Source organism: Leucopleurus acutus, assembly GCF_964270905.1.
Source record: "Leucopleurus acutus genome assembly, chromosome: X".
Classification (NCBI taxonomy): domain Eukaryota; kingdom Metazoa; phylum Chordata; class Mammalia; order Artiodactyla; family Delphinidae; genus Leucopleurus; species Leucopleurus acutus.
In genome coordinates, this window is record NC_139148.1 from 37586841 (window position 1) to 37658929 (window position 72089).

General features: G+C 39.8%; 1 protein-coding gene across 1 annotated transcript; it reads left to right on the plus strand.

The window, feature by feature from the left end:
- Positions 1-38599: 38599 nt before the first annotated feature.
- LOC309978228 (ubiquitin-conjugating enzyme E2 D3) lies at positions 38600-40644 on the plus strand. Its single transcript, XM_082864601.1, has one exon. The coding sequence runs from the start codon at positions 38839-38841 to the stop codon at positions 39280-39282; it is 444 nt and encodes a 147-aa protein (XP_082720727.1). The 5' UTR covers positions 38600-38838; the 3' UTR covers positions 39283-40644.
- The last annotated feature ends 31445 nt before the right edge of the window (positions 40645-72089 follow it).

Below are 72089 nucleotides of genomic sequence, written 5' to 3' on the forward strand. Positions count from 1 at the left end.
GTTTATGCTTTACATTTAGGTCTATGATCCATTTTGAGTTAATTTTTATGTAAGATGTGAGGTATGTGTCTGTGTTCTTTTTTTGCATGCATATAGACCATTTGCTTTTTAAATTTTCTTTTCTCTCTGTGTTTCACTTAGGGTTGTTTCTATTGCTGTGTCTTCATGTTCCCTAATCTCTTCTGTAATAACTAATACTCTTTTAATCCCATGTAATCCCAGTGTATATTTTATGTCACACATTATAGTTTTCCTTTCTATATGTTCATTTTGAGTTTTTTAATATCATTCATGTCTCTACTTAACTTTTTGAGCATGTAGAATATACTTAAAATAACTATTTTAATGTTCTTATCTGCTAATGTCAGCATCTGTGTTAATTTTGTGTTATCTTCCATTGATTGATTTTTCTCATGTAGGTCAATTCTCATACGGTTCTCCTGCTTCTCTGCATGCTTGGAAATCTTTGATTGGATGCATACATTGTGAATTTTACCTTGGGTCCTGGATATTTTTGTATTCTTATAAATATTTTTAAGCTTTTCTACTGGTATGTAATTATGTTCCTTGGAAACACTTGATCCCTCATGCTTTGTTTTTATAATTTATTAGGTCTGGAGCAGGGCTCGGTATAGGGCTATAGAGGAAGAAAAAATAATTTTCCCTGGAGCCCCTGTAACAAAAGACAGATTAATAAAAGAAAAGCATACAAATTGACTTAGTATAAATGTTACATGATATGGGAGCTCTCATAAGGAAATGAAGATCCAAAGAAGTAGTTAAACCTGAGCATTTTTTAATGCTGGGTTTGATGAAGAGTGGAAAGTTATGGGAAAATGTGATAGGACAAAAAGAGGATGAGGTGAGTGTAGTAAACTGGGGGAAACAGTGAGACCTGTTCATTCAAATTCCTCTGGACGTCCCTCCATCTTTGGGGATAAGGATGCTCCTTTCCTCCAGGTGAAAGGAAGGTACCTTTCACATGAGGGTCTTATGACTTTCTTCAGGGGACTATTCCCAGCCTTGCATGATACTGTATAGTACCTTAATCCTTCCAAATGGTTCTTTCCCTGGCTTTGTGTAGTTTCCTGTCACACGTGGTCTGATTACTCTGCTGAATACTCAAGGAGGGCCCTCTACAGATTTCTGGGTCTCTAGAGTTCTCTCTCTGAGAATTTCTCTCCTCTCCAGTGTTCTGCCCTGTGAACTCTAGACATCCTGGTCTCCCTGAACATTCAGTTCTGTCTTCTAGACTCAAGGAGTTTGCTGTGTTCTGTCTAGGTTGCCCATCCATGTGCCTCAGCCTGTAAACTCTCTTCAGTCAGTAACCTGGGTAATCACAAGATTCACCTCATTTGTTTCCCATCTCATAGGGATCATTGTCCTTCATCACTTGATATCCAATGTCTTGAAAACTGTCATTTTGAATATTTATTTCTCTTTTATTTCATTGTTTCAGGTGTAAGGGTAAATTCAGTCCCTGTTACTGCATCTTGGCCAGAAGCAAAAAGTCTTAATTTGCATTCTTTATTACTAGTGAGTTTGAATATCTTATATGCCTGTTGGCCATAATATTTCTTATTATGTGAATTGACAGTTCATATGTTTTGCCCATTTTTCTACTATAGCAATTTGTCATTTCTCATTACTTTAGAAGAGTTTCTTCTATATTAAAGATATCAAACCTTTGTCATATATGTTATAAATATTTTATCCATTTGTTATTTGCTTTTCATTTTGATTTATTTCTTTTTTTCTGTAATGCAGCCACTTTTAGTTTTTACTTAATCAGATCTCTTATTCTCTTGATATTTTTCCTTACCAATTCTGCCGTTAAGAATGTACCAAGGGGCTTCCCTGGTGGCGCAGTGGTTGAGAGTCCGCCTGCCGATGCAGGGGACACGGGTTCGTGCCCCGGTCCGGGAAGATCCCACATGCCGCGGAGCGGCTGGGCCCGTGAGCCATGGCCGCTGAGCCTGCGCGTCTGGAGCCCGTGCTCCACAACGGGAGAGGCCGCAACAGTGAGAGGCCCAAACCGCAAAAAAAAAAAAAAAAAAAAAGAATGTACCAATATTACACACACACTTATACTGTCTTCTAATTACTTTGTGATTTCTCCTAAAATCATAAGGAGGTAAGGAATCAGAATCCAGCTTTCTGGAAAGGCTATATAGCCCAGAGCACTTTTGATGGCATTTGAAAACAAATGCCTTTTATTTTTTTCATTTCAACTTGCTCTTATTCCCTAAAAGCAAGGGTTGGGACTTAGGTCAAACAGGCTGAAACCATCTAGATATGTGCACAGCTGTTGTTTCCAACAGGAGTACACAGTCTTCCTTACAGCTGGAGTATAGCAAGGGAACACGTTAAAGGGTCTTCCCCAAAGAACTGACTTGGGGAAACTCAGACTGAAGGCTCAGTTGAGGATCTCAATCTGGGATCACACTAGAATCTGTGAAATTGTAGCAGTAGCTGAGTGAATCACTTCTAGCAGGAATCAGTGCATGGTTAAAGAGCAAATTGAAGTATCGTGTTTCATTACAGATTCTTTAACTATTATTTTTCAGAACCACTTTTCATGCTTCATTCTGCTGCCTACATTCTCCTTTCTTTCTTGCCCTAGTTTCTACATCTTTCTCTAACCACAAATTTCCTCTTTTCTTTAGAGAAGTTTTTAATGAAGGGTAGAAGAATATGCCCACCCCAATGTCTCTTTGACACATGGATTATTTTGAGCCAGAGACCATTGAGAACCAGCACACCAGGAAAAGGAGACACAAGTTTTCCTTTTGAAAAGGAAATTTCCATTTATAAACAAAATTTCCATTTGTAGGGGTGTCTCCCTCTCCTTACCAGAAAGAGAAGGATTCTTAACTACTCTTACCAATGAAGAAGGCAACGACTTAAATCTGCTTAACAAACCTTACTAAACAACCCTTATTTTACCATACTTCTCTTGGTCACCTTCTCATAACTTGACCACTCCACCCAGAAGCTCAAAAGCCCTTTTCCTTTGTTTAGCTTAAGAGGTATATAAACCTCTATCATCCTGCTGCCTCCTTCTTATTTTTTGTGTGTCTGTGAAACTCCTGTCCTGCATATGTATTAAATAAAACTGTCTTTTTCTCTTGTTAATCTGTCTTTTATCAGTTTGACTTGCTGGCCCCAATCAATGAACCTAAGATGGACAGAGGGAAAAAGAATTGTGTTCCTCCCCAACATCACTCATATTAATTTCTCCCTAACTCTGCCCCTCCCAGGCCCCTACCAATTTTAGGCATTTTAGTGATAATACCTCCTAAGATACAGAGAAGAAGATGGATTCAGAAAAATCCATCCATTGAGGAGATTTTCAAATTTACATAATTCTTATGATCATGACTCTGGGGATCATGAATACCTTGATTTCCTTGTGTATCACTGTCTTTTGCTATAATAATGCTGTGTAACAAAGCATTCCACAATTCAGTGGCCTAAAACAATAAAGATTTATTAACTCATGAAACCTTAAGTGGGCGGGACAGTTTTTCTGATCTCAGCTGGGTTCACTCTTACATCTGTAGTCAACTGTATGTTGGCTTGTAGCTCTCATCTTCTGGCCAGGCTCTGGAGGTCGGCTGATCATCAGTTTATCTAACATAACCCTAGGATATGATCCGCATATCTCATTCTCCAAAGGCTACGTTCTTATGGCAAAGGCCTAAGAGTGAGAGAACTCGCAGACACATGGAGCACTTTTCCATGCCCTGGCCTGTTTCATATTTCTAAAATCTAAATGACCAGAGCAAGTCACGGGGCTGATCCCAGAGCCAAGGAGTAGGGCAGACATCCTACATAGAGTGGGAGGGTGTTTCAAAGATAAGGACAAAGAGCATAGATACAGCTGTTACAGCAGGCGGGTAGCTAGGTATGAGCAGAGAAATGGGGGCAGGGGCCAGGTGGCAGGAAACCACACACCTTGTAAACAGCGGAGGTCCATAGGCAGACAAAGGAAAGCAGGAACCTCCAGACTGACAGGAAACCACACATTTTAGGTGATAAGTGTCCGCGTAGCAGACAAAGAAAGGTGGGGAAAGGCGGGAATCTCCTGTGTCCCAGTGTAACCTGTTGCTCATTATGCTCTCATTACAATAAAATTAGTCTTGCAGATAAGAAGTACCCATCATGCACCGACACCATGACACTTCTGATCTAAGCTTAATAAGGACAAAAATCCCTCCTCCTCTTGGGAAAATGGAGCTGGGTTGAAAATCAGGGAATACGACCCCCAAAATCCTCCTTCCCCAGTGAATATTCCACCCCTTCATTTGTATGCCCCTCATAACCGGCTTGCCAAAAAAAAACTCAGGGCAGCAGCCCCTCACCTGTCTGCCCGCTCTCCCTCTGAGAGCGTATCCTTGCTTAAATAAACTCTCACTTTACTTTCTTAAACTCTCTGCTTGTCTCCAAATTCTTTCGCGATGAAGAAAGAACCTTAAATTCGCCGGGAACACAGGGAAGGGTATAGAATTGGGGCCATATGAAACCTTGTAATAATGCCAGCTTTCCAATTTTATGCTGAATGAGTGCTCAACAAGATGCTCTTCCTGTAGACCTCTGTGCTTCTTTGGGCCATTCTGACTCCTTCCTCCAAGAGGGCCCCAGTCAGAACACATAGCCTCAAAGATAGAATCAGGGTAGAACAAAATGTGCAGGTTCCAGAGTGCGCTTAAACTCAAGTGAGTAATTTCATTTCTGAGGACTTTCAGCCAAGGAATTGCTTACATTCCTAAACTTAGGTGCTGCTTAGAATCACTTGAAGAGGTTTTTGAAAATACAGGTTCCCTGGTTGCACCACCCAAAAGCACTGGTTCAACTAAGGTGTCTGTGGAGCCTGGAAATGTACGTTTTGAAAAGCCTTCCCAAGTGATTCTGTGATGCAAGCAAGGTATGAATCAGTGATTGAAGATATTTCTTCACTGACCTCATGTTTATTGATTTGGTTTGCTCTGATAATAATATGTTCATTCATTCATTCTGCAAATATTTATTGGGGCACCTATTAAGGTGAAGTTTCAGTAGGGGCCTGGAAAAGTCTGCTAGCAGAAAAACAAAGTAAAGCTTCATAACGTTTATTTTTAAATATTTACGCAACTCTTCAACTCCTTTCTTATAAAATATAAGGACTTTAAACAAGAAGATAGTAAGGTTTCTAGGTTTTTAATTTGTTCTGTGGATCTTAGGTCCTCACTTTAAATACATAACACTTGTTAATTGGCTAAAATTAACTTCAGTAGTCCCTACTGGATTTAAGATATCACTGAAGCAGAAATCTTATTACTATACCCAGTAACAATCTAAGATCGCAAGAAATTAAAGTAATACATTTGTAAGAAGAGCAAACTGTGGCTGGGACATTCTGAATTAGGGAAAAGGTGCATGTTGATTAATCACATGTCTCTTGACAAGGTGTTATGAAAGGAAAATCAAAATGGAGTTGGTATGGGATGGCTAAGAGAGCTCTCTAAAATGGAGCCATTTAGAACACATCCTTGGAATGCTCTTTCCAGGTTACCCGAATCTGTGTCTTCTGAATTTCAATTCTTTTTTTTTTTTGTGGTACGCCAGCCTCTCACTGTTGTGGCCTCTCCCGTTGTGAAGCACAGGCTCCGGACGTGCAGGCTCAGCAGCCATGGCTCACGGGCCCAGCCGCTCCGCGGCATGTGGGATCTTCCCGGACCGGGGCATGAACCCGTGTCCCCTGCATCGGTACGTGGACTCTCAACCACTGCACCACCAGGGAAGCCCTGAATTGCAATTCTTAAAACCCCAAATAAACTGTTTTCTTATTTGCAGCCTCCTGCATTATTTTTTAGTTGACAGTATGAGTCTTTGTATACCCCTTATCTCTCTGATTTTAACTTAGCCACTTGATGTGCTGGTCACCTGCATGTGGAGTTAGTAATAATAACTAAAATAATAAAATATTTATTTGGTATTCCTATGTGCCAGATACCTGGCATATAGTCTCATTGAAAAATTTTTACAACTTCTCTATGAGCCAGATGTATTACACAAATTTTACAAATAAGGAATTTAATGCTCAGTAATTTTCCTAAGGTCCCATGACTAGTAAAAGGCAAAAATAGGACCTAAATACTGTGCTCACTGACCAAGAAGCTCATACTCTTAACTATTTACTATGCTGCTGCTTCTTCCACCTCCCCACCATCACCAGCCCAAAGTTTTGAAATCATTCTTCCCAAAAGGAATTGCAGATCTGGATGGGCCTTTGATAGTAAATATTTAAGCAGAAAAATAAATTTATTATAAGGATATGAATAGTTAATTAATAGTTATCATAATTAATATTATATAATATTGTATAATTTAATATAATTTATTAATATAGCCCTTAATATAATAAACAGTTAATATTCAGCACTTATTTTATATCAAACATTTAAAATGTATTAATTCATATAACACCATGATTCTATAAAATAGGGCCTAATATCTCCCTTTTAGAGATGAAGAAACCAAGGCTTAAAGTGATAGTGGAACTTGCAAATGGTCCCAATAGCTAGTAACGAAGATTCAAATCCAGGCAATCTAATGTCACAGCTCATGAGCTGAACTACTGCAGGATACTACCTCAGGATACTGAGGTGGCTCTGAGATCCCAAGGACAAGAACATGGCTGGAGTGCAGGCGAAAACTGGAGCAAGAAGCTAGTGTATCATCAATTATCTTCACCTCTGCTCTGCCTCTCTTCGTTCTTCTCTATCTCTGCAAACCAGCTCCCTCAGCTGCACAATCCACAAGAGGAACATGGCCACCAACAGTCCCAATAGTGTGTTTTTAATAGGTAAAGCCACTAGAGAGGGTGGTCTGGGTCTCTCAGACCCATGTCTAGCATCCCAGCTAGGTTCAGGTAACCCCTGCAACAACATGGCATGTGGCCACGCCCACTGCCACCATGTGTATGAGGGGACAGAATCTCTTAGAAAAGGGAGAGTTGAGTAGAAAACTCAAAAGATGTACACTACTAAGGTCTCTCAGAAGTTAAATAGCACTTGGGGTTATTGATTATTAAAAAACATTTTGTTGACTTTAGTTATTTCTAGGACATTTTCATACATTTTGAAATGATTCTATTACTTAGTTAGTATGTTTACTTATGCTTGGGATTCCTTCTTGCTGTTAAGTTCCCAGGAATGTCCAAAAAAAAAATTGCCCAATTTGATCCAGACCCATTATCTGTTAAGTCCATTTGTTAACTGCCTGAAATACTTCTTTTTTGTTTGTTTGCATTTTTTTTCATTGAAGTATAGTTGACTTACAATATCATGTTAGTTTCAGGTGTACAACACAGTGATTCAGACACACACACACACACATATATATATAATTCTTCAGATTCTCTTCCCTTATAGGTTACTGCAAAATATTGAGTATTGAGTATAGTCCCCTGTGCTATACAGTAGGTCCTTGTTGGTGATCTGTTTTTTATATAGTAGTGTCTATATGTCAAATACTTCTGAGAAAAAAACAGGAGATAAACAAATTTCAAGAAATTAAAAGCATTAGAGTTTAATTTCATTTTGTAAGATATGGAAATTTGTATAAGGGTTTGTTTCTACACTAGTAGATGTATGTGCATTATAGAAAAATAGAAATATAGATGAGCAAAAAATAAAAATCTCCAAGATCTCACAATTCAGGAGTAAGCATTGTCAATACTTTACCGCATGTTCTTTCAGATTTTTTACTATAGCTTGGTGGTTCTTATCATTAGTGATTTAGAAGTTTTATTTAACTTTTTTTGTAATTACATGTTAAAATATACTTTTCCTTTGAAACAACTAAAAAATAATGGACTCAATTTTTTTTCATTTAAACAGAAAAAATAAAGAAATACTAGTACATTTTAGTTTTATCCCTTCCTTTGCCATTTTTGTTGGAATAATCTGTGATATTAGAACTAGGTTAATTTATTTTATAATTGTATATCTTGCCTTTCCAAAATTGGTTGACATTTGTTACATTTCACAACCATGTTAACGATTATTTCAACATTGAACATAAATATTACTGATCTCAGTAGTAACTACAATTGCTTTTAAATCACATTTCCCTCAATTGGAATTATATATTGTGATTTGCTTTTTGGTTTGTTGGACTTTATCTTTTTTCTGAAAACACTGCTCAGAGCTATTTGTGGATGGTACACTTTCTAAGTTCCTGCATGTTCGTAAATGACTTTCTGTTCCATGAACTGTAGCTTAGGTAGGCTCTCAAAAATTTTTTGATGCTGCTTCAGTGTCTTCTGAAAATTAGTATTACAGAAGAAAGATCTGATACCAGCCTGACTTTTTTTTTTTTTTTTTTTTTGGTACGCAGGCCCCTCACTGTTGTGGCCTCTCCCGTTGCAGAGCACAGGCTCCGGACGCGCAGGCTCAGCGGCCATGGCTCACGAGCCCAGCCGCTCCGCGGCATGTGGGATCTTCCCGGACCGGGGCATGAACCCGCGTCCCCTGCATCGGCAGGCGGACTCTCAACCACTGCGCCACCAGGGAAGCCCCAGCCTGACTTTTTAAATATCAACTTATTTTTCTGCCCTTTCCTCTATCCTAGGGAATTTTTTTTTTCATTTCAGAACAAGAATCTCTTTCATTATCTTCTCCAACTAGATGGGCCACTCTGGTCTAAAGCCTCAAGTTTTTCCTCTATTCTTGCTATTTTTTTTTTAATTAGTGCTTATATCAGTCAGGATCCCAGTAGCGTAAAAATGATGGGATTCTCAAATAAAGTAACTGAGCAGAGTTTAATGAGTTACAAAGGTATAGAAAGGGTTAAAGAAAACCAAAAGGATGGTGAAGCACTTAGAGTAAAACAGCTGGGGATTCATTATCACCCCTGGGGCTGAAAAGGTAGAGGGAAGGAGTGGTTTCCAGGACTTAGAAAGAGCTGTGGAGCACAGCTGGGTCAGTGTCTCTAGGAGAGGCCACTGCTAACTAATGGCCAGCTGGAGGGATGGATATCTGGGCCTTCCTTTCCTCCCACATTGCCATCTCCTGCCAGTGCCTCTCCTAGACAACCCAATGAGAAGTCCCTGGAAGCCATCTGTAAAGGTCAGCCTCCTAGGAAAAAGCACAGGGTGGAAAAAGGTGTTGAGTGGATCTGGAACAGCAAACAATATTTGCTTGAAATTTCTACTGCATTTAATTTGCATCATCCGATTTTGGGGTAAATATAAGAGAAAACATATCGTTATATTTTTATTCATTTTAGTCATAAGCTTTATTTCTTCATCTCTTCATCCTTTTCTTAATTGTTCTGAAAACCATTTATTCTTTTCCTTTTGCATTTTTCAGTCTTCTCTTTACTGCCTCTATTACATGTTTAAATGTAGTAATCCTAGTTTTTATCTGAATGCAATCTTTCTTAATGTTATATTATGTTCTTTCCATGAGTACAGAATTCCAACAAGTCTTACTGAGGATGCAAATTAAACTTTTTTTTAAACTTAACTTTTCTTGGTATAAGACAGTTTCACATGGATACATTTATTCTGAATCCCCAAGTGGCTCTTTTATTTTGCTCAGAGTATTTTCAAAAGTCGAGTGGTTTGGGGGCTTCCCTGGTGGCGCAGTGGTTGAGAGTCCGCCTGCCGATGCAGGGGACACGGGTTCGTGCCCCGGTCCGGGAAGATCCCACATGCCGCGGGCTAGGCCCGTGAGCCATGGCCGCTGAGCCTGCACGTCCGGAGCCTGTGCTCCACAACAGGAGAGGCCACAACAGTGAGAGGCCCGCGTACCGCAAAAAAAAAAAAAAGTCTAGTGGTTTTTCTTTATAGCCTGAGCTTTACCAAGGAACTGCAAGTTCTTTGAGTACTGAGATTTCAGATGGATTCTGTGTCAGAATCCAAATCTTCTAGTCCCAGAAAGTGGGGACATGAAAGTACTTCTATTTGCTGTAGCTATATTTTGTTACAGGTTGAATTAAATCGTCTACATGGAGTGGTGAGTGAGCTTTGGAGATAAAAGCCTCATGACAGGAAAGTTAATTGATACCCCAAATAGTTACCTTTCAGTGGCTGCATGTGTGAGTCCTGATGGATTCAGCTCAAACAGCCTTTGTAGGATTTAATTGGTTTCAAGTAGCCTCCTCCACAGTTTAGCTCATTCACGCTGGGAACGTGGTTGTCTTTTGTCAGGACAGACCCCATTTTCCCTGGAAGAACTTCCTTCGCAGGAAGCAGCTTGGGAACTGCTGTGATGGTTAATTTTATGTGTCAGCTTGGCTGGGCCATGGTGTCCAGATATTTGGTCAAACATTATTCTGGATGTTTCTGTAAAGGTGTTTTGGGATGAGATTAACATTTAAATTGATGGATTTTGAGTAAAGCAGGCTGCCTTCCATAATATGGGTGGGCCTTATCCAATCAGTTAAAGCCTTAGTGGAACAGAAGACTGACTTCCCCTAAGCAAGAGGGAATTCTGCCAGTTTGAGTCTTTGGACTCAAACTGCAACTCTTTCCTGGGTCTCCAGCCTGCTGGCCTACCCAGAAGATTTTGGACTTACCAGGTCTCCACAATCATGTGACTCAATTCCATAAAATCTCTCTCTCTCTCTCTCTCTCTCTCTCTATATGTGTGTGTGTGTGTGTGTGTGTGTGTGTGTGTGTGTGTGTGTGTGTGTGTATGAATATATACACACATATACTTACATACATACATATCCTGTTGCTTCTGTTTCTCTGGAGAACCCTGACTAATACCATTAGTAAGAAGTCAACTTAAAACAAAAGGAACTGTTTCTTCTCTGAATTATTTTGTTTTAATTTTTGTGGGTAGGTTGTAGGAGCCCAACCTTCTCCTTCTGAGAGATTCATCCATATAAGAATACATAAAAAATACATATAATAGCATTTTTACTTTCTTTTGTTTGCACCAAGAGAAAGCTGAGAATGAATGCTATATTTCGCTGATCTTTCTGAAGAATTTTCGAACGAATCCTTGTGTACTTTGACTTTCATCACACCTACTTTATCCTGGAAGCCCCTTTTTTATATCCTCTCCTTCTCAGAGGAGATTTTCCTGGTTCTGTGGAGTAATAGTAATTGCTTCTTTTAGTTGCTAGTCAATTTTGTTGAAATGTGTGGTATTTGTGGTATTTATACTTCCCTCAATCTGAGCCAATTTGCACAATGCATTTGTGGCCTGTTACTAATAGTATCTATCCTATTTCCCAATCATTATACAGATTACATCCTATTTTTACATATCCTTGGTCATTTTAGTAGAATTCGTTGAGGAGGGGGAGTGTCTTAGTTTAGATTTCCTGAAAGCAGACCTGAGACAAGGATTTGGGTACAATTAGTTTATCTGAATAGTGAGGCACGGAATGGAGGACTATCAGTGAAGTATACTGTATTAGGTTCCTATTGCTGCTGTAACAAAGTTCCACAAATTTAGTGGCTTGAAACAGCACTATTATTTTCTCATGGGTCTGCAGTTCAGAAATCCAACATGGGTCTCACTGGGCTAAAATCAGGGTGTCAGCAGGGCTGAGTTCCCTCCTGGAGGCTCTAGAGGATAATCTATATTCTAGCCTTTTCCAGTTTCTAGAGGTCACCCACATTCCTTGACTCATGGTCCCCTCTACCTTCAAAGCCAGCAATGTCTGGTCAAGTTTTTCTCATATCAAATCACCCTGACAGTGATTCATCTTCTGCCTCCGACTTTCACTTTTAAGAACCCTTGTGATAACATCAAACCCACCCTGATAATCTAGGCTAATCTCCCTATTTTCAGGTCACCTGATTAGCAACTTAATTCTATCTGCAGCCTTAATTAATTCTCCTTTGCTATGTAATATAACATATTACAGATTCCAAGAATTAGAATATGGACATCCTTGGGTCTCCATTTTTCTGCCAACCATAGGTACATTAAGGATTGAGTTACAACGGTAGACAATTGATACAATTGATGCGGAATATACTTGTGGCCCAACCTGACCAGAAACAAGAGAATAGATTCTGGGAAATGTCGTTGAACTTAGCCTAACTGACACACTACAAAGCTACCACAGTCCATTCTTGTTGACTTTGAACTCGAGTACATCTCCTTGAACCACACTTAATTGCCGAATAAAGACTATGCTACATAAAACTGAAAACATGCTACTCCTTTTCCCAGGAGAGGACGGAGTTTCTTTAGTGTCTTTGGTTGATTTTCATTCTTCCCCCTGTTGATACATACTTCCTGTTTTGTGTCATGTAACTCAAATATGATATAAAGTTAACAATTATTAACAGGTCTTATGTTAGATGATAAGGGGGTGTCAGAGGAAAAGAGACGAAAGTATTAAATTATTACATTATATATATAATTAAACTATTAAATAAAAATATTAAAATAAGGAAGAAATACTCATAAGTCATATAGTCCTCATTTCTGCAATGGTCATGTGGTCATAGTGGATAGTTAAAACTATTTCCTTTGTCCTCAACAAGCACCTCATTTCTTTTGGTTCTTTACCTGGTGGAGTGACCCAAAACTTCATTCCTAAAGGGTCTGGGCTATTAGAGCCCTGTCTGAATTAAGCTGTTGTAGTTTTCCACTAACTTTAATCATAGGATGTGGGAGCACCAAGAGGTACTTTAGAGGATCTGCTGTATTCCAGACACTCTCCTCCTTACCCACATTGTATGGTAGTAGCAACCCAATTTCCCCTTGGTGATCAGGACTAATCACCCCAGCCAGAGTAAACCACCCCCGTTGCCTGCCTGCTTATTCAGTGGCAGGAGGCACCCAGAGTGGCCAGGCAACAGTCTCAGCTTCCGATTCTGAGGAATCGTTGTTGGGTTCCCTGGTGAAAGCATTCCTCTCTTTGGAACTAGGGGCTCTAGACCAACAGAGCCTTAAGTCACAGGGATGCAAAGCAAACACTTTGCTAGTGTATCACCAGAGGTAATAGTGAGAGGAGCCATTCCCATTTCCATTCCTGGGTTTATGAATATTGGCTAAGGGAGAACCAGCACCATGTATTGAGTGCTGACTTACAGCACATACAGCCTCCTGGAGGGCTTTGCTTAGTCCTGCAAGTTACACTTGTCCCTTGGTATCTGCAGAGGATTGGTTCCATGACCCCTGCAGATATCAAAATCCACAGATGCTCAAGTTCCTTATGTAAAATGGCATAGTATTTGAATGTAACCTACACAAATCCTCTTGTATATTTTAAATCATCTCTAAATTACTTATAATACCTACTACAATGTAAATACTATGAAAATAGTTGTAAATACAATCCGAATGTTATGTAAATAGTTTCTGGCATGGAAAATTCAAGTTTTGCTTTTTGGAACTTTTTGGAATTTTTTTTGAATATCTTTTATCCACAGCTCATTGAATCCACGAATGTTGAACCAATGGATATGGAAGGCCGGCTGAATTGCCACTTAGCTGGTGCTATAATTGCATCTTCAAAAGGCCATTCCACCGTTCTGGCAAACCAGTTGCTTCAGGATGATGAAGAACATGGTTAGACCAGTGAATTCCGGGCATGGGCCCATTGCCACACTTTATTTGCAATGAAGTGAGTTCCTTGATCAGAAGCAAGGCTGCGTACAGAACCGTGATGGTGGATAAGGGATCCTGTAAGCCTCTGGATGATAGTTTTGCTAGAAGCATTTTGTGCAGAGAAGAAAAATCCATACCCAAAGTAAGTGTCTATTCCATTAAGAATAAAACACTGCCCCTTCCATGATGAAAGCAGTCCAATATAATCAACCTGACACCAGACAGCTGGCTGATGACCCTGGGGATGGTGCCTATCAGAGACTCAGTAGTTTCTGGTGCTGACAGATGGGGCACTCAGCAGGGGCTGAGGTCAGCCTGGGTGAGTGTAAGTCCATGTTGCTGAGCCCACGCATAACCTCCATCTCTGCCACCATGGCCACTTTGTTCATGAGTTCATTAGGCAATGGCAGGAGTAGCTGAGGAAGGAAGCAGAAAAAATATACATTTTAGTTAGTTTATTACGGTTTGCCAAAATCTTCTTGGCTTCCAAAGACAAGTTAGTATGCTGTAAATCATTGTATCATTTAGGAATTACATGCGGCTGCTCGTAACAGTGACTTTTAATAATAGTAACTTAAAAGATCTACAAGTTTATCTTTCTGCTCCATAAAAGAAGTCTAAAAATAGTCAATGCAGGGCTTCCCTGGTGGCGCAGTGGTTGAGAGTCCGCCTGCCGATGCAGGGGACGCGGGTTCGTGCCCCGGTCTGGGAGGATCCCATATGCCGCGGAGCGGCTGGGCCCGTGAGCCATGGCCGCTGAGCCTGCGCGTCTGGAGCCTGTGCTCCGCAATGGGAGAGGCCACAACAGTGAGAGGCCCACATACCGCAAAAAAAAAAAAAAAAAAAAAAAAAAAAAAAAAAAAAAAAAAAAAAAAAAATAGTCAATGCAGCACTGGCATAGAGGACCCATAATCCTCAGGGATATAGTGTCCGCCTCTCTTTTGCTATGATATCCTTAGCAAGTGGTTTCTATCCTCAAGGTTGCCTTGTGATCAACGATGGCTGCTAGGGCTCTAGTAATTTCATCAAATTCAAGGTTGAAAAGCACAAAGTGGAAAACACAAAAGGAGTATTTACAAGCTGTCTGTTTCCCTTTGTAGGAGCTTTTCTAAAATTTCCTCCCAACAACTCCATCTATTTTTCATTGGTTTTAGTCACTTGGTTTTAGTCACTTGTTTTAGTCACAGGTTTTAGTCACTTGGCCAAACCTAGAAGCATAATAGGTGAGGAAATATAATTTTCTGGCTAGCTCTATTATTTCCCCAAATAAATTTGGGGATTTGTACCTGGGAGAGAGAGTCAGAGTGGATATTAAATTGGCAACCAGCAATCTGACATAGCGCTTTTCTTCTAATAACTACCCTCCAGTTGAGATGATGTGTGGTTCTAAGAATATATGCTTTTATTGCTATGACAGAATTGAAGTGGATGAAACTGCCTCTAGCTCTTTTATGTCTAGTTACTCAGTGGATACCTGAATCCAGTTACAAAACCTATAAGATTTTATTTGTTCATATTTTCCCTAATGAAAAGAGACAGCAAGTAATAGGATTGTTTTTAGTTTTATTATGATCTTTTTTGCCTTAAATAACTATAACTCTCTCTCTCTCTCCCTCTCTCTCTCTCTCTCTCTCTCTCTCTATATATATATATATATATATATATATGGCTAAGCCAAATTTCAAGTGAAGATATCCAGATTCTTCCCCACTCCACCCCCATCAAGACACTTACTCTACAAAAAGAGAATAACAGAAAGTAAACAGCAGCCATGTCAATGGATAATTCAAGGTGACAAAATGAAGGGAGACCCTAATATCACCCCAACTCAGATGATATAGCAGGTTAAATGCTGAGCCTTTCCCTGGGCACCTATACCAAGACAGGCTGCTGTCAGAGGACTTCAAAATTGCTAGCTTCAAACAGGGACAAAATCTCAGCATTTCTTATGAGCTTTTTCACATTTTCACCTCTTTTCTTCATTTATTAACAATGATAAGCAAGCTGTGATGGAGTTGCTCTTTAAAGATAATGATTCAGTTCTTTGTACCTTCCTTTTTTATAAAGGCTGAGCCCTGAGAAAGTCAGCATAAGACCTGCGTGGGTGGTGGGCAACCATCAACTAAGGGTAATTTGAAGGTAATCATAGAACCGTCACCACTTAAGACTATTCACCGCAGAAAAAAAAGGAATCATTTGAGTGATTTCTAAGCTCTTTAAAATAACTTCCCTGAGAAGAAAATTATTTTAATTCAGGCTATTAGTCATTTCTATCTCAATATAAATTAATTACATCAGATATTTCCTGCTTAACACATAAATGAAAAAGTCTCAGGGCTTATGGGTTTTGAATGAGATGGCAGCATGAGCACTGAACAGGGAACAGGCAGGAAGCGGGGGCTGCAGAGGAGTTTTATAGGAAAAAGTAAACAGTAAAAATGGTAGAGTTGGATTGGAGGCTGCACTTGTAGGACTAGGGGGCATGGTAAGTACTTTAGGCAACTAAAAACTAGTGTTAGGGTGCTGAGTGCTTGGAGGGACATAAAAGATGACTCTATTGAAGAAAAAGAAACTGAGAGTGTGAGAGAGAGAGAGTTAAACATGAAATTCTTAGCAATTGCATTGACCTGACTCCCTTCTTTCCTTTTCACCCCAGATAGTTTCTATGAGCAAATCTCGTAATTTCTATTTTATTTATTTATTCATTGTTTTTTTAAAATTGTTTTTCACTGTGGCATCAACTTTCTATTCACAAAGAAAAAGCTCCAGTCCATCTTTTAATATTTTTGAAAACTTCCTTACATTACAGAATGAAACTGAAATGTATTAATATTCCACTCTTACATTCCATGACAAACAAACAAAAAATTTCATGAGCCAAAAACAAACAGGGAGAAGCTTATAAAACTATATATGGCAACAAAAAGAATAAAATACCTAGGAATAAACCTAAGGAGACAAAAGATCTGTATGCAGAAAATTATAAGACACTGATGAAAGAAATTAAAGATGATACAAACAGATGGAGAGATATACCATGTTCTTGGATTGGAAGAATCAACATTGTGAAAATGGCTGTACTACCCAGAGCAATCTACAGATTCAATGCAATCCCTATCAAACTACCACTGGCATTTTTCACAGAACTACAACAAAAAATTTCACAGTTTGTATGGAAACACAAAAGACCCCGAATAGCAAAAGCAATCTTGAGAAAGAAAAACGAAGCTGGAGGAATCAGGCTCCCTGACTTCAGACTATACTACAAAGCTACAGTAATCAAGACAGTATGGTACTGGCACAGAAACAAATACAGATCAATGGAACAGGATAGAAAGCCCAGAGATAAACCCATGCACATATGGTCACCTTATCTTTGATAAAGGAGGCAGGAATGTACAGTGGAGAAAGGACAGCCTCTTCAATAAGTGGTGCTGGGAAAACTGGACAGCTACATGTAAAAGAATGAAATTATAACAGTCCCTAACACCATACACAAAAATAAACTTAAAATGGATTAAAGACCTAAATGTAAGGCCAGACACAGTAAAACTCTTAGAGGAAAACATAGGCAGAACACTGTATGACATAAATCACAGCAAGATCCTTTTTGACCCACCTCCTAGAGAAATGGAAATAAAAACAGAAATAAACAAATGGGACCTAATGAAACTTCAAAGCTTTTGCACAGCAAAGGAAACCATAAGCAAGACAAAAAGACAACCCTCAGAATGGGAGAAAATATTTGCAAATGAAGCAACTGACAAAGGATTCATCTCCAAAATTTACAAGCAGCTCATGCAGCTCAATAACAAAAAAACAAACAGCCCAATCCAAAAATGGGCAGAAGACCTAAAGAGACATTTCTCCAAAGAAGATATACAGATTGCCAACAAACACATGAAAGAATGCTCAACATCATTAATCATTAGAGAAATGCAAATCAAAACTACAATGAGGTATCATCATCTCACACCGGTCAGAATGGCCATCATCAAAAAATCTACAAACAATAAATGCTGGAGAGGGTGTGGAGAAAAGGGAACACTCTTGCACTGTTTGTGGGAATGTAAATTGATACAGCCACTGTGGAGAACAGTATGGAGGTTCCTTAAAAAACTACAAATAGAACTCCCATATGACCCAGCAATCCCACTACTGGGCATATACCCTGAGAAAACCATAATTCAAAAAGAGTTATGTACCAAAATGTTCATTGCAGCTCTATTTACAATAGGCTGGAGATGGAAGCAACCTAAGTGTCCATCAACAGATGAATGGATAAAGAAGATGTGGCACATATATACAATGGAATATTATTCAGCCATAAAAAGGAACGAAACTGGTTTCTTTGTAGTGGGGTGGATGGACCTAGAGTCTGTTATACAGAGTGAAAAGTCAGAAAGAGAATAACAAATACCATATGCTAACACATATATATGGAATCTAAGGGGAAAAAAATGTCATGAAGAATCTAGGGGTAAGACGGGAATAAAGACACCGACCTACTAGAGAATGGACTTGAGGATATGGGGAGCCAGAAGGGTAAGCTGTAACAAAGTGAGAGAGTGGCGTGGACATATATACACTACCAAACATAAAATAGATAGCTAGTGGGAAGCAGCTGCATAGCACAGGGAGATCAGCTCGGTGCTTTGTGACCACCTAGAGGGGTGGGATAGGGAGGGTGGGAGGGAGGGAGACACAAGAGGGAAGAGATATGGGAACATATGTATATGTATAACTGATTCACTTTGTTATAAAGCAGAAACTAACACACCATTGTAAAGCAATTATACTCCAATAAAGATGTTAAAAAAAACTATATATGGATCTCATCACTCTCAGCTGAACAGAGAAAGGAATTAAAACACTTTAATTAAAAAATCACGAGTGGATGATAAAGTGTGTAGAAACTGAAAATTTACAAACTATTTAAAACCTGGAATCACTGACTGTTCCAAAATTACACAGATGGATCATGGGTTGTGGTGAACAGCAGAAAGGGATTATGGATGAATCTGCATTGTTCTATCTGATCCCCATGCTACCCGTCTCCGAGGAATATGCAGTAGCTTGCATCTGCCAGTCCCAAATTTCTAATTTATCCACCCCCCCTCACTTTCCCCTTTGGTAACCATAAGTTTGTTTTCTATGTCTGTGAGTATGTTTCTGTTTTGTAAATAGATTCATTTGTATTATTTTTTAGCTTCCACATATGTGACATCATATTATATTTACATTTCTCTGACTTCACTAAGTGATAATCTCTAGGTCCATCCATGTTGCTGCAAATGGCATTATTTCATTCTTTTTTATAATATTCCATTGCATGTATGTACCACATCTTTATCCATTCATCTGTTGGTGGACATTTAGGTTGCTTCCATGTTTGGGCTATTGTAAGTAGTGCTGCTGTGAACACTGGGATGCATGTATCTTTTTGAATTAGAGTTTTCTCCATTATAATCTCTGATTAAAATAGACTCAAAATCTGACCATTTCTCTGTATTTCCATCATTACCACCTTTTTCTCCTGGATTATTGCAAATGCCTGCTCATCAGTCTCCTGTTTCCTTCATTGTCCCCCACAAAGCAAACAGAACATTTCTTTTAAAAGAAAATCCAGGGAGGGACTCCCTGGTGGTCCAGTGGTTAAGACTCTCCGCTCCCAATGCAGGAGGCCCAGGTTCAATCCCTGTTCAGGTAGCTAGATCCTGCATGCCATAACTAAGAGCCCACATGCCACAACTAAAAGATCCTGCATGCCTCTGCTAAAGATCCCGCATGCTGCAACTAAGACCCGGCACAGCCAAATAGATAGATAGATAGATAGATAAATAAATATTTTTTAAAAGATTCAGGGAGTTCCCTGGTGGTTCAGTGGTTAGGACTTGGTGCTGTCACTGCCCTGGCGTGGCAAAAAAAAAAAAAAAAAAATCAGATCATCACACTCTGCTTGGAACTTTCTGATGGCTTCGTTTGTCTTTCAGAAGCAAATCCTAACCATGGTCTCTGAGACTGGCCCCTGCATCGCTCTTGACTTCATCTCCCAACTCTTTCCCTGGGTTATTCTACTCCAGGCACTCTGGCCTCCTTGCTGGACCTCTAATATGCCAACAGCTCCTGTTTTCTGGGCCTTTGCATTTATGATTCCCTCTCCCTAGAATGATCCTCCTTCAGAAATCTTCATTCACTCACTTCCTCACTTGATTCATATCTCTGCTTATAGGTCAACTTTTTATTGGACTTTCCCTGAACACCTGATCCAAAAAGGCACTAGCACCCCACATTATAACAGGCCATCTTTTTACCCTGCCATATGTTTCTTCGTAGAACTTATCAGAACTAGACATGTATATTTGCTTATTGATTCATTGCCTGCATTTTCTCACTGGACAGCTTGTTGCCTGAGAGCAGATTCTACGCCTGATTCATTCTCTGCTACACAGAGAGCACCTAGAAAAGTGCCTGGCACATAACAGTGGCTCAATAAATTTTTGTTGGCTGACTGTATAAATTGCATGAGGCCTCCAGAAGGTTCTAGGAAATCTTAGAGAAAAAGTTGAGATAGTCTTACTCCAAATGGAGTACATGCTCAGCATCTTCTACAGTCAGAAGCTGAATGCTTTTGTTCTGACACAAGAGTTGATGCTGCTTTGCTGAATCTGAGATAAATGTCTCCATGCACATTTAAAATGCTGACTATCATAGATTTCTTGAAAAATACTTCCATGCAATTACCTATAGTCTTTCCTGGGACAATTATCAACTGTGCTTATTAACATAAAAGTTATATTTCTGTTAAACATTTTGCTTTGGCTGTGATCATTTTGATTATATGAGGTCATAAATTTGTTCCAGACAAATCCCTTTTCAACCTCATTAATAAAAACAATTTGTGTTCATATATGACACACTTTTTTTTTTGCGGTACGCGGGCCTCTAACTGTTGTGGCCTCTCTCCCGTTGCGGAGCACAGGCTCTGGAGGCGCAGGCTCAGTGGCCATGGCTCACGGGCCCAGCCGCTCTGCAGCATGTGGGATCTTCCCGGACCGGGGCATGAACCCGTGTCCCCTGCATCAGCAGGCGGACTCTCAACCACTGCGCCACCAGGGAAGCCCTATAACACACTTTTAATTTGTGGAGTTCTGAAGTTTCCTAGATACTTAATATGGTTCTGACCCATTTAAGGTTATACAGTAAGTTCCCTACATACGAACAAGTTCTGTTCCAAGAGTGCGTCCTTAAGTCCAATTTGTTTGTAAGTCCAAGAAAGTTAGCCTAGGTACCCAGCTAACACAATCGGCTATATAGGACTGTACTGTAATAGATTTATAATACTTTTCACACAGATAATACATACAAACAAACAAACACAAAAAGTAAAGAAAACATTTTTAAACTTACAGTACAGTACCTTGAAAAGTACAGTACAACAGCTGGCATCCAGGGGCTGGCATCGAGTGAACAGGGAAGAAGAGTTACTGACTGGAGGAGGGAGAGGAGGTGGGAGATGGTAGAGCTGAAGGATCGTCAGCAATAGGGGCCGGAGGGCAAGCTGCAATTTCACTCACGCCTGACGCTGATGGCACAGGCTCTGGTTCCTTGCTGGATTCAGTTCTATCTAGCCTCTTTTCTCGTCATAGATGACACGGTAGCACTGGATTGCATTCTGAATGGCTGCTGCAGCCTTCGTGTACCATTCTACATTCGAGTCTTATGCCTCAGAAACTAACAGTGCCTCCTCAAATAAAGAAAATCCCCTTGCCATTTCCTGCGTCGTGAATCTCTTCGGTTCTCTTGTCTCTCTTTGTCCTTTCTCTGGGCACACTTGCATCTTTGAAAGTTCGCAACTTGAATGATCGTATGTAGGGGACTTACTGTAATTTATTTTGTAGCCTTTGTAACTATAAATTCTCCCAGCTTGGTTAATATTTTCATTTGAGTGTGGGTTTAGTTTGAATCCTACTTTGCACAGACTATCTTGTGATGGCTTTGTAATGTGTCAACTTGCCTAGACTGAACTCCATTTCCCAGAATTCATCCTCTTGTTTGTTTGTAGTTAAGGTCAGCTGCAAACGAGATTCGTGGGAGATTTGGAGGCTGGAAGGGAAGCAATGGCCACTTAGGTTCACTCATGTTGCTGCTAATTTGCTGACTCACATCATTGGTGTGAAGCAGCAGCTGGGCCTGCAAATGCTCTACCTTCCTCTGATCCTCCTCTGGCTTCTTCAACTCCCAGGCCAGGTGTATGTATTTAGCTCTATGACAAAGAGCCCCACTTCTGCTGGATACCCTCATTGCCAAGGTCAGAGGCCACAATAATTGACACAGGTTTTAGCCCTTCCCCATGGGGCTCCAGCTGAAGAGTGTAGGTTCCAGTCTGCTTATAATCTTCCCTTCCTAACTGCCTTCCTTACGGATTTGAAGCCCTAGCATCATATGCGGAGAAAACAGCCTTACAGAGACTGCTTAACCAGCTCCCACAATCACATAAGGCCAACTCCATTTAACAAATCTCTCTCAGATAAATAGAGATAGGTGATAAATAGATAGACAGATAGTTCGATAGGTAGATGATAGAGATATAGATCCTAGTTGTTCTGCTTCTCTAATTAAACTCTAACCAATGCAGATTTTGCTACAAAGAGTAATTCCAGAGAAATAGAATCTTGAGAATGAGTTTTATTTTCTAGAAAAGGTTTTCTAATCTTGTTAGGTTTAAAGTCACTAGTGAGGGACTTCCCTGGTGGTGCAGTGGTTAAGAATCCACCTGCCAATGCAGGGGACACGGGTTTGAGCCCTGGTCTGGGAAGATCCCACATGCTGTGGAGCAACTAAGTCCATGCGCCACAACTAGCGAAAAGCCCGCACACAACGAAGACCCAATGCAGCCAAAAATAAATAAATAAATTTATTTTTAAAAATAAAAGAAAAAGTCACTAGTGAGTCTATTTTAAGTGGTAAGGAGGGTACTAGTAGTCAGTGGCATGATGTGGCACTAGAGATACATAAAATATCACCATTGGATAATCCTAATCAAATACTTAATGGAAGGCAAGGTTCTAGGTGACCATGTATTAGATGTCTTAGAACATCTTAGTCAAACTAAGGAGTGTAATGGAATTGGCTGGTTGCTCCTAACTGTGCTGCAGAAAGTAGGGAAAGTATGACCTCAGGGATTTGAATTCCCAGCTTAATGTCCACAGAAAGGACCTGCAAGCTTCTATGTGTGGACTGAGAGAAATAAGTATCTTCTGTAGCCAAAGGGCCAAGATTTCTGAAAACCAGACCCAGAGTCTCTCCCTTCCTGTGGCTGAATTACGCAAACCAAATTCTCAACCTTGAGGCACCTCTATTAATAAAGTTAGGGCATTGACTGGGAAAGAATGAGATCCTGAAAAATCGGAATGGTGGGGTGGGGGGTGGGATGAATTGGGAAATTGGGGTTGACATATATATACTAATATGTATAAAATAGACAACTAATAAGAACCTGCTGTATAAAAAAAATTTAATTAAAAAAATTTGGAATGGGGACCTATGGGAAGATCCTAGTAAAGCTGGCGACATTTAACCTTGAAGTTCTGCTGCGCCTTCTTTGCCCATAGAAGCAGCCCTTCCACCCCTTCCTGAACAGTTAGCCTTTCTTTGTGCAAAAAAGCTGTAATGGCCTCCTCTGCCTGCAAGGCACTGTTGATCCTCTTCAGAACCTACCTCCACCACTCTGCTTTGCTTCTAGACCTGTAACTAGACTCAAACCCCAGCAGGCCCCAAAGAGTGAGGTACAAAGTTCAACCCATGAGGATCTGCTGTGCATACCAAAAGAATTGCATGATTTATGTTAATATATATGGTCAGAAACCTGGGGAATATATGTGGGAATCAATTTTTTTTTCTTACATCTTTATTGGGGCATAATTGCTTTACAATGGTGTGTTAGTTTCTGCTTTATAACAAAGTGAATCAGTTACACATATACATATGTTCCCATATCTCTTTCCTCTTGCATCTCCCTCCCTCCCACCCTCCCTATCCCACCCCCCCATCCAACCCCTCCAGGCGGTCACAAAGCACTGAGCTGATATCCCTGGGCTATGCGGCTGCTTCCCACTAGCTATCTACCTTACGTTTGGTAGTGTATGTATGTCCATGCCTCTCTCTCGCTTTGTCACAGCTCGCCCTTCCCCCTCCCCATATCCTCAGGTCCGTTCTCTAGTAGGTCGGTGTCTTTATTCCTGTCTTACTCCTAGGTTCTTCATGACATTTTTTCCCTTAAATTCCATATATATGTGTTAGCTTACAGTCGTCTTTCTCCTTCTGACTTACTTCACTCTGTATGACAGACTCTAGGTCTATCCACCTCATTACAAATAGCTCAATTTCGTTTCTTTTTATGGCTGAGTAATATTCCATTGTATATATGTGCCACATCTTTTTTTTTTAACATCTTTATTGGCGTATAATTGCATTACAATAGTGTTAGTTTCTGCTTTATAACAAAGTGAATCAGTTATACATATACATATGTTCCCATATCTCTTCCCTCTTGCGTCTCCCTCCCTCCCACCCTCCCTATCCTACCCCTCGAGGCTGTCACAATGCACCGAGCCGATATCCCTGTGCCATGCGGCTGCTTCCCACTAGCTATCTAACTGACGTTTGTTAGTGTGTATATGTCCATGACTCTCTCTCGCCCTGTCACAGCTCACCCTTCCCCCTCCCCATATCCTCAAGTCCGTTCTCCAGTAGGTCTGTGTCTTTATTCCTATCTTACCCCTAGGTTCTTCATGACATTTTTTTTCTTAAATTCCATATGTATGTGTTAGCATACGGTATTTGTCTTTCTCTTTCTGACTTACTTCACTCTGTATGACAGACTCTAGGTCTATCCACCTCATCACAAATAGCTCAATTTCGTTTCTTTTCATAGCTGAGTAATATTCCATTGTATATATGTGCCACATCTTCTTTATCCATTCATCTGATGATGGGCACTTAGGTTGTTTCCATCTCCAGGCTATTGTAAATAGAGCTGCAGTGAACATTTTGGTACATGACTCTTTTTGAATTATGGTTTTCTCAGGGTATATGCCCAGTAGTGGGATTGCTGGGTCATATGGTAGTTCTATTTGTAGTTTTTTAAGGAACCTCCATACTGTTCTCCATAGTGGCTGAACCAATTCACATTCCCACCAGCAGTGCAAGAGGGTTCCCTTTTCTCCACACCCTCCAGCATTTATTGTTTCTAGATTTTTTGATGATGGCCATTCTGACTCGTGTGAGATGATATCTCATTGTAGTTTTGATTTGCATTTCTCTAATGATTAATGATGTTGAGCATTCTTTCATGTGTTTGTTGGCAGTCTGTATATCTTCTTGGAGAAATGTCTATTTAGGTCTTCTGCCCATTTTTGGATTGGGTTGGTTGTTTTTTGTTATTGAGCTGCATGAGCTGCTTGTAAATTTTGGAGATTAACCCTTTGTCAGTTGTTGCTTCATTTGCAAATATTTTCTCCCATTCTGAGGGTTGTCTTTTGGTATTGGTTATGGTTTCCTTTGCTGTGCAAAAGCTTTGAAGTTTCATTAGGTCCCATTTGTTTATTTTTGTTTGTCTTTCCATTTCTCTAGGAGGTGGGTCAGAAAGGATCTTGCTGTGATTTATGTCATAGAGTGTTCTGCCTATGTTTTCCTCTAAGAGTTTGATAGTTTCTGGCCTTACATTTAGGTCTTTAATCCATTTTGAGCTTATTTTTGTGTATGGTGTTAGCGAGTGTTCTAATCTCATACTTTTACATGTATCTGTCCAGTTTTCGCAGCACCACTTATTGAAGAGGCTGTCCTTTCTCCACTGTACATTCCTGCCACCTTTATCAAAGATAAGGTGTCCATACATGCGTGGGTTATCTCTGGGCTTTCTATCCTGTTCCATTGATCTTTCTGTTTTTGTGCCAGTACCATACTGTTTTGATACTGTAGCTTTGTAGTATAGTCTGAAGTCCAGGAGCCTGATTCCTCCAGCTCCGTTTTTCATTCTCAAGATTGCTTTGGCTATTCAGGGTCTTTTGTGTTTCCATACAAATTGCGAAATTTTTTGTTCTAGTTCTGTGAAAAATGCCAGTGGTAGTTTGATAGGGATTGCATTGAATCTGTAGATGGCTTTGGGTAGTAGAATCATTTTCACAATGTTGATTCTTCCAATTCAAGAACATGGTATATCTCTCCATCTATTTGTATCATCTTTCATTTTTTTCATCAGTGCCTTATAATTTTCTGCATACAGGTCTTTTGTCTCCTTAGGTAGGTTTATTCCTAGATATTTTATTCTTTTTGTTGCAATGGTAAATGGGAGTGTTTTCTTGATTTCACTTTCAGATTTTTCATCATTAGTGTATAGGAATGCCAGAGATTTCTGTGCATTAATTCTGTATCCTGCAACTTTACCAAATTCATTGATTAGCTCTAGTAATTTTCTGGTAGCAGCTTTAGGATTCTCTATGTATAGTATCATGTCATCTGCAAACAGTGACAGCTTTACTTCTTTTCCAATTTGGATTCCTTTTATTTCCTTTTCTTCTCTGATTGCTGTGGCTAAAACTTCCAAAACTATGTTGAGTAAGAGTGGTGAGAGTGGACAACCTTGTCTTGTTCCTGATCTTAGTGGAAATGCTTTCAGTTTTTCACCATTGAGGATGTTGGCTGTGGGCTTGTCATATATGGCCTTTATTATGTTGAGGAAAGTTCCCTCTATGCCTCCTTTCTGCAGGGTTTTTATCATAAATGGGTGTTGAATTTTGTCGTAAGCTTTCTCTGCATCTATTAAGATGATCATATGGTTTTTCTCCTTCAATTTGTTAATATGGTTTATCACATTGATTGCTTTGCGTATATTGAAGAATCCTTGCATTCCTGGAACAAACCCCACTTGATCATGGTGTATGATCCTTTTAATGTGCTGTTGGATTCTGTTTGCTACTATTTTGTTGAGGACTCTGCATCTATGTTCATCAGTGATATTGGCCTGTAGTTTTCTTTGTGACATCCTTGTCAGGTTTTGGTGTCAAGGTGATGGTGGCCTCGTAGAATGAGTTTGGGAGTGTTCCTCCCTCTGCTATATTTTGGAAGAGTCTGAGGAGGATAGGTGTTAGCTCTTCTCTAAATGTTTGGTAGAATTCGCCTGTGAAGCCAACTGGTCCTGGGCTTTTGTTTGTTGGAAGGTTTTAATCACAGTTTCAATTTCAGTGCTTGTGATTGGTCTGTTCATATTTTCTATTTCTTCCTGATTCAGTCTTGGCAGTTTGTGCATTTCTAAGAATTTGTCCATTTCTTCCAGGTTGTCCATTTTATTGGCATAGAGTTGCTTGTAGTAATCTCTCATGATCTTTTGTATTTCTGCAGTGTCAGTTGTTACTTCTCCTTTTTCATTTCTATTGATTTGAGTCTTCTCCCTTTTTTTCTTGATGAGTCTGGCTAATGGTTTATCTATTTTGTTTATCTTCTCAAAGAGAACCAGCTTTTAGTTTTATTGATCTTTGCTATTGTTTCCTTCACTTTTTCATTTATTTCTGATCTGATTTTTATGATTTCTTTCCTTCTGCTAACTTTGGGGGTTTTTCGTTCTACTTTCTCTAATTGCTTTAGGTGCAAGGTTAGGTTGTTTAATCGAGATGTTTCCTGTTTCTTAAGGTGGGCTTGTATTGCTATAAACTTCCCTCTTAGAACTGCTTTTGCTGCATCCCATAGCTTTTGAGTCGTCGTGTCTCCATTGTCATTTGTTTCTAGGTATTTTTTTATTTTCTCTTTGATTTCTTCAGTGATCACTTCTTTATTAAGTAGTGTATTGTTTAGCCTCCATGTGTTTGTATTTTTTACAGATCTTTTCCTGTAATTGATATCTAGTCTCATAGCATAGCATAGTGGTCGGAAAAGATACTTGATACAATTTCAATTTTCTTAAATTTACCAAGGCTTGATTTGTGACCCAAGATATGATCTATCCTGGAGAATGTTCCATGAGCACTTGAGAAAACTGTATTCTGTTGTTTTTGGATGGAGTGTCCTTTAAATATCAATTAAGTCCACCTTGTTTAATGTATCATTTAAAGCTTGTGTTTCCTTATCTACTTTTATGTTGGATGATCTGTCCATTGGTGAAAGTGGGGTGTTAAAGTCCCCTAGTATGAATGTGTTACTGTGGATTTCCCCTTTTATGGCTGTTAGTATTTGCCTTATGTATTGAGGTGCTCCTATGTTGGGTGCATAAATATTTACAGTTGTTATATCTTCTTCTTGGATCGATCCCTTGATCATTATGTAGTGCCCTTCTTTGTCTCTTCTAATCGTGTTTATTTTGAAGTCTATTTTGTCTGATATGAGAATTGCTACTCCAGCTTTCTTTTGGTTTCCATTTGAATGGAATATCTTTTTCCATCCCCCTTACTTTCAGTCTGTATGTGTCTCTAGGTCTGAAGTGGGTCTCTTGTAGACAGAATATATATGGGTCTTGTTTTTGTATCCATTCAGCCAATCTGTGTCTTTTGGTGGGAGCATTTAGTCCATTTACATTTAAGGTAATTATTGATATGTATGTTCCTATTCCCATTTTCTAAATTGTTTTGGGTTCGTTGTTGTAGGTCTTTTCCTTCTCTTGTGTTTCTTGCCTAGAGAAGTTCCTTTAGCATTTGTTGTAAAGCTGGTTTCGTGGTGCTGAACTCTCTCAGCTTTTGCTTGTCTGTAAAGCAAAAGCTTCTCCATCAAATGTGAATGAGATCCTTGCTGGGTGGAGTAATCTTGGTTGCAGGTTTTTTTCCTTCATCACTTTAAATATGTCCTACCACTCCCTTATGGCTTGCAAAGTTTCTGCTGAAAGATCAGCTGTTAACCTTATGGGGATTCCCTTGTGTGTTTTGTGTTATTTTTCCCTTTCTGCTTTTAATATGCTTTCTTTGTATTTAATTTTTGACAGTTTGATTAATATGTGTCTTGGCGTATTTCTCTTTGGATTTACCCTGTACGGGACTCTCTGTGCTTCCTGGACTTGATTAACTATTTCCTTTCCCATATTAGGGAAGTTTTCAACTGTAGTCTCTTCAAATGTTTTCTCAGTCCCTTTCTTTTTCTCTTCTTCTTCTGGAACCCCTATAATTCAAATGTTGGTGCGTTTAATGTTGTCCCCAAGGTCTCTGAGACTGTCCTCAGTTCTTTTCATTCTTTTTTCTTTATTCTGCTCTGCAGTAGTTATTTCCACTATTTTACCTTCCAGGTCACTTATCCGTTCTTCTGCCTCCGTTATTCTGCTATTGATCCATCTAGAGTCTTTTTCATTTCATTTATTGTGTTGTTCATCGTTGTTTGTTTCCTCTTTAGTTCTTCTAGGTCCTTGTTAAATGTTTCTTGCATTTTGTCTATTCTATTTCCAAGATTTTGGATCATGTTTTCTATCATTATTCTGAATTCTTTTTCAGGTAGACTGCCTATTTCCTCCTCATTTGTTAGGTCTGGTGGGTTTTAACCTTGCTCCTTCATCTGCTGTGTGTTTTTCTGTCTTCTCATTTTGCTTATCTTACTGTGTTTGGTGTTTCCTTTTTGCAGGCTGCAGGTTCTTAGTTCCCGTTGTTTTTGGTGTGTGTCCCCAGTGGCTAAGGTTGGTTCAGTGGGTTTTGTAGGCTTCCTGGTGGAGGGCACTAGTGCCTGTGTTCTGGTGGATGATGAGGCTGGATCTTTTCTTTCTGGTGGGCAGGTCCACGTCTGGTGGTGTGTTTTGGGGTGTCTGTGGACTTGTTATGATTTTAGGGAGCCTCTCTGCTAATGGGTAGGGTTGTGTTCCTGTTTTGCTAGTTGTTTGGCATAGGGTGTCCAGCATTGTAGCTTGCTGGTCGTTGAGTGAAGCTGGGTGCTGGTGTTGAGATGGAGACCTCTGGGAGATTTTCTCCGTTTGATATTACGTGGAGCTGGGAGGTCTCTTGTGGACCAGTGTCCTGAAGTTGGCTCTCCCACCTCAGAGGCACAGTACTGACTCCTGGCTGGAGCACCAAGAGCCTTTCATCCACCCGGCTCAGAATAGAAGGCAGAAAAAATAGAAAGAATTCATAGAAGTAGGAATAAAGAAAGAAAGAAAGAAAGAAAGGCAGGAAGGAGGGAAAGAAGGAAGAAAGAAAGAAGATAAAGTAAAATAAAGTATAATAAAGTTGTTATTAAATTAAAAATATTAAGAAAAAAATGGACGGATTGAACCTTAGGAGAAATGCTGGAAGCAAAGCTATACAGACAAAATCTCACACAGAAGCATACACATACACACTCACAAAAAGAGGAAAAGGGGAAAAAATCATAAATCTTGCTCTCGAAGTCCACCTCCTCAATTTGGGATGATTGGTTGTCTATTCAGGTATTCCACAGATGCAGGGTACATCAAGTTGATTGTGGAGCTCAAATCCGCCGCTTCTGAGGCTGCTGGGAGAGATTTCCCTTTTCTCTTCTTTGTTCTCACAGCTCCCAGGGGCTCAGCTTTGGATTTGGCCGCGCCTCTGCGTATAGGTCACCGGAGGGCGTCTGTTCTTCCCTCAGACAGGACGGGGTTAAAGGAGCTGCTGATTCGTGGGCTCTGGCTCACTCAGGCCAGGGGGAGGGAGAGGCACGCAGTGTGGGGCGAGCCTGCGGCGGCAGAGGTCAGCATGACATTGCACCAGCCTGAGGCGTGCTGTGCGTTCTCCCGGGGAAGTTGTCCCTGGATCCCGGGACCCTGGCAGTGGCGGGCTGCACAGGCTCCTCGGAAGGGGGGTGTGGAGAGTGACCTGTGCTCGTGCACAGGCTTCTTGGTGGTGGCAGCAGCAGCCTTAGCATCTCATGCCCGTCTCTGGGGTCCGCACTTTTAGCTGTGTCTCGCGCCTGACTCTGTAGCTCCTTTTAGCAGCGCTCTTAATTCCCTCTTCCTCACGCACCAGGAAACAAAGAGGGAAGAAAAAGTCTCTTGCCTCTTTGGCAGGTCCAGACCTTTTCCCGGACTCCCTCCCAGCTAGCCGTGGTGCACTAACCCCTTCAGGCTGTGTTCACGCCGCCAACCCCAGCCCTCTCCCTGTGCTTAGACCAAAGCCCGAGCCTCAGCTCGCAGCCCCGCCCGCCCCAGCGGGTGAGCAGACAAGGCTCTCGGGCTGGTGAGTGCCGGTCGGCACCGATCCTCTGTGTCGGAATCTCCCCGCTTTGCCCTCCGCACCCGTTGCTGTGCAGTCCTCCGCGGCTTCGAAGCTCCCCCCTCCGCCTCCCGCAGTCTCCGCCCACGAAGGGGCTTCCTAGTGTGTGGAAACTTTTCCTCCTTCACAGCTCCCTCCCACTGGTGCAGGTGCCGTCCCTATCCTTTTGTCTCTGTTCTTTTTTTCTTTTGCCCTACCCAGGTACGTGGCAAGTTTCTTGCCTTTTGGGAGGTCTGAGGTCTTCTGCCAGCATTCAGCGTAGGTGATTTCTGGTGTATCTGTGGGGAGGAAGGTGATCTCCGCGTCTTACTCTTCCGCCATCTTCCCCTCGTCCCCCTCGGGAATCAATCTTAAAGCTATATGATTAAGGTGAAAGGACTCTATCAGGCTGAATTTTATTGATATGGGCCTGTATTAGTCAGTTTGGGTTGTCATAACAAAATACCATAGACTGGTGGCTGAAGCAACAGAAATTTGTTTTCTCACATTTCTGGGGGCTTGAAGTCCAAGATCAAGGTGTCATCAAGTTTGATTTCTGATGAGACATCTCTTCCTGATTTGCACATGGCCACCTTCTCACTGAAAGAGAGGGAGGTCTCGCTGGTGTTTCTTCCTCTTCTTGCAAGGACACCAGTCCTATCAGATTAAGGCTCCATCCTTATGATTTCATGTAACATTAGTTATCTCCTTAAGGCCCTCTCTCCAAATACACTCACATTGGGGGTTACATAGCTTCAACATATGAATTTGGGAGGGACAAAGTTCAGTCCATAACAGGGCCCACTAGGCAGAGATTTTGTCTTCATGTCTTAGCTTGAGGGGCTTGACATAATGGTTCTAAAAGTTTGCTTAGTTGGTTGGCTGAAACATGAACCCAAAGGTGACCTAAAGTAAATGAAATTGAAATGCCAGGACTGCCTTGGTACACTGCAGAAGAAGGTATCCAAAAGCCTGGGAATGTCAAAATGGCTTTATCATATGACTTGCTCACTCACCCTGAGAGGGTTCTGAGAACATATCCTGGCTGTGAGAAATAAATCTGCAAGGAGAGCCCCAGAATCCTAGATGAGTTTTATGCTGGGTATTCATTAGAGGTCAGAAATTACAGTGGGAACTGCTACCATAGAACTGGAATCACTAAATGTAATTAGAATGATGGAATCCTGGGATGACAAGGGCCAAGTGGCAGAACTTAATTGCTGTTACAGGTTGAATTGTGTTCCCTGGAACATATGTTAAAGTCCTAATCCCTGATACCTGTGAATGTGACTTTATTTGAAACAGGGTCTTTCAGATGTAATCAAGTTAAGATGAGGTCATACTGGATTAGAATGGGTCCTAATACATGACTGGTGTCCTTATAAAAAGAGGGAAATTTAGACACAGGGAGAATAGGAAGTCATGATGAAGGCAGAGATTGGAGTGATGCAGCCAGAAGGCAATGAATGCCCAGGATTGCTGGCAACCATCAGAAGCTAGGGGAGAGATATGGAATAGATTCTCCTTCAGAGCCTCCAGAAGGAACAATCCTTTCTTTTTTTTTAAATTGATCTACTTTTTTTAAACATCTTTATTGGAGTATAATTGCTTTACAATGGTGTGTTAGTTTCTGCTTTATAACAAATTGAATCAGTTATACATATACATATGTCCCCATATCTCTTCCCTCTTGCGTCTTCCTCCCTCCCACCCTCCCTATCCCACCCCTCTTGGTCACAAAGCACCGAGCTGATCTCCCTGTGCTATGCAGCTGCTTCCCACTAGCTATCTGTTTTACATTTGGTAGTGTATATATGTCCATGCCACTCTCTCACTTCGTCCCAGCTTATCCTTCCCCCTCCCCGTGTCCTCAAGTCCATTCTCTAGTAGGTCTGCATCTTTATTCCCATCTTGCCCCTAGGTTCTTCATGACCATTTTTTTTAAGATACCATATATATGTGTTAGCATACGGTATTTGTTTTTCTCTTTCTGACTTACTTCACTCTGTATGACAGTCTCTAGGTCCATCCACCTCAGTACAAATAACTCAGTTTCGTTCCTTTTTATGGCTGAGTAATATTCCATTGTATATATGTGCCACATCTTCTTTATCCATTCATCTGTTGATGGACACTTAGGTTGCTTCCATGTCCTGGCTATTGTAAATAGAGCTGCATGAACATTGTGGTACATGACTCTTTTTGAATTATGGTTTTCTCAGGGTATATGCCCAGTAGTGGGATTGCTGGGTCGTATGGTAGTTCTATTTTTAGTTTTTTAAGGAACCTCCATACTGTTCTCTATAGTGGCTGTATCGATTTACATTCCCACCAACAGTGCAAGACGGTCCCCTTTTCTCCACACCCTCTCCAGCATTTATTGTTTGTAGATTTTTTGATGATGGCCATTCTGACCGGTGTGAGAAATCCTTTCTAACACTTTGATTTTATACTTTAAGACTCCAGACAGTGAGAGGATAAGTTTCTGTTGTCTTAAGGTACCCAATTTGTGGTACTTTGCTGCAGCAGCCCTAGGAAACTAATATGATTGCCAAAGACAAGATGGCGTAGTTACTGTAATGGACAGCAGTGTCAAAGCAGTAATCAGAATAGTCTGACTCACAGAGATCATTAGTGTTGACTAGTGGATCATGGTGTCTCTAGAAAAGAAATAGATGGACAGTTTACTAAATTCTTAATTGCTCTGCATGAGCCTAGTAGTTCTAGACCTAGTGAACAGAAGTCTAAATTGAATCCCCAAAATACCATAGCCCCTCAATCAATTCCCAAATTTGAGCCAGTTCACAAACCTACAGTTCTTTGAATGAAGGGGAGACTATGTCCCCTTGAGAAAATGTCCTGCTATGCTGGCAAATACCTATATTGTTAACCTTCTTCCTAGCCTTCCCCAAAGGAACCTGCAGCCATTTACCATTTATTAGGGTGACTATGCATTTGGGAAAGGGAAATAATCAGACTTTGGGGGAATTAGTGGACACTGGTGCTAAACTGACACCAATTCCCAGAGACCAAAAATGTTACTGTTGCCTTCATAGAGTAGAGACTTATAGAGGTCAAAGATCAGATGATCAATGGAGTTTTGGTCCCAGTGAGTACTCATACCCATCATGGAGTTATATCTCCCTTTTCAGAATGTATAATATGAATAGATGTACTCAGCAACTTTCTGAATCACCACATTGGTTCTCTGACACACAGAGAGAGGACTATTGTGGTAGGAAAGGCCAAGAGGAAGCCACTAAAACTGCCTCTAACTATAAAGTTAGTAAATCAATATCAATTCTTCATCCCTGGAGGCATTGCAGAGATTCATGCCACCATCAAGTCTTTGAATGTGGGTGGGACCTGTGACTGGCGTCTAGGAAATAGAATATATAAAAGGAGGTGAGATGACATTCACTTGATTTGGTTATGTTATATAGCAAAGGTGATGGGATGTCATTCCCATTATTATTTATATTATGTTACATAAGACTCTGTCTTAGCTGTTTAGATATACAGTACTCTCATTCTGGGCTTGAAGAAACAATCTGACATGTTGTAAACTTTCCATGGAAAGGATCACATGGCAGGAAACTGCAGGTGACCTTAGGACCTGAAGACAACCTCCAGCCAGCAAAAAGACAGATCCCTCAATCATATAACCTGAAAGAAATGAATTGTACCAACAAGCCAAAAGAACTTGGAAGCAGATTTTTCCAGTCAAAACTCCACATGAGACTATAGCCTATCCAACATCTTGATTGAATCCTTGTGAGACCCTGAACAGAGAACTGAGGTAAGCTGGGTCTAGACCCCTGACCCACAGAAACTCTGAGATAATAAATGTGTGTTATTTTAAGCCAGGATAGCAAATTAATACACAGTTATAGGCATTTGAAAATCCGAAACTGCCTTCAGGAGATTCAGGTATTGGAATGATCAAACGCTGCTTTAAAATAAATGTTATTAATATTGTCAGGGATTCCAGTAGAGATCTAGAAACTATAAATGAAGAATAATCCAATGGAAAATTTATAACATAAATAATACAATATCTAAAATTAAGCATGCAATAGATACATTTAAGAGGAGATTAGATGTAGCTAATGAAAAAATTATAAAACTAGAATATAGGGGCTTCCCTGGTGGCGCAGTGGTTGAGAGTCCGCCTGCCGATGCAGGGGACACGGGTTTGTGCCCCGGTTCGGGAAGATCCCACGTGCTGTGGAGCGGCTGGGCCCGTGAGCCATGGCCGCTGGGCCTGTGCGTCCGGAGCCTGTGCTCCACAAGGGGAGAGGCCACAACAGTGAGAGGCCCACGTACAGCAAAAAAAAAAAAAAAAAAAAAAAAAACTAGAATATAGAAGAAATAGAGTTAAAAAAAGTGAACATGTAAGTAATTCTAAAGAATACAGAATGCATAAAACTCTAATGTTAATGTCCACGACTGTTTATATATATTTCAAATTAAAATACATTTCAATGATATCACAAAAGAAAATAAGGGATGTTTTGGTTAGCATCCACTGGTTATGCAGCAGTAACAAACAATCTCCAAAGTCTCAATGGATTAACAAAACAATTTATCTCACATTATATATTGGCTGTGGTAGCTGTGGGTTGGCTTTGGTTTCTTTCCATATATTGTCTTCATTTCAATATCCACAATAGAAGTAACCACTATTTGGAACATACTATTCTAATGGTAGAACAAGAAGAGCAATGGCAGAATTATCCAGTGGCTCTAAAGTTTCTGCTTGGACATCACATACAGTCACTTCCACTTACATTCATTTGGCCAATGTAAGTCATATAGCCAAGCTTTGGGTCAGTGCTCAAGAAAAATCACCACAGGGAGGTACTTCAAATCACGTGACATCAGGCAGGATTATATGATCTTTTATAAAGAATACAGAAATCAAAACATATTTTTGAATCTGAAAAAAATACCATCTACCACACAGTATAAATGAAATTAATGTGTTCTAAGGTCCTTATATTTTCTGGGATGTGGGAAAACATCTAATTCATATTACAACCTAGTAAATAAGGATCCATGTTTTAATCTCTAGTGTAATCTGAAAAAGGACAGTAAAAGAACATATAACTAGTAAGGTACTTAGAGGAGAAATAGAGTAAAAAGAATATTTTATCAACACAAAGAAAGCAAAAAAAAGAAAAAAGAACATAAAATATATGGACTATGTAGAAAAGCAAGCATGATGGTACATTTAAATACAATTATATCAGTAATTATTGAATGCATTAAATGTATAATGATATAAATATGCTAAAGATTATCAGACTGGATAAAAAACAAAGCCCTACTATATTCTATTTAAAATATAAGAGTGGTGGCGGAGAGGAAGATGGTGGAGGAGTAAGATGCCGAGATCACCTTCCTCCCCAGAGATACACCAGAAATACATCTACACGTGGAACAACTCCTACAGAACACCTACTGAACGTTGGCAGAAGACCTCAGACCTCCCAAAAGGCAAGAAACTTCCCACATACCTGGGTAGGGCAAAAGAAAAAAAGAAAAGACAGAGACAAAAGGATAGGGACAGGACCTGCACCAGTGGGAGGGAGCTGTGAAGGAGGAAAGGTTTCCACACACTAGGAGGTCCCATCGTGGGTGGAGACTGTGGGAGGCGGAGGGGGGAGCTTTGGAGCCGCAGAGGAGAGCACAGCAACAGGGGTGCGGAGGCCAAAGCGGGGAGATTTCGGCACAGAGGATCGGTGCCGACCGGCACTCACCAGCCCAAGATGCTTGTCTGCTCACCCGCCGGGGTGGGCGGGGCTGGGAGCTGAGGCTCGGGCTTCGGTCGGGGCGCAGGGAGAGGACTGGGGTTGGCTGCGTGAACACAGCCTGAAGGGGTTAGTGCACCACGGCTAGCCGGGAGGGAGTCCGGGAAAAGGTCTGGACCTGCCGAAGAGGCCAGAGACTTTTTCTTCCCTCTTTGTTTTCTGGTGCGTGAGGAGAGGGGTTTAAGAGTGCTGCTTAAAAGAACTCCAGAGACGTGCGTGAGCCGCGGCTAAAAACGCGGACCCCAGAGATGGGCAGGAGATGCTAAGGCTGCTGCTGCTGCCACCAAGAAGCCTGTGTGCCAGCACAGGTTACTATCCACACCCCCCTTCAGGGGAGCCTGTGCAGCCCGCCACTGCCAGGGTCCCGGGATCCAGGGACAACTTCCCAGGGAGAACGCATGGTGCACCTCAGGCTGCTGCAATGTCACGCCGGCCTCTGCTGCCGCAGGCTCGCCCTGCACGCCGCGCCCCTCCCTTCCCCCTGGCCTGAGTGAGCCAGAGCCCCCGAATCAGCGGCTCCTTTAACCCCGTTCTGTCTGAGCAAAAAACAGACGCCCTCCAGCGACCTACATGCAGAGGCGGGGCCAAATCCAAACCTGAACCCCTGGGAGCCGTGAGGACAAAGAAGAGAAAGGGAAATCTCTCCCAGCAGCCTCAGAAGCAGCGGATTAAAGCTCCACAATCAACTTGATGTACCCTGCATCTGTGGAATACATGAATACACAAGAAATCATCCCAAATTGAGGAGGTGGGCTTCGAGAGCAAGATCTATGATGTTTTCCCCTTTTCCTCTTTTTGTGAGTGTGTATGTGTATGCTTCTGTGTGAGATTTTGTCTGTATAGCTTTGCTTCCACCATTTGTCCTAGGCTTCTATCCGTCCGTTTTTTTTTTTAATTTTTTTTCTTAATAATTAATTTTAATAACTTTATTATACTTTTCTTTCTTCCTTCCTTTCTCTTTCTTTCTTTCTTTGCTTCTCTCTCTCCCTCTCTCTCTCTTCTTTTCTTTTCTTTCCTCCCTTCCCTCCTTTAGACAACAAATCATCCCAAATTGAGGAGGAGAGACTTTGAGATTTATGATTTTTTTCCCCATTACCTCTTTTTGTGAGGCTTTATATGTATGCTTCTGTGTAAGAGTTTGTCTGTATAGCTTTGCTTCCACCATTTGTCCTAAGGTTCTATCCATCCTTTTTTTCTAAATTTTTTTAAATTTAATAACGTTATTAATTATACTTTATTTTACTGTAACTTCTTTCTTTCTTTTTTCTTTCCTTCCCTCCTCCCTCCGTCCCTCCCTCCTTTCTTTCCTTCTTTCTTTCTTTTCTTCTTTCTTTCTTTCTTCCTACTTCTACTACGGCTTTCTCTCTACTTTTTCTCCCTTTTATTCTGAGCCGTGTGGATGAAAGGCTCTTGGTGCTCCAGCCAGGAGTCAGTGCTGTACCTCAGAGGTGGGAGAGCCAACTTCAGGACACTGGTCCACAAGAGACCTCCCAGCTCCACATAATATCAAACGGAGAAAATCTCCCAGAGATCTCCATCTCAACACCAGCACCCAGCTTCACTCAACGACCAGCAAGCCACAGTGCTGGACAAGCTATGCCAAACAACTAGCAAGACAGGAACACAACCCCACCCATTATCAGAGAGGCTGCCTAAAATCATAATAAGTCTAGTCTACAGACACCCCAAAACACACCACCAGACGTGGACCTGCCCACCAGAAAGACAAGATCCAGCCTCATCCACCAGAACACAGGCACTAGTACCCTCCACCAGGAAGCCTACACAACCCCCTGAACCAACCTTAGCCACTGGGGACAGGCACCAAAAACAACGGGAACTACGAACCTGCAGCCTGCAAAAAGGAGACCCCCAAACACAGTAAGATAAGCAAAATGAGAAGACAGAAAAACACACAGCAGATGAAGGAGCAGGGTTAAAACCCACCAGACCTAACAAATGAAGAGGAAATAGGCAGTCTACCTGAAAAAGAATTCAGAATAATGATAGAAAAGATGATCCAGAGTAGTTCCGTCAGAGCGGACATCTTGTGGCTGTGTCGTGCGCGTGAGCCCCGTAGGGCCGGGGAGGCACCAGCTGCCGCGCGGGGAGGAGGCCGAGGCCGCAGCTTGAGGGAGGCCCCGGCCCCTCTGCGCCTGTGTCTGGCAGAGCCGGTGTGAGACCAAGAGACAATCCTTCCCAGCCGCCGGGATAATCAAGAGTTTTGGCCGGAACTTTGAACACACACCGAGATAGTGAGGAGCCAGACGAAAAGCACAGACTATGGCGCTGAAACGGATTAATAAGGAACTTAGTGATTTGGCCCGTGACCCTCCAGCACAATGTTCTGCAGGTCCAGTTGGGGATGATATGTTTCATTGGCAAGCCACAATTATGGGACCTAATGACAGCCCATATCAAGGTGGTGTATTCTTTTTGACAATTCATTTTCCTACAGACTACCCCTTCAAACCACCTAAGGTTGCATTTACAACAAGAATTTATCATCCAAATATTAACAGTAATGGCAGCATTTGTCTCGATATTCTAAGATCACAGTGGTCTCCTGCTTTAACTATTTCTAAAGTTCTTTTATCCATTTGTTCACTGCTATGTGATCCAAACCCAGATGACCCCCTAGTGCCAGAGATTGCACGGATCTATAAAACAGACAGAGATAAGTACAACAGAATATCTCGGGAATGGACTCAGAAGTATGCCATGTGATGCTACCTTAAAGTCAGAATAACCTGCATTATAGCTGGAATAAACTTTAAATTACTGTTCCTTTTTTGATTTTCTTATCCGGCTGCTCCCCTATCAGACCTCATCTTTTTTAATTTTATTTTTTGTTTACCTCCCTCCATTCATTCACATGCTCATCTGAGAAGACTTAAGTTCTTCCAGCTTTGGACAATAACTGCTTTTAGAAACTGTAAAGTAGTTACAAGAGAACAGTTGCCCAAGATTCAGAATTTTTTAAAAAAATGGAGCATGTGTATTATGTGGCCAATGTCTTCACTCTAACTTGGTTATGAGACTAAAACCATTCCTCACTGCTCTAACATGCTGAAGAATCATCAGAGGGGGAGGGAGATGGATGCTCAGTTGCCACATCAAGGGAAGCAGCATTATTCTAGCAGCATCCATTCTTGTGTAAGCCTTCCACTGTTAGAGATTTGAGGTTACATGATATACTTTATGCTCATAACTGATGTGGCTGGAGAATTGGTATTGAATTTATAGCATCAGCAGAACAGAAAATGTGATGTATTTTATGCATGTCAATAAAGGAATGACCTGTTCTTGTTCTACAGAGAATGGAAATTGGAAGTCAAACACCCTTTGTATTCCAAAATAGGGTCTCAAACATTTTGTAATTTTCTTTTAAATTGTTAGGAGGCTTGGAGCTATTAGTTAATCTATCTTCCAATACACTGTTTAATATAGCACTGAATAAATGATGCAAGTTGTCAATGGATGAGTGATCAACTAATAGCTCTGCTAGTAATTGATTTATTTTTCTTCAATAAAGTTGCATAAACCAATGAGTTAGCTGCCTGGATTAATCAGTATGGGAAACAATCTTTTGTAAATGCAAAGCTGTTTTTTGTATATACTGTTGGGATTTGCTTCATTGTTTGACATCAAATGATGATGTAAAGTTCTAGAGAGTGAATATTTTGCCATGTTCAGTTAAAAGTGTGCAGTCTGTTACAGGTTGACACATTGATTGACCTGATTTATGCAGAATTAATAAGCTATTCAGATAGTGTAGCTTTAGTATGCTGCACATGATACTGGCAGCCCAGGAGTTCATTGATGGACTTGGGACCCAGCAGTTTTGAAACGTGTATATGGAGTTTAAGAAATTTATTTTCCAGGTGCAACCCCTATCTAACTAAATTTTTTCTTCACGTTGTACACTTGACAGCTGAAAAAACCATAACATGGGAGTAATAATGGGTCAAAATTTACAAAATAAAGTACTGTTTTGGTGTGGGAGTTGTCATAAGGCTATGTTGAAGTGACTTAACTATGTGGGATATTGAGGTTTTTTTTTTTTTTAATGGCGTGAGTATCCATTAAAATGAATTTGTTCAGCCATTTACATTAATGAGCATTTAAATGCAACAGATATCATTTCAGGTGACTTAACATGAATGAATAAAAGTCAATGCTATTGGAAAAAAAAAAAAAAAAAAAAAGAAAAGATGATCCAAAATCTTGGAAATAGAATGGACAAAATGCAAGAAACATTAACAAGGACCTAGAAGAACTAAAGACGAAACAAACAATGATGAACAACACAATAAATGAAATGAAAAAGACTCTAGATGGGATCAATAGCAGAATGACTGAGGCAGAAGAACGGATAAGTGACCTGTAAGGTAAAATAGTGGAAATAACTACTGCAGAGCAGAATAAAGAAAAAAGAATGAAAAGAACTGAGGACAGTCTCAGAGACCTCTGGGACAACATTAAACGCACCAACATTCGAATTATAGGGGTTCCAGAAGCAGAAGAGAAAAAGAAAGGGACTGAGAAAATATTTGAAGAGATTATAGTTGAAAACTTCCCTAATATGGGAAAGGAAATAATAGTTAATCAAGTCCAGGAAGCACAGAGAGTCCCATACAGGATAAATCCAAGGAGAAATACGCCAAGACACATATTAATCAAACTGTCAAAAATTAAATACAAAGAAAGCATATTAAAAGCAGCAAGGGAAAAACAACAAATAACACACAAGGGAATCCCCCGTAAGGTTAAAGGCTGATCTTTCAGCAGAAACTCTGCAAGCCAGAAGGGAGTGGCAGGACATACTGAAAGTGATGAAGGAGAAAAACCTGCAACCAAGATCACTCTACCCAGCAGGATCTCATTCAGATTTGATGGAGAAATTAAAACCTTTACAAACAAGCAAAAGCTGAGAGAGTCCAGCACCACGAAACCAGCTTTACAACAAATGCTAAAGGAACTTCTCTAGGCAAGAAACACAAGAGAAGGAAAAGACCTATAATAACGAACCCAAAACAATTAAGAATATGGGAATAGGAACATACATATCGATAATTACCTTAAATGTAAATGGACTAAATGCTCCCACCAAAAGACACAGATTGGCTGAATGGATACAAAAACAAGACCCATATATTTGCTGTCTACAATAGACCCACTTCAGACCTAGAGACACATACAGACTGAAAGTAAGGGGGATGGAAAAAGATATTCCATGCAAATGGAAACCAAAAGAAAGCTGGAGTAGCAATTCTCGTATCAGACAAAATAGACTTCAAAATAAACACGATTAGAAGAGACAAAGAAGGACACTACATAATGATCAAGGGATCGATCCAAGAAGAAGATATAACAACTGTAAATATTTATGCACCCAACACAGGAGCACCTCAATACATAAGGCAAATACTAACGGCCATTAAAGGGGAAATCAACAGTAACACATTCATATTAGGGGACTTTAACACCCCACTTTCACCAATGGACAGATCATCCAAAATGAAAATAAAGGAAACACAAGCTTTAAATGATACATTAAACAAGATGGACTTAATTGATATTTATAGGACACTCCATCCAAAAACAACAGAATACAGTTTTCTCAAGTGCTCATGGAACATTCTCCAGGATAGATCATATCTTGGGTCACAAATCAAGCCTTGGTAAATTTAAGAAAATTGAAATGGTATCAAGTATCTTTTCTGACCACAACGCCTTGAGACTAGTTATCAATTACAGGAAAAGAACTATGAAAAATACAAACACATGGAGGCTAAACAGTACACTACTTAATAACGAAGTGATCACTGAAGAAATCAAAGAGGAAATAAAAAACACCTAGAAACAAATGACAATGGAGACACAACGACCCAAAACCTATGTAATGCAGCAAAAGCAGTTCTAAGAGGAAAGTTTATAGCAAGTACAAGCCCACCGTAAGAAACAGGAAACATCTCGAATAAACAACCTAACCTTGCACCTAAAGCAATTAGAGAAAGAACAACAAAAAAACCCCAAAGTTAGCAAAAGGAAAGAAATCATAAAGATCAGATCAGAAATAAATGAAAAAGAAATAAAGGAAACAATAGCAAAGATCAGTAAAACTAAAAGCTGGTTCTTTGAGAAGAAAAACAAAATAGATTAACCATTAGCCAGACTCATCAAGAAAAAACGGGAGAAGGCTCAAATGAATAGAATTAGAAATGAAAAAGGAGAAGTGACAACTGACACTGCAGAAATACAAACGATCATGAGAGATTACTACAAGCAACTCTATGCCAATAAAATGGACAACCTGGAAGAAATGGACAAATTCTTAGAAATGCACAACCTGCCAAGCCTGAACCAGGAAGAAATAGAAAATATGAACAGACCAATCACAAGCACTGAAATTGAAACTGTGATTAAAAATCTTCCAACAAACAAATGCCCAGGACCAGATGGCTTCACGGGCGAATTCTAGCAAACATTTCGAGAAGAGCTAACACCTATCCTTCTCAAACTCTTCCAAAATACAGCAGAGGGAGGAACACTCCCAAACTCATTCTACGAGGCCACCATCACCTTGATACCAAAACCAGACAAGGATGTCACAAAGAAAGAAAACTAAAGGCCAGTATCACTGATGAACATAGATGCAGAGTCCTCAACAAAATAGTAGCAAACAGAATCCAACAGCACATTAAAAGGATCATACACCATGATCAAGTGGCGTTTATTCCAGGAATGCAAGGATTCTTCAATATACGCAAATCAATCAATGTGATACACCATATTAACAAATTGAAGGAGAAAAACCATATGATCATTTCAATAGATGCAGAGAAAGCTTTTGACAAAATTCAACACCCATTTATGATAAAAACCCTGCAGAAAGTAGGCATAGAGGGAACTTTCCTCAACATAATAAAGGCCATATATGACAAGCCCACAGCCAACATCATCCTCAATGGTGAAAAACTGAAAGCATTTCCACTAAGATCAGGAACAAGACAAGGTTGTCCACTCTCACCACTCTTACTCAACATAGATTTGGAAGTTTTAGCGACAGCAATCAGAGAAGAAAAGGAAATAAAAGGAATCCAAATCGGAAAAGAAGAAGTAAAGCTGTCACTGTTTGCAGATGACATGATACTATACATAGAGAATCCTAAAGATGCTACCAGAAAATTACTGGAGCTAATCAATGAATTTGGTAAAGTAGCAGGATACAAAATTAATGCACAGAAATTTCTGGCATTCTTATACACTAATGATGAAAAATCTGAAAGTGAAATCAAGAAAACACTCCCATTTACCACTGCAAAAAAAAAAAGAATAAAATATCTAGGAATAAACCTACCTAAGGAGACAAAAAAGCTGTATGCAGAAAATTATGACACTGATGAAAGAAATTAAAGGTGATACAAATAGATGGAGAGATATACCATGTTCTTGGATTGGAAGAATCAACATTGTGAAAATGACTCTACAACCCAAAGCAATCTACAGATTCAATGCAATCCCTATCAAACTACCACTGGCATTTTTCACAGAAGTAGAACAAAAAATTTCACAATTTGTATGGAAACACAAAAGACCCCGAATAGCCAAAGCAATCTTGAGAATGAAAAACGGAGCTGGAGGAATCAGGCTCCTGGACTTCAGGCTATACTACAAAGCTACAGTAATCAAGACAGTATGGTACTGGTACAAAAACAGAAATATAGATCAATGGAACACGATAGAAAGCCCAGAGATAAACCCACGTACATATGGTCACCTTATCTTTGATAAAGGAGGCAGGAATGTACAGTGGAGAAAGGGCAGCCTCTTCAATAAGTGGTGCTGGGAAAACTGGACAGCCACATGTAAAAGTATGAAATTAGATCACTACCTAACACCATACACAAAAATAAGCTCAAAATGGATTAAAGACCTAAATGTAATGCCAGACACTTTCAAACTGTTAGAGGAAAAAAAAAAGGCAGAACACTCTATGCCATAAATCACAGCAAGATCCTTTTTGACCCACCTCCTAGAGAAATGGAAATAAAAATAAACAAATGGGACCTAATGAAACTTCAAAGCTTTTGCACAGCAAAGGAAACCATAAACAAGACCAAAAGACAACCCTCAGAATGGGAGAAAATATTTCAAATGAAGCAACTGACAAAGGATTAATTTCCAAAATTTACAAGCAGCTCAATAACAAGAAAACAAACAACCCAATCCAAAAATGGGCAGAAGACCTAAATAGACATTTCTCCAAAGAAGATATACAGACTGCCAACAAACACATGAAAGAATGCTCAACATCATTAATCATTAGAGAAATGCAAATCAAAACTACAATGAGATATCATCTCACACCAGTCAGAATGGCCATCATCAAAAAATCTAGAAACAATAAATGCTGGAGAGGGTGTGGAGAAAAGGGAACCCTCTTGCACTGCTGGTGGGAATGTGAATAGGTTCAGCCACTATGGAGAACAGTATGGAGGTTCCTTAAAAAACTACAAATAGAACTACCATATGACCCAGCAATCCCACTACTGGGCATATACCCTGAGAAAACCATAATTCAAAAAGAGTCATGTACCAAAATGTTCACTGCAGCTCTATTTGCAATAGCCTGGAGATGGAAACAACCTGAGTGCCCATCATTGGATGAATGGATAAAGAAGATGTGGCACATATACACAATGGAATATTACTCAGCCATAAAAAGAAACGAAATTGAGCTATTTGTGATGAGGTGGATAGACCTAGAGTCTGTCATACAGAGTGAAGTAAGTCAGAAAGGGAAAGACAAATAATGTATGCTAACACATATATATGCAATTTAAGGAAAAAAATGTCATGAATAACCTAGGGGTAAGACAGGAATAAAGACACAGACCTACTGGAGAATGGACTTGAGGATATGCGGAGGGGGAAGGGTGAGCTGTGACAAAGCGAGAGGCATGGACATATATACACTACCAAACATAAGGTAGATAGCTAGTGGGAAGCAGCCACATACCACAGGGATATCAGCTCGGTGCTTTGTGACCTGTGACCGCCTGGAAGGGTGGGATAGGGAGGGTGGGAGGGAGGGAGACGCAAGAGGGAAGCGATATGGGAACATATGTATATGTGTAACTCATTCACTTTGTTATAAAGCAGAAACTAACACACCATTGTAAAGCAATTATACCCCAATAAAGATGTTAAAAATATATATATGAGTGAAAAAAATTTGAAAGTAAAGGTCAGAAAAATATATATACAACAACTTACTACAAGAAATCTGATGTAGCTGTACTAGTATCAGACAAAGTAAACTTTTAGGCAAATGCATTCCTTAGAGACATTTTATTATTATATAAGAATTAATCTACCAGAAAACTATGGCAATTCTAGATTTGTATGTGTCTCATACTCCCCAAATGTACAATGACAGCATAAAATGAAGCCATTGCCAAATTCAAAAGAATTGTAGTAAATTTTAATCCACCTTTCTCAGTTACTGAAAAGCCAAGTTTACGAATTATATTAATCAACTTTTCTATAGACTTGCCAGTCTGTTTTCTACTTTTTCTATCCTTAATTTGAGTTCAAAGTATTTAAGTATGGCATTTTTTTCTTCTTTTATAATTTTGTATAGTTGATCTAATATGAACTAGGAAAAGTAAATCAAAGCCCACTAATACTAATCTAATTTTTTCTATTTTTCCTTATATTTATTGTAGTTTCTGTTTTATTTATGATAAAAAATCTGGTATACAAATATTCATAAGTGTTACATCTGCATTAAACAAGTATTACTTAGAAATTATGTTTGATTTTGAGTAATAACAGAGACATCTTTCCTAATGTTAGTCTAAGACTGCTGAAAGTTTTATTCTCTCACATAAAAATATCTGGAGGTAGGGGGTGTCAGGACTAGTAAGAAGGGCTCTTTAAATTCATTAATGGCTGGTCCAATTAAAAGAAAACTACTTGACCTGTGTGCAGAAATCACAAAACAAAGAGAGAAAAAACATTGTGAAAAAGAAAAGTATAAATCAACTACACTCCAATAAAAGTTTTTAAAAAATTAACAACATGTATTACATCAAGCATGACTTAAAGGCTAAAAGTTAAAAAACAAAATTGTCTATAATTTCAAAAAATGTACAGGCAGTGCAATCTTGTTTTAAAAAAAGACTTAATAAAGATGTAAAAAAAAAGACTTAAAGCAGGAGATGGAAAATAAGCAGTCAGTAAAAAGAAATATGACACACAAAAAAATTAGAAATAAATGAAAATGTTTCAGAGGAAAATGTTACATTTGATGCCACCAAAACTAGAGTAAACATTATTTGAACCCACAGTCAGGGACATGGAAATCAAGCTTCAAAAAGATCACACAAAATGAAATCTCAAAGAAATAATATATAAAATTTTTATAAAATATGATAGATATGTAGAGATGAAAGAAAAGGGGAACAGATAAGATAAAAATAGTATTCAAAAATTTAGTAGAAGTGGTTTTGAAATAAAAGTCTTGACTCTGATGATCAAATTAGGTTGACTGTTTCCTCAGAAAATTTCCTCGTGAAGCTTTGATATTCAAAGATTAAGAAAAAAGTATCCTAAGGGAATCTTAGAAAAAACAGTCAACATGCAAAAGGGAGAATAATTATGCTACTCTGAGATTTCTCTACAGGATATTACTTACCAAGGTAATTAGAAGAATTCAATGAAATAATGTAATTATACCAGTCCTTGGATTGGCATCAGGGCATTCATATACTTACTGAAACTGTATTCAAAATATTGTTTGTGTACACATAGGTAAATTTTTCTAGGATGAGAACAAATGGCTTTTTACCTGATTCACAAAGAGATGGCAAATAAATTAAAACTCACAGCTGTAGGGCATGTCTCCCCAGTGGAGGACTTCATTTTTCTAGTAGTCCATGGAAAGAGTATTGTGTGTCCATGAGTTTATCGCAAGGTTTTTTCATGTGTGAGTTTCCATTCAAACTATATCTGAAATTAAAATAAATAGCATATTCTGTATAATGCAGTTGATCATCCTATAATTGAACATTAATTTATTTCAATGCACATATTTGCATTTTGCTTGGGTGACCACTTTTGCCCAAAAGGATCATGAAGTGACAGCATTTAAGTTCTAATATGCTAGGAAGCACATTCTTTACTCTTGTTCACCTTTCATAATGCCACAAATGACAACTTTCTAACACCTACCTTTGTGTAAATATTGATTTCCTTAAACAATTATGAGGGGAAAAAATCCTAGACTCTTGCTTTAAAAAAGCATTAGTCTACGAAAGTATTCAGTTTTGACTTAAGCTGCATATTTACATATTTACATCTGACGTCCTGAAAACAACTCTGTGCTTTGGAGCAATGTTCTATTTTAATTGTTTTGGGCTCATGGAAAAAGACAGAGGCAGAATTAATATGTGAATGGCCCATTCACATGATGAAAGGACTAAATGGTATTCTAAGAAACTGTAAAATAAAAGGCTTCAAAATTTTTTAAACAAAGAAAACAGCCATCTTATGGCATACTATATTTGCATATATCAGTTGTGAGCACTAGTTTGGCTTCAACAAAAAATGATCTGTTATATAAAATTAATGTTTATTTAAATTTTATTGGTTGTATAATGTGATGAATTCAATTTTTAATTTAGGTTTTATAACTGTATAAGGGATAATAGTATAAGGAGTTCACTCTTAGGTTTACATGATACATATTTATAGGCCATTATAATAAAATAAAAAAGAGTTTCTGTCATTACTGTGGGTCAGCAAAAAATTTCTTTTCATTTTATAAGTGTAAAAAATTGCCCATGCAGAGCATAATTCACCCACACTGCTCACTGTCTCCATCTCAGTATGGCTTTGCTGTAGGCAAGCTGCCTTCATTCTCTAATTATGGTGACTCCACTCACCTGTCTCAAACCATGTGAGATGGAGAGTTATGCTTCAGCAAAATGAACTACAACATGCTCCAGCCAATCAGGGTCATTCCCGAATAGTACCATTATTGATTTGTTGGTCAAAACTCAAAACAAACGAATCCCCTAATTCCATACTTACTGAGTAGAAAATTAACAAATGCATGAAAAGTTACAATCTTCCATGTTTTGTTTTACCCTGCATTCTCTAAAAAACAGAGCATGAGGGCATGAAGTTGACATGCTTGTTTTTGAGGTAGGGTGCACTCTTAGTGAATGAAGAATGAGGGAAAAGGGAATTCCAGTCAAGGAAGGAGCAAAAAGTAATACAAGATGATGTATTACCAAGATGTTCATAGCTGTACAGGAAAACTGGCTGATGATTGGTCGTGTAGGCTATCTTCAGAAAGGATGTGTGGAACCCCTGCTTTCCTGAACCATTTGGTTTTGTTGGAAAGAGAGGAAGGGCAAGCAATTTATCTGCCACTTCCTTTCTATCTCCTGTCTCATTAGTCAAAGTTCACCCCACGGGGCATTAACACCCCCACCTGACCCCACTAGACAGTCACTGGAGAAGGCAGCGTCTCTGTGTGTCCGGGTGATCAGACCTGAGTCTTAAAACCACTGTGGCTCTTTCTAGGGTAAACATGATGGTGGCTCAGTCTTTGCCCTCAAAGGCAGAGGAGATGATATATGGTGTCATGAGACAAGGAGCCTGTGCTAGAAAAGAACCCATACCTCCAATATCTGGGTACCATAGAATCCAGGGCTCAGAGGAAGAAAGAAGCTACTTTTAAAATGGGAGGAAAAAAAGAGAAAAAGATGGGGAAGGAAGAGCTAAATGGAGCTGAGTGCCAATTTACCCATTTATAGTAAGAAATGTAAATGACACTCTAGTACATTGATCAGGTAATATCTCTATCCATGGAAACATCCGCTTTAGCATCTCTGACTTTCCTTTCTCTGACTTACCAGTCCCCACCACTTGGTCTTGAGACAAGCCCAAATAGGTTAAATGATGTTATGCCAGTTATGAGGCTAGATCTCAAGAGAACTTGCATGCATTGCCTTGACCTTTTGGAACATTGCCCAGAAGCCTGCTGCAGTATGAGAGACCACATGGAGGAGAGGTATACTGCCTAATAGGAGGTCATCTGAGAAAAGCCAGCCCATAGCCAACACAGTAGCTGACCACAAATGCATGAATGACCCTGGCAGAGACCAGAAGAACTGCTCTGATGAGCATAAGCTAAACTGTCAACCCCCAGAATTATTTGTTCAGTAAATAGTTGCTGCTTTAAACCACCAAGCTTTAGGGTAGTTTGTTACACAGCAAAAGCTAACTGATATATTTGGTATCTGAAACATAGGTTATTTTTCAATTGATAGCCACCTTTCAGATTTACAATGTTAATTAAAATGTTGGTTCCCCCAAATAAATACAAAATAAATTGAAGTATTTTTGAAGGGAAGACCAGCTACCAGGAATTTCAACTGGCATTTTAATATGTTCCATGACTGCAGATGAAACTTTTTCTTCACATATTATCCTTTTACTTTATATCAGAGAAGAGTTGTTTAGTATACATTAAAGTATTTGTGTTTTTTGAGAATACCAAGGAATTGTGTTTTCTGCAAAACATATGGTCCCTTTCTCCTACTTCAACACCTACATAAGTGTTTTGGGGGGAATACAAAAAAGAATTATTGACATATTATATGAATCAAATGCCATTAATCCTGATCTTCTGACCATACTCAGAGCCAGGAGACTTGGAAAGTCTACATTCTCATTCAAGTTGTACCTGATCTGGGAAGTCCAATTGAGCTAAGAATCTCAAAGATGAAATAGCTAGTTCAAACTTGCTTTAGTTACAACTGATGTATTAATTATAACTAATTCATTATCCTGTTGACAATGAAATCTTAGTCAGTGCAGATCTGCCAATAGGGTTGAACTATTTCAGAAAAAAATAGGATGTTTTCTCCATAAACTGCCAGGTAACTACCTTTTAGGGAGATGAAATAAGACAGGACAACTCTTTTAAACTCCAACTGTGGAAATTCTGCATGGTGTCCTGTCAACAAGGAAGGAGAATACCTGATTTGGGGGATCAACCTTTCTTGCTTCCTAGTGGAGCTCTCAAAATTAATCTTTATAAATACATATAGATTCAGAAATGAAAAGTATTCTACAGATATGATGATTAGTTTGAAAGAAAAATGTTATCTATGCTCTTTAGAAATGGGATCAGAAGGAGCTTTTATTTCTAGTTGTATGAAGAACAGAAAGATCTACATATAATAAGAAAAGATGCATGTGGTACTTGCTATAAATACACTTATTTATTGTCCTTCTGTTATTTGTCTTGTGGGTCAGCTTTATGCCACGAGAATGCTGACAACCTACACCCAGGAAAATAACGGGAAGGGTTAATGTCAGCCCATATAATTTCCTTTATTAAATTGGTACCAAGCTTTCCATTTAAAAGCACTTGTTCCCACAACAGCAGAGTTCAGTTGTGCACCTTGACATCAGTCTATTATACACCAACTACAGTGAAAATAAAGGAATGGCTATCCTCTAGATAGAAAAGTCAATTAACTGAGCAGCCCGCAATTCTTAGCCATTACTAACCTTTCCATGTAGCCTCAGCAGGATTCTTTTAGAAATGCAAATTCTTGCCAGCCATTATTCCAACCTCCCCAGCAAATCACATCCAGTAGTGCAGTGAAAAAAATCAAGAAGGTAAAGATTTCTCTGTACTCCAATGGTTATTGATATTTTTTTTTCTGGAAAAGGGTAATCCTTTAGAAACAAACAGATCGTTTTCTAATAAATAGCTATTACTATGAAACAGATGTTTTCTGCAATGTACACTGACTTTCAAAATCAGCTACTTTAGCAGAATGTGTGTGTGTGTGTGTGTTTTTATACATGTAGATAGACATAGATAGAGAATGAAAGAAAGAGTTTTTTTTTTTCCTAAAGAGATCTAAGTAAATATTCTGGAAAATGTCAGTGGCAAATAGAGGCAATTAAACCTTAAATACGATTTCATTCAATTAATTTTGCATACTAAAAAGCATGTTGCTTTTCAGAATAGACATAGGAAGTTATTATGATAGTGTAATCTTTTGCTAGCTCCCTCAAAATCATGAGTAGCCTCATTCTTGCAAAAGAGCAAAAGCAGAAATGTCAACCCAAAGAAGAGTTGAAGGAGATTTAAATAATTGCACATTAAATAATGATAAAAATTTTCACTGGTAATCCTGTTAAGCTGAAGATACTCAGTTTATGGGGAGTGTAATTATTTAACAGTAGAAAACCCTTGACATTCATTCAATAAATGTTAGTGAATGACTGCTATTTACCAAGCACTTTTCTAGGCATTGAGCATATTGTAGGGATATAATCAAGCTCCTGCCCTCATAGAGATTATATTCTAGAATACAGAAACAGGCAATAAACAAGTAAATAAAATAAATTCCAATACTGATGAAGAAAATAAAGCAGGGTAATGCGACAGTGACTAAAGCAGGCTAGGGATGAGGGTTGGCTACTTTATATCACACGTTAAGACGAAGCTGTGTTGAGAAGGTAACATTTGTTTCGAGGCCTGAATGATGAGGAATGAGCAGCCATTTAAAACATCTGGAGTTTAATTAGGACCCATTTGTTTATTTTTGTTTTTATTTCCATTTCTCTGGGAGATGGAGCAAAAAAGCTATTGCTGCGATTTATATCAGAGAATGTTCTGCCTATGTCTTCCTCTAGGAGTTTTATAGTATCTGGTCTTACATTTAGGTCTTTAATCCATTTTGAGTTTATTTTTGTGTGTGGTGTTAAAGAGTGTTCTGATTTCATTTTTTTTTTACATGTGGCTGTCTAGTTTTCCCTATGGAGAACAGTATGAAGGTTCCTTAAAATCTAAAAGTAGAGCTACCATATGATCCAGCAATCCCACTCCTAGGCATATATCCAGAGAAAAACTTGGTTCAAAAGTATACATGCACCCCAATGTTCATTGCAGTGCTGTTTACAACAGCCAAGACATGGAAGCACCTAAATGTCCATTGACAGATGAATGGATAAAGAAGATGTGGTACATATACCGCTATGGAATATTACTCAGCCATTATAAAGAATGAAATAATGCCATTTGTAGCAACATGGGTGGACCTGGAGGTTATCATACTAAGTGAAGTAAGTCAGATAGAGAAAGACAAATATCATATGATATCACTTATATGTGGAATCTTAAAAAAATGATACAAATGAACTTATTTACACAAAAGAAACAGACTTAGAGAACAAACTTATGGTTACCAGGGGGGAAGGGTGTGGTGGGGGAGGGACAGATTGGGAGTTTGGGATTGACATGTAAACAGTGCTATGTTTAAAATAGATAACCAACAAGGACCTACTATATAGCACAGGGAACTCTGCTCAATATTCTGTAATAACCTAAATGGGAAAAGAATTTGAAAAAGAATAGATACATGTATAAGTGAATCACTTTGTTGTACATCTGAAACTAACACAACATTGTTAATCAACTATACTCCAATACAAGATAAAAATTAAAAAAAAATCTGGAGCTTAGAGTTCTAGGCAGAAGGAATAACAAATGCCAACGCCCAATGTTTGGAATAAACTTATTATGGCCAAAGATCAGAATGGCCACTGTAACTGGGGTTTGGTGAGCTGGGACTGGTTCATGTTGGGCCATGAATATCATGATAAGGAATTGGGATTTTATTTTAAGTACACTGGAAAGTCATGAAAAGGTATTCAGCTGGGGAGAAACACAGTATGACTTACATTTTAAAAAGATCGATCTGATAGTTATTGTAGAAGCAGGAATGAAAGGAGTGAGTCCAGTTGAGAGGTTGTTGCAATAGAACAGAGGAGGGATGTTAGTGTCTTGTTCTAGGGTGGTATTTGTAAAGGCTGTGTGTCCTGGAAATAAAAGTGGATGGATTGCGACTATATTGTGGGAGTAGAGTCAGCAGGACTAGCGGACAGATTTGATGTGGGTGACAAGGATGACTTTTGGATTTTTGGTTTATACCATTCAATAAGAGAGGAGACACTAAAAGTGGATCAAATTTGGGGCTGTAGAGTTTGGAGATTATAAATATTTTGTTGAACTTGTTGAATTTGAGATATCTTTGAGCCATCAAAATGGAGAAGTTGAGTAGAAAATCGGACATGTGGACCTGGGACTCATAGGACACGTCTGGGCAAGAGGACCTAGTAAGATCACCCTTATCCCTTGGCCCCAACACCATTATCCACAGCAGGATTCAAGATAGGCCTAAAGAGCATTTGCTTCTGGTAAATTCCTTCTCTGGGCCTGACACAATTCTCTGTAGTCTATAAAATAGGTCCACAGAGCTCAGGGTGCTCCAGGTAAGACAATATCTACAACATAACTTGACATTGTCAAGGCCATTGATATCAACTATTGGTCTCAATAGAACTGATGCCCTACCTTCTTCTAAGGGACCACTTTAGGACTAAATAATCCCTTTCTTCTCATATCCCATCAACCTCCCTCCCATCCCTGTTTTCATCAGCTACTGCCAGAAATGCGAATCTCTCAGGTCATCTATCATTGTCCAGACTTTCTCCCCATCCAGATCTGTATGCAGTAAGTCTGATCTCATCACCTACACTTTCCTGATCTGCAGTTCCACATCCTCTGAGACTCATGGTTTGTTATCAGCAAAATCCTCCATATCCTTTACTTCATCTCTTAATGTTCCCTTCACCTTCTGCTTGTTCTAATCATAATCGGACTCTTTCCTCAGGACAGTGCCTCCTTTGCAGCCCTTTTAAATGCTACTTATAGGACCTTGAGGCAGGGTAGGTGTCCCAGTTGCTTCCCAATTATTTTACCTCCATTCTTTATCAAAACCCACAGGCCTAACAATACTTGGCTTATTCTATTAGAAGTTGTCATATATTGCACTCCTGGTCACTCAGCCTAATTCATGATGAAGGATATCCTTAATCCTAACTGCAAACATCACAAGGTCTCATCACAGCCTTCTGTGTTTCCAAATCACTAATCTAGTACCCTTGTTCCATCTATTCTTAAATTTTATCAGGATTCCTACCCATTGGGCAAGTGGGCCCTCATTGATGCTTAGCAAACATGCTTCATCTTGCTTGTAAAGTTGCTGTGCTACTATTTAAGATGCCTATTTCCTGGGCTTCCCTGGTGGCGCAGTGGTTGAGAATCCGCCTGCCAATGTAGGGGACACGGGTTCGAGCCCTGGTCCGGGAAGATCCCACATGCCGCGGAGCAACTAAGCCCGTGTGCTGCAACTACTGAGCCTGCGCTCGAGAGCCCACGAGCCACAACTACTGAAGCCCGCGCGCCTAGAGCCCGTGCTCCGCAACGAGAAGCCACCGAAGTGAGAAGCCCCCACTCGCTGCAACTAGAGAAAGCCCATGTGCAGCAACAAAGACCCAACATGGCCAAAAATAAATAAAATAAATTAACCCCCCCCCAAAAATGAATAAAAGGAAAAATATTTTTTTAAAATGCCTATTTCCTACCTTTTTTTGTCTTCTCCAACCCTCTAACATATCTACATTCTTCTTTATTCTCATCAAATCTATTGCCTATTCTATCATAACTGATATTCTCTCTCTGCTACCAGTAAAACTGAATGAGTAATGATAACCCCTATACTTATACACTGAATCCCCTTTCTCTGTACCACCTGAGGTCTTTGCTCTGGAAATTATCCTCTCTCTACAGGATCATTCTCATCATCATATAAACTTGCTATAAAATATTTAACCTTAGATATAATATTTCCAATATTAAATAAGATACCCACCATTATCTCATGTCTCCTTCCAGCTATGATCTCATTTTTCTCTTCCATTTGAGAGCAAAATTCTGCAGACTGTTGTCTATACTTACTGTCTCAGATTCTTCATCTCCTTTTCTTTCTTTAACCCACGCTAACCAAAATTTTCCCTCTCCATTGCATGGAAACAACTTTTGTCATGGTGAATGGAACTCCGTATCACCAAATCAAGTGCTGAGTTATCTGTCTTCATTTTACAAAAGTATTGGACAACATTTAACAGAGATGACCATTTCCCTTTTCTGAAAATACCTTCTTCATTTGGTGTTTGAGCTACATTCCCCTGGCTTTCCTCCTGCATCATTGGCCGCTTCTTAATGTCCCTTGCTGGCTTATCCTCCACTTCTTATCTCTCTATATTACAGTCCCCCAGGGCTCATCCCTCAGACCTTTTCTCTCCTTTATCTTCAGCATTTCCTTAAGTGAATTCATCCAGTGTTGTGGCTTTGAACATCCTTTATATGCTGATAATTTCCAAATTTGTCTTCAGTCCAGACTGCCTGTTTGAGCAACTAACTTACAAATGAGTATTCAACTACCTACGTAACATCTCCACTTTGAGGTCTAAAGGCCTATCAGTCTTAATGTAGCAGAAACCAAATTTTTGGCATTTGCTCCCAAACCTGCTACTCTTGCAGTCTTCCTCATTTCAGTTAATGACATTTTTCCATTTACTCAAAACTTATGGGTTAATCCTTGTCTCTTTCCCGTCCTCATTATGCACCATCAATCCTAAGCAGTTATTATCAGCTCTACCTTCAAAATATGTCCTGATTCTGACTAACCCCCCGACCACCTTGGGCCAAGCCACTATCCTTCATTACTTAGCTTCCTAACTGGACTTCCTCTTTCTCCCTTCATGTTGTCCTCTACAGAGCAGCCATAGTGATTTTTTTAAACTATAAATCAGATCACATCACCCCCTTGTTCAAAATTCTCTAAAGGTTTCCCATCACACTTAGAAAACAATCAGAATCCCTACCTATGACTGAAGAAGTCTCTGCCCATCTTTCTGTCCTCACCTCTTTACATTCTCCTCTTCGCTCACTCTACTCCAGTCTTCCTGTAATCACTTGAACATGAACAATGCAAATTCATTCCTGCCTCAGGGTCTTTCTATTTGCTGTGACTTCTGCCTGGAATGATATTCCTCCATCTATTCTTCTTCTTGCTCCTCTAAAATCAGGTCTGTGCTCAAATGCCACATCTGCAGATAGACCTTCTCCCATCATCCTATTTAAAATAGCCATCACCACCCCACCCTTCCTACCCTCGTTCATATTATTCTCTCTCTCCTTACCTTGCTTGAAAGTCTTCATAAAACTTTCATTAGCTGGAATTATTTTGTTTCTTGTTTTTGTCTGTTTCTTCCCTAGAATGTGATCCCCATCAGAGCAGAGATTTTATCTTTTGTTCACTTCTGCATTCTAAGAGTCTCAACAGTATCTGGCATAGTTAAGCACTCATGAAACATTTGGTTTATGAATATATAAATTAATAAAATAATCAATAAATGAGTAAATGAATGCAGTCAGAAAAGTCCACAGGAGGAATACATTGTTTGGAGAAAGATAATAATTTCCATTTTGGACTAGTTGAATTTGAGATGCTGGCAAAGTATCCAAGTAAAGAAGACAATTGAAAAGTCAGTTCTGAAATTTGGGAGAATTTTCTGAGTGAGAAATAAAGAATTGAAAAGGCATTTTTATTAGTTTCCTATTGCTGCTGTAACAAGTCACCACAAACTTAGTGGTTCGAAACAACACAGATTTATCATTTTTGAGTTTGGGACGTCAAAATCCTAAAATCTACGTGTAGGCCGGGCTCTATTCCCTCTGGAGGCTCCAGGAGAGAATCCATTTCCATTTCCACGCCTTTTCTATAAGCAGAGGGCACTCACTTTCCTCAGCTGTGGCTCCTATTTCCCTCTCTCTCTCTCTCTCTCTCTCTCTCTCTCTCCCTCGTTCTAGCTCTCTCTCTTTCTCACTCTCTCTGATTTCTGCTTCTATAGTCACATCTCCTGCTCTGACTCTGACTCTCCTGCTTCCTTTTTATAAGTACATTTATGATTATGTTGGACCCTATCTGGGTAATTCAGGAATAATCTCTCCATTTAAAGATCCTTAATGTAATCACATCTGCACATTCCCCCTTTCGTGTAATGTAACGTATTTGCAGGTTCTGAGGATTAGGATGTGGATATCTTTGGGGGGGGCAATATTCTGTCTACCACAGAAGTTAGTAAAACAAGCTCATGACTTATTTATGAGACTGAAGACCTTGATATGGACTCGTCTCCAGATAGGTGAGCAAAACTGCAAAATACTGGAATGCTATGGAAGCAAAGGGAGTAGAGATTTTCAGGAAGGAAAGATTGGTCCATATGATCAAATGCTGGAGAAGCATTACGAAAGATAAGAAGAGACATACAGATAGCCAAAAAGCACATGAAAAGATGCCCAACACTGCTAATTACTAGAGAAATGTAAATCAAAACTACAGTGAGTAGCTGACCTCACACCACTCATCAAAAAGTCTACAAATAATAAAAGCTGGAGAGATTGTGGAGAAAAGGGAACCCTCTTGCACTGTTGGTGGGAATGTAAATTGATACAGCCACTATGGAGAACAGTATGGAGGTTCCTTAAAAAACTAAAAATAGAACTACCTTACGACCCAGCAATCCCACTCCTGGGCATATATCCAGAGAAAGCTCTAATTCAAAAAGATACATGCACCCCAATGTTCACTGCACAACTGTTTACAATAGTCAAGGCATGGAAACAACCTAAATGTCCATTGACATATGAATGGATAAAGAAGATACAGTATATATATATATATATACACACACACACACACACACACACACACACACACACACACACACAATGGAATATTACTCAGCCATAAAAAAGAATGAAATAATGCCATTTGCAGCAAAGTGGATGAACCTAGAGATTATCATACTCAGTGAAGTAAGTCAGCCAGAGAAAGCCAAATATCATATGATATCACTTATATGTGGAATCTAAAATATGACACAGACAAACCTAGCTACAAAACAGAAACAGACTCACAGACTTAGAAAACAAACTTATGGTTACCAAAGGGGAAAGGGGAGGGGAGGATAGACTAGGATTTGGGGATTAACATATACACGCTACTATATATAAAATAAATAATAAGGACCTGTGTATAGCACAGGGAACTCTATTCAATATTCTGTAATAACCTAAATGGGAAAAGAATTTGAAAAAGAGTAGATTTATATATAGGTATAACAAATCACTTTGCTGTACACCTGAAACTAACTCAACATTGTAAATCAACTATACTCCAATATAAAATAAAAAGTTAAAAAAAAAGGTAAGAAGAAAAAGAAGTTCCAGTATTTGGTAATCAGAGCATCATGGGTGGCTTTCTAGAAAACAATTTCTGTCAAGTTTTGGTAACTGATAAATGAGTGAGAAGTGAAAAGAAAAATAGACATTAAACTTCTTCCCATTACGAAAAATGACTCGGTGACAGCTGTGGTGGTTAGCAGAATTTCTGGAATAAAAAACAATGTCACCAGTCTACGAACATCTAATTTTCTAAAAAAACTGAGAGTCAACACTTCAGCCCTTCTTTCTGTAAGAAGTAACAGGCAGGAACATAACTGACTCAGTGTCATGGAGAGAGGGAGAAACGAGCAAGAACACTGGCTGGCGCCAGCGTACAAGGTCACGGCCGTGGACGGGTGTCCTGTTGGCCTATTAGCTGTAAACTCCACTCCTGATTCAATGTAATGGATTTTAAAGCTGATGCCTTGCCACATTGATTTATAAGATGAACTGCTGCTGAAGCTGACTGGAGCCTTTGAGTTCTGAGTATAAATGGACAAAGGGCATCAGCCCTCTCCTCCATCCTGATTCTGCTGCTTACTCGCAACCCTACCCTCTTCTCTCCCATTCTACACCCTCTGATTGCTGAGGGAGGGCCTAGGATGGTAGGATGCAAAAAGTAATGGGGCCAAGGAAGCCTGGAGGCAGAGATCTTTCTGTGATGAAAATGCCAATGAGTAAGTGCACCAAACACAATCTCTTCTTTTCTCTTTTGAAATTTATTTTATTAAAGTATAGTTTATTTAAAATGTGTGTTATGGGAATTCCCTGGTGGTCCAGTGGTTAGGACTCCGAGCTTCCACTGCAGGGGGCACGGGTTGATCCCTGGTCCAGGAACAAAGATCCCCCAAGCTGCGTGGTGTGGCCAAAAACAATTAAAAAAACCAAAAAAACTAAAATGTGTTCATTTCTACTGTCCAACAAAGTGATTCAATTATGCATATATATATATATACATTCTTTTTCATATTCTCACAATCTCTTTTCCACATATTTAAAGCAATAAGTTTTCACTTAACCTGATATTAATGAAATTCAGATTATACTTGCTAAGCCAGCCATTCAGACAGGCTTTTATCTGACCAGCTGTATCATCTTGAGAGAGTCACTTAACTTCTCAGAGCTTCATTTGCCTCATCTGTGAAACTAAGATAATAATAGTAGTTCATTTAATCTTCATGAATGCACCAACATGGAAAAAGCAAAGGGATAATAATAACAGTTACTCTAATAACAGCTGCCACTGAGAGCAATAAACATCAGGCACTGTTAGAAGCACTTTATACGTATTAGCTCATTTATTCTGACAACAGCCTTATGAAGTGTGTATTATTTTAATCCTCATTTTACAGATAAGGGCTCTGAGGCATAGAGAAGTAAATACACAGCTAGCAAGCAGAAGAGCCAAATTCATGATATGAGCACCATTAATGATGAGTGATGATGATGATAATGATGTTGATTTTAAAATTCAAACGCCCAGGTCTTAGGTAGCATGTGAACATCTATATGAAAAAGTAATTGTCTTGAATCTCTTCAGTAAACAATTTAATTTCAATGATATTTTTAAAATTTATAGACACCCTACCTGTTACCAACAAAAAGGTGCATGGTTGATAGTTTCCATGTTCCTTTTGTAGACTGTATTCTTCTCTTTTGGCATTTGCACCAGATTGGCCAAAGAACTGTTTGTGCTCACTTTCAAACAAAGCACTCCACGGCCTGAAAAATGGCATTTGTCATGGGAAGGAATTTTCCAATATATAGAACCCTGTACTCGATCCATTTTTACCATGACTTTCTCTTGTTTACAAAGTGATATAAAATCATGTACTTCCTCTAAACAAAATGAATGAATCTCGGTGAAGCTACCTCATTTCTACACAGGTCACATGAAGAACCATCATCAAGAGGGCCTTGGAAGGCAGACAAAGAAGGCCAAACAGGAAGTAAAATGACATTTCCATTTCTCACCAAGTAGGTCTATTAATGTCACGATTGGCTGAACTGAACTAGTCTGTCTAGAGAGTGAGTACACTGGCCTGATGTCTTTACCAAACGGAAGTTGACCCTACTTCCCCCATGAAACTATTAGTTCATACCTGGAGTGAGAGGCTGTGATTTGTTTCCTTGTCCTGGACCAACAAGTCATAATTATCCCCTCACTTGCCTTATCATCTTACTGCTTACATTCATAAGAATATAAACACTTAATTTACAAAGTTAAATATTTGTTGTTTTTCCCAGTAGTTTGTCTATATAGCTCTTTCGTAAGTCAGCAACGTCTCACTCAGGTGGTTTGTTCACATGTTACAGAGCACTTAATGCTTAATTCTGTCCTCAATACACAATGTGTGCTGAAGAAAATCCTACAAACCAAGTTGGGATGCAGGGTTCAGGAAGCAGGCAAGATAGTCCCTTCAGTATAAAACACACCAGAAACTCATTTTCTAGTTTTAGAGATGAAACACACACACTGGGTTTACAACGATGATAATCATGACCGTAAGGAGAATTATACAAATAAAATAATTATCTGTAGTACAATCATTTAGCATAAAATAAATTACCTCAGAGTGAATCTGTAAGGACTGAGTGGAAAAGGATGAGGGAGGATACAAATTAAGAAGGGTTAAGAAAAGAATATGAACTGGATTCAAAGGGGGTGAGAAAATAATTCTGTGGGCAGGAAGATGAGAGATTTCTGGCAAGTACAGTGGGAGGTGGGGTGGAATGGGAGACTCTAGGCAACAGGAAATGCTGTGCTGTGTGAAAGGAGGGGGCTAGGCCAGAAGGAGGCTTTATTTGTGGTTGACCCAACTACGTGTTCAGTGGATACTTATTCAATAAGTTTTGATACAGACAGACAGGAAGAAGGTGGGCAGAGCAAGGATTATTTGCAGGAAGTAGTTAAGAGGGGATTGGGGAGAAAAAGATAGAAGACAAACTACGTTATGAAGGGACAGCAAATGTTCCTTTTGGATCCAGCCCCAAAGAAGATGAAAGACTTGAAGGCAACTTGAACCACAGGTCACTGGACCCACTCTTCTCCAGCATCAGGGAATTTGTATCTGGGCTGTGGGATGTATCACGCAAGCATTCTGATGGGCTGCTGCCTTGCTTCTGTGAGAGAACATCACAGTGGGCTGAGGATGTGGAGACTGTATAGACCTGGGAACAGAACAGTGACCTGTGCTTATCACTTAACTGGGCCAGAATGAAATAAGGAAATGGATTTTGATTTCTTGGATTTTGTCCCAAGTGAGTTATCCTCTAGCTCTAGGACCTCAACCACTGAATGGGAAAGAAAAAGGAGGCAAAGAGGGGAGAAGATGGAGAAACAGAAAGAAATCTGTGAGGGGAAACATCGGAGGGAGGGATAAATTAGGAACTTGGGATTAGCATACATACACGACTATATATAAAATAGATAATCAACAAGGACCTACTGTATAGCACAGGGAACTATACTCAATACTCTGTAATAACCTATATGGTAAAAGAATCTGAAAAAGAATGGATACATGCATATGTATAACTGAATCACTTAGCTGTACACCTGAAACTAACACAACATTTCAAATCAACTATATCCCAATAAAATTAAAAAAGAAAGAAAGAAAGAAAACTGAAAAGAAGAAAAAGGCAAAACCAAAGTTCCAAAGTGAGACTTTAGTTTGGTGCACAGCTCCAAAAAGTGGGCACTTAAGTCAGAACAAGTGAAGGAAAAAAATGCCTCAATTAATAAACTCCATTTCTGATTCTAAACTTCGCTCAGAAGACAGAAATACTCGTGAATAGGCCCACCATTTTCTTATTTGAAGAAAGCATCAAATTAGTAGGTTTTGAAGTAAATCTGATTGAGGTACTTAGGAAGAACACAAAAAGCTCCGGTTTTATTCTTTTGATTTTCCACAGATTACCCTGATGAGCTCTTTTCCAACAATGCGAAGATTCATTCTTGTCCCTCTTTACTAAGCCCCTGCTATGTGTAGGGGATACAGAGAGGAAGGGAACACAGGGCCCACACTGCAGGGACACTCTGTTTCCTGAGTGTGTCAGTATCCTTGGGAGGTGCCTTGGGAGGTGGGTCAGGGTGGACCACTGACAGACTCTCTTGCCCTCTGGTTTCCCTTTGGGTTCCACTAGTGGGGGGAGACGGGAATGAGGGAGGAGAGCCACATCAAGCCATCTATGTTTTAGCGCTTCAGCAGCCCTACCCCATAACCCACTAGGTCTCCAGGTACTGCTAACAACAACCTTCCTCTCCATGACCTCCTGAGCCTAGAGTAGGTAATGGGTAATGGGCCCAGACCCTTGTCACTAGCCCTAGGTATTGTGCCATCTTTTCTGGCTTCCCTAGACCCCACCTACATTTTTTACATTTTCGTAAATGGTCCCTTTATTAAACCCTCCTCAAATATTGTAACTTAAACGTGCCATCTGTTTCCCAGTGTGACCCTGATACCATAAGAAAGATAGGCATGCGACATTTTCTGCCCTAGAATATTGGTCGTTATATTTAACTGAAGAAAGAATGAGACAGAATTGAAAATATCAAATGAAATGTAAGTTTCTCTACCTGCAACAGCTGTACCTACCAGAAATCATCATGGCTTTAAGAAAAAAAATAGCACCCGGTTTAATTAATAGTTTAATTGAAAGTTACTTAATTAAAAGTTTAATTAAATAGGATTGATATAGGTAAAACCAGCTTGAAATAATGAAAGGTCTAAACCATAGAATTATATGCGTGTTGTTCCCTACATGTAGACAAATATGGATTAATGGCTAACCACATATTCTAGAACAGAGGTCCGTCTGCTTATTTTCAATTTTAGTGAATAACACGACTTGATTCCAATGCTTTCAAACACATGTGCACCAAGTCATCTTGTTTAATAGGATAAATACTTTTGTTTAATAGGATAAATCAATGTGTATTGATTTTACACATCAATATTCCATTTATAATTAACATAAACTTCAGCAGGGCTGTTCATGATCAGGGGAGTCTGAGGAAGGATCTAAGAGGTTTGTGCTCAGTGCTGTTTAGGTACCTTAAGACTGGATTTGGAGGAACATTATCGTCAGTGTGGAACTTGCAAAATGATTGGATGATCATGAGAGAGCCTGAAGGAAGAGCCCCCTGTTCTGATCCTGGGGGCAGAAGTTTCTGAGAACAGATGCTGCATCAGTCACTTTTTCCAGGACTCAGATCCCAGCTCCCTGCAGCTTCTAGGTTGTCTGACCTTAGCATGTGCTTTAGATTCCCAGGTCTCATTTTCCTCATCTAGAAAATAGGGATGATGAGCTTATATGAAAGGGTAGTTACGAGAATAAACTAGATAACACCTCTCTACCACTCCCGTATCGGCCGCTGACAGTCAGTACTCCATAATGTTGAACGTTATTATGTAGAAATTTGATAAAGAGTGATCTCCTGTTTCTACTTGGTGACACAGGTAATTTCAGGGATCCCTCTTCATTTTGGTTCTTGCTGTCTGTATTCTGTGAACACCAAGTGGCTCTGCATTAGTGTCATCTTCCAGCCCTGAGAGGGCACTGATACGGAACACTTCTCTGAGCCTCTCAGCTGATTGTCTCACAGACAGCGATTCACAATTCACAATGGCCATGGCAGCAACTCGACAGGCAGAGCTGTCTCTCTATCCTGATGTTGTGAAATGAGGTGTTCATTTATGCACACGATGATTGTACTAGCCGTTTTTAACCTTATGTCTCCTACAAAGTCGCCCTCAAATTTTCTTCAGTCAGTATTGGGATTAGGAAGAGAGGAAGGGGTAGTGTGGAGAGGGAAGAAACTTCTTTGGTTCTGGAAGGATCGAACGTAAGTTGGCTGTTCAGTAATTCTGTATTAAAACTAAAAATAGGAGTTCTCTGTTAAAATGGAGTTAGCCTATATATACACATATATATATATAACTGAATTACTGTGCTGTATACCTGAAACTAACAAGATATTATACATCAACAATACTTCAATAAAATTTTTTTTTAATAAAAATAGCTCTTGGACGTGGTCCTTAGCTAAGTTCTCTGCACACTCCCCTTATATTTAAAAAGGAACTTTCGGTAGAGGTTGATGTCTTTGGGAATTTTTAACAAGAATGGGACCCAGCATAGGTGGAAGGGAGGGAGGAGTTTTCAGAGAAGCCAAGAAATAAATTTGAGAATTCACAAGTCGGGTCATGGCCTCTCTTCACAGTTAAGGCAAATTAAATCCAAATAAAATATGTTAGGTGCAAATAAAAAGATGCAGGACGTGTCATCAAGTAGTGTAGTAAAGAAAATGCATACTGAAAAGAAATAGGGCAGATGTAGTCATATCATAAATTTGATTATAGAGATTATTAAACACTGTTAGGGCTCTGCTCAGATACCCTCAGACCACTTTTACCATTTCTGCAAGCCCCTTCCCAGTCTTTGGATGGTTTTGTGTCTAAGGGTCCAGGTTCTTAGTAGAAAACTCCCCTTGGCTATTAAAGCCCCTTTGCCTTGACATACTGAAAGCGTGAAATGCCTGGGAGTTTATATATATCTTCCTGGGGTGAGGGGCTTATCCAATGACTGGCAGATGAAGGGAAAAACCTAGCTCCCTTGCCTTGGGTCCAGATAAACTCTGAGGTGTACCTTATACTCTAGAGCTCCCTTGCTCGATCAGACCGAAGTTGGGGCTTTGCCTGAAATCTCCCCTTTGCTTGGCTTCCTCTCCTTCTCTGTCCTGCTTCCCCACTCCCTTACCGGTTTCTTCTGGGAGCACTTACTTCATAAATCTCTCACACACAAAACTTCATTTTCAGGTCTGCTTCTGGGGAACCTGACCTAAGTCTTAAAGGTATTTTTTTTAATGGATGAGAATACTGAGGAGAGGCAGAGGAATTTGGAGAGGGGAATGTTTCATGGCAGAAATGACATTTGAGTTGGTCTTTGAGTAAACAAACAAGCTTTCAGTAGAGAGACGGAAGGGAGAGCTCTAGGCAAAGAACCAGTATTTCACTAAGGCACCATGAACAGTAAGTTTAGAAATGAGAATATAGCCTGAAAGTCAGTCATCCTATATTCTAATACGAGCCCCTTCTTTTACTATATCGTGGACAATTTACTTGGTCTCTCTGTGCCTCAGTTTTCCTAATCCGTAAAATGGAGATAATAATTGTGCTTGCCTCTTGGAATATTTTTATGAGGGTTGGATGAAATAGCATTTGTAAAGTACTTAGCACAATGCCTGGCACAAGGCAAGTACTCCATAAAACTACTATTTTTGTTGTTACTGTTTTGGTTGAAAAGAGCAATGGATGGGAGGGTAGAGAATGTAAGCCCTCTGAGGAGGTAGACTATAGAGGCACATGAATATCGTGATATAATGCTTGAAACTTATTATGTATATTTTTATTTTGTTTTATTTTTTGCTCAGTAAAAGTTCATTAAATATCCATGTTTGATACACGTCTTAGTTTTTTGACACTTCTTTCTGTTACTGAAGGAAAAGTATATGTCAAGGGCTCTGGTTACCCCTGATGGCATCTGGGATTCTGTTTGTTTAAGCAAACACACAAACATCAGGAATGGCATGGGGCCCAAATAGGACTTTATTAATAGCTGGACAGTTGATCCCAAAATATCCACCAAGTACAGGGTTCTCAGATAAGATCCGGATTAACAATCTGATCTAAGCCTGAAAGTTCTGAAAGAGAACTTTCTGGCCCTTGACCTAAATCTTGATCTTGGGACCTGCCTGCTCAGGTGGCCCTGCAGAGACATAAATGGCCCAGCAAGGCAGACTTTATGTCCATTTATCCAAGCAGCTACATGGTTTAGGATCCGAGAGCAACCTCATATACCCAATAGCAGAAGTTAAGAAGCCTTCTGCCTAATTTGTTCACTTCAAGGAGATAAGAAGTTCAAGGATACGTATCAATTTCCTGCCCAGAAATAAAAGCACAAGCAAAAACCAAGCCAAACAACTTTTCCACTAATGTTTTAAATTTTCTATATCACATTTTAAATTCCAAGAATTCTTAGTTTTATAGATTTTAGTATAGGATCCTGTTTCTGTTTCATAGATGAACTATTTTTACTCCTCTCTTTAGGAAAATAATTATAGGTCTTTTCCTTTTCAGTTTTCTTCTACTTCCTGCATTGTCTCTGTTTGTTTCTAAATTTCTTTATTTTTCCTGTTTCTTGTTTTCTGTCTTTCAAATTACAGGTTTTCTTCAAATGTCTGGTGATATTGGTGGGGCAGAGAATTTAAGGAATTCCATTAGCAATGGCAGAAAAAGAGAGCAATAAGAATATATACATGGAATGCAGCAGAATGGAGTGAGTGAGTGTGGGATGAAGATGAAGTTTCAGTGGAGAGCAGAGGTGAAAATGTTGTTACCAGACTGAAGTATTTGGATAACAAGGTGGCAGATTGATCAGAGGTATAAATTGAACAGCAGGAGAAAGGGAGGTTTGGCTTCACAGGGCTGTTGTTAATGGGCTCAAGTCTTAGCGTGTTATGGTGAGCAAAAGAGGGCCTCCAAGATGAGGCTGAGCTAGGATCATTTCTAACATTCCAAGTGTGGCCTGGGGACCCTTACCTAGAGCCTGCAGAGCCTAGGGTAGGAAGTTGGGAAGTTCATGACATAGAGCTCAGGCAGTCTCACCTGGCAGATGGTACCTGGTAGGGGAAACTTTCAGACAGCTGAAAGTCAATGACACAGCGATCAGGCAGCATCATTTTAGAGGCTCTGTCTACCCTCATCAGTGTCTAATCAGTGACTGAAAAGGGGAGCCAAAGTCTTCAATGACGGAAACTAAGAAAGGTTAGATCTGCATGTAAGAGGGCTGAGGCCCGTACCCAAGAGGAAGTCTTGATATGAGCAGTTGCCCAAAGAGACCACAGAAAAGGAACTGACATGGAAACATGCTGCTACACACTGGGTCATGGCTGGCTGGGAGGAGCCAGAGATTATTGAACATCATCCCAAGTCCGGGTGGAGTACAGGAAAAAAATATGCAGCCCCAGCTTAAACTCACTCCCATTGTAAGCTAGATCTCTGCCTGCTCAGATCTGACCCAGGAAACAGGCTGAGTCTGGGGCAAGAGATGTAGCTCGTCGATAAATCTGGCTGTAAGAGCTGAGGGAAGGCAAAGGTGGGTGAAATGAGACAGCAAGCTAACATCAGAATTTTGACCTGCAGAGGGCAGGGCTGGGTGAACCAATGATTCTGAAATTTCACCGTGCATGAGAATCCCCCCGGGAAGCCTGTAAAACTACAGTTGCTCAGACTTCACACCCAAAGATATGGATTTATCTGGGGTGAGATCCAAGCATATTTATCTACTTAAGAAACTTTCTCTTTTAGAAGACTTTTAGATTTACAGAATCATTACAAAAAATAGTACAGAGAGTTCTCGTATACCCCACACTCAGTTTCCCCTATTAACACGTTACATGAGTACGGAACCCTTGTGAAAATTAATGAACCGATACCGAAACGTTATTATTAACTAACTTCCATAATATACTGAGATGTCTTTAGTTTTTCCCTAATGTCCTTTGTCTGTATCAGGATCCCATCCAAGATAACACATGATATTTAGTTGTCATGTCTTAGGCTCCTCTGAGTTGTGACAGTTTCTCACACTTCCCTTGTGTTTGATGACCTTGACAATTTTGAAGATTACTGGTGAGGTATTTTGTAGCCTGTCTGTCAGTGGGGATTGCTTTGATGTTTTTCCCAAGATGAGACTGGGGTTATAGATTTCGGCAAGACAGACCACAGAGGTAAAGTGTCATTTTCATCACACCATATCGACAGTGCATGCTATCAACATGACTTAGCGTTGTTGATGTTGATCTTGGTCCCCTAGCTGAGGTTTGTCAGGTTTCTCCACTGTAAAGTTACACTTTCTTCCGCCTTTCCACTCTGTCCTCTTTGAAAGAAAGTTGCTACGCACAGCACAGCCCACGCTTCAGGAGTGGAGAGTTACATTCTACCTCCTTGAGGTTAGAGGACCTACTACCCTTTTTTCAATTAAAGTGAAATCTACACAATATGAAATTTACCAATTTGACCATTTTTAGATGTTGTATTTATTTTTTCAGTTTCCTGGTAATTCTAATGTGCACCCAGGTTTGAGAATCGCTCAGATCCATGGAGGAAGAGGCCCATGGAGATACACTGAGGTGTTGACACCTATAGTGGATAGTTTGGGGAGCCACACTCGCCCTCCTAACTCTCTGCCCCTTCTTGCAGCTGCTGTAGCTTATCTGTGCTGGAGACAGAGGAAGTCTTGGTCAGAGTGGGAACATGCAATACGTGAGTAGAGGAAGAAACCTCATCTTTACATCTTTATTTCTCCCACAGCCTCACACACAGTGGTTGGCACAGAATATATGAGACAGTTTATTAACCGAAGAAAATACTTGATTTAGAACACATTGTCAAATTTCACAACCTGACCTAGGTAAGCTTACTTCCCTGATGCCCAGGTATCGTTGACCTGTCCCAGAGCTATGACCTGTCTCAGATCACCCCCCCCTTTATTTATTTATTTATTATTTTTTAACACCTTTATTGGAGTATAATTGCTTTACAATGGTGTGTTAGTTTCTGCTTTATAACAAAGTGAATCAGTTACACATATACATATGTCCCCATATCTCTTCCCTCTTGCATCTCCCTCCCTCCCACCCTCCCTATCCCACCCCTCTAGGTGGTCACAAAGCACCGAGCTGATCTCCCTGTGCTATAGCTGCTTCCCACTAGCTATCTATTTTACATTTGGTAGTGTATATATGTCCATGCCACTCTCTCACTTCGTCCCAGCTTACCCTTCCCCCTCCCCGTGTCCTCTAGTAGGTCTGCGTCCCAGCTTACCCTTCCCCCTCCCCGTGTCCTCTAGTAGGTCTGAGTCTTTATTCCCGTCTTGCCCCTAGGGCCTGGTTAGTACTTGGATGGGACACCCCCCTCTTTAAATCATATGCACATCCTCTTCTCATTCCAAACTTTGACCCCCACGTTGACCCGAGGGGTCCAATCACGCAACCACTTGGAGGAAATCGGAAAAGAGTTACTCCTCTCTGTAAAACGAAAACCTGTGGTCTTCACACTTCTCCAGGGGCCTGAGAACATGGACAAAAAGGGTGTCTACATCCAGAAGCAACTTCTCAGTAAATGTTTCCTCACCTCCCAAGAAACATTTGTTAAGGCCCCAAAGGTGATGTTCAGTGAGGCTACTACTCTAAGAGCTTGGATTAGAGATAGGACCAGACATTTGACTATCATAATGGATAAGGTGATAAAGATTAGAGGGAACCTGCTTCTGCAGCCTGTAGTGATTACTTTAAAGAAACAAAAGAAAGGAAAAGGTCAAGTATTATTCTAAGACCATCTTGATGGCCAACTGAATTTTTATAGTGGTCCTGTCTCCCATTGTGAGAAAAAAGCATAAGTCTGGGGAGATGGTGTCAGGAGAAAAAAAATGAAGGCTTTAGTCATCACTGCTTTTTGTGTCCAACTGTGAAAAGCCAGGGAGGCAGAAATTACTGCAACACAGAGGGTGATGCAGACCCCGGTAGCTGTGGTTTGTGGGAATGAAGCAGTGGGCAAGTCACTGGTGGAGAGGGCTGTACAGAGGAGAAGAGAAATCGCGTTTCCAAGCTATCTTGTGTCGTGGAAGTGGAGAGCAAGGGAAGACAAATGAGTGCAGACAGAACACAACCAGAGAGTGTTAGAACATCTGCTGAGGGGAAGCAGCTTTTCAACACTGCAGAGGCCGAGCCTGAGTTTGCAACACAGGAAAGGAACTTTTGTCAACACAAATTCCAACAATTCACTGCAGCTCTTTTATGAGATCCTTTGTTCATGCCAGATTCCAAAGACAGCAACAGAGACGCCCTGTTCTGAAGATGGCAGCTAACTTCAGGCCGAGGAAGCAAGCAGCCTAGAAATGGTGAGATCTGAGCAGACTTTGATTCTACAAAGCTATCATTCGTTTGAAAGTAAGCTAATACAAGTGCTGCATTTTGATTGGCCGAGAGTTTCCTCTTCTGAAATAATTCAAAATAATGTGTCCCGAGCTTCTGAAGGGGAGAGCCCTTGCAGAAGCACCCCTCTCCTGGCAAGCTTTCTGAATGAGCTCAGGAGGCTGTAGGCAGCAGCAGTTGGGGGTGGGGCGGGGCACAGCATCCCTTTGCCTGGGGCACCTAGGAATTCCATTTGTTTTCATTTACACTAACGAAAACAAATAGAGGCAGTCAGCTATGGGGAAAGATACACTCTCTGGATCTTAGAAAGGACCAGGGTCCACTTGTCCTGAGGTCTGTGATGGGCAAGCCGATTAGCATGGAATATTTAAATAATTGGGAGAAATGCCAGGAGAATTCACACTAGCCCATGGCCACTTAAAATGCAACTATGTAACCTCTTTATCCCTGCATCACACACACACACACACACACACACACACACACACACACACACACACGAGATGTACTGAAAAAAAGACAACAAAGAACGATTTCTGCTTTCTCCTTCACCATTTCTCCACAGTTATTGTTATGTATATTCCCAGTTAAAAATGAAAATAAGAGAAAATATTCTCCAGGGAGTCAATACCCCTGAAAATTGATATAGAGTTTTAAGAGTTTCGTCCACATAGTCCAAAGAAAAGAATGTGTAAGTATATGGTACCCATTCCATGGAAAGTGTATTTTCAAAGTACTGTCCACTTTTAAATTATGATGAAAAATTCCTGTGTTCTTGATATCAGAATCTGCCTCTTCTATCCTTTCTGTCACCCAGATAAGGACTTTAGGAAAGGAATAGAGATGCCTAATGGGAACACTGCATACCATTTTAAGATGGTACAATGAGACGTCTCCTTTATCTGTCCCTGAAATCCTCAGAGAAAATATCCACTTCCAGCCATGTGTTGTAGAGCTGATTCTGTTTGGGGGAACTCCTATGAAAGGCCAACTCTGAATTCAAAGTGGATGTGAAGTAACAGCCAAGGAGTCAAATGAATTATGAGCTACCCAAGAAGGCTTTTATTCCATTTGAGTTTCTGTATTTACTTTTCTTCAAGGCTGTATTTACTCTTCTTATCTCGTGATAGCTTCAAAACTGTTGATTACTTGCCTCTTAGAAGAAAAACTGAGGGATATTTGTAATATTGTATTAGGCAGTTGCAAACAGCAGAATCTAATTTGGTGGTTTCCGCTGTAAAAACAGATTACAGGTAAAGGTCAAGGTGTTATCTCAAATAATTATTTCCTAGAGAA

Bases quoted from the DNA above. Each gene is read 5' to 3' on its own strand.
- LOC309978228 (XM_082864601.1), top strand. From the start codon at position 38,839: ATGGCGCTGAAACGGATTAATAAGGAACTTAGTGATTTGGCCCGTGAC.